The following is a 70,147-nucleotide window of genomic DNA, read 5'->3' as shown; positions in this document are numbered from 1 at the left end:
AAGGAAAACGCCATCCGGATCATGGATCTGGGAGAGGAGCCCGAGAAGCCAATGCCAACTTCAGTGCAGGCTGCTCCCTAGACTCCAGCCTCCGTCCCTCAGACTCTTACTGACCACAAAAGACGGGACAGCGGCTTGCGTCTTAAGGGTGGCCCGGGGATGGAAATCTCCACCACAAGAGAAAGGTCTCTGGCTTCTCCCTCCTGCTCCCTGCTGTGCTGTTCTCCCTGTTTGCAGTAATCCCTAAGCACCTGCCTCCTCTCTCTCACCTTCTAGTGATAGTCTCCTGTCTGCTCAGGTGCCTAGATTCAGTAGCCGGGAACCTTCAGAGTGATCCCAAAAGATTGCAGAGTAATCAGAATAGATCGCAAGCTCTGTGCTGCACGTCTGGGTGCCGTGAGGCCGTCATGAACGCACTTAACCTTCACAGCAGCTCATATCCTCCTCTTTTGCAGATGGGGAAACTGTGGTTCGGGCGGGGGTGGGGGGGTGGTGGTCAGTTAACTTGCTCAAAGTCATTGTGATCACATGGTGAACAAGTGGCAGAGCCGGGACTCAAACCTGGGCAGGTCGGTGCTGAGATTTTAACCAGTCCCCCACGCTGCCCTCCTCATTAGATCATGGGTATCGTGGGTAAGGGAATAAGCCACATGATGAACTCCACGGCATGGACCCCGAGTGTCTCGAACCTTCAGTGTCTTAGCATCCACTCCGTCTGGCTGGGCCACTCAGCTGCGTAGTGGCAGTGACCTCACTACCTCACACAGCAGCTCATCGTAGTTTTGGATAGTGAAGATTAGAAGAAATGTCTTTAAAAAGTTTTTTTTGATGTTTATTTATTTTTGAGAGAGAGAGGGAGAGCGCAAGTGGGGGAGGGGCAGAGAGAGAGAGAGAGGGAGACACAGAATCCGAAGCAGCTCCAGGCTCTGAGCCATCAGCACAGAGCCCGATGCGGGGCGGGGCTTGAACTCATGAACTTCGAGATCATAACCTGAGCCCAAGTCAGACGCTTAACCGACTGAGCCATCCAGGTGCTCCCAGAAGAAATGTTTTAATAAAGTCCAAGTCCTAGTCCCTGTGACCTCCGAGGAGGGGTCTCCCCTTGACTATGTGGACTTGTCTGATTTCTCATTCAGAGGACAGACCTTCAACTGTATGAAGGCAGTTCTCACGCACGTCCTCCAAGGAAGTTTGTTTTCACCCTATGTTTCCCACTTTTCCTTCATAACTTCTGGGTCTTTTCCTATGACCTGTGTCAAGGCAAGTTATCGTCCTCTTTGACAGTCTGATGGTCCCTTGACTTGTTTCCAGAGACCCCGTCCTATGTTTGTATCCAAGGATCTATACAGTGGAGGATTAGAATTTTCGAGAATTTTCGGAATTTTGTAACATTGGAATTTATTGAGTTCATTTTTTATTTGAATTTAAAATATTGTTGCATCGTTGCTGCTTCCAGAGATACCTTTGATTCACGATTCTGCGTCCCATAGGCTGGCACTCCTTCCGAGCCTAGTGTCACCCATGGAACTGGTGAACTTTTCTTCTGAAGTGTTAATCTTGTGGATCCATATTGATTAGGGTAAGGCTAAAATACGGAATCTCGCAGCCCCTGGTCAATACCTTTTGGGTGTAGTTATTCAATAAGTTATGTTTTGGGAGAACTGTATACAGCTGTAGCCAACTTTTAAAGCCCTCTTTTAGTCCTTTGTCCACCAGACACCCGGAAGGACTTTCCCAGTGGCACAAATCAAGACATGTCCGCATTTCCTTGCTCACCTGCCTCACAATGCTCTCGAAAGAGAAAACGAGATCAGCCTGGCCAGTTTTTACCGAACCACTGAGGTTTGTTGGTATTGGCTGCTTTATTTTCTAAATGCTCACCGACTCCTTCATTAAACCACTTTAGGATTCTGCCGTGAGTTCACATCCAAGTGGGTGAGTGTGTTCTTTCCAGAATCTACCTTATTTTTCTCTTTAGAAATTAAGACATTTTTACGTGTCCCCATCCTCTACACTTTTCTTAATGTCTTGAAGGTTACCGCCTGGCTTTTGGTCACATCGGTAAACTGGGTCAGGGTCATGAGATGTAATTTGTTTAAGTCAGAATGCTTGAGCTCTTATAAAGGAACCCTTTGTGACTCGAACTTCATTTCCCAGCCAGCTCTCTTTGTCCGTTCAGTTTCAGTGTCAACACCTCCCTTCTTGATATGAAAGATCAAAACAGGGGCATCTGGGTGGCTCCCGTCAGTTGAGCGTCTGACTCTTGATTTTGGCTCAGGCCATGATCTCAGGGTTGTGAGATCAAGCCCTGCTTCTGGCTCCTCGCTGGGTGTGGAAACTGCTTAAGTGTTCTCTCTTTCCTTCTCCTTCTGCCCTTCCTCTGCTCCCCCCCCCCCCCCCCCGCCACCGCCACCAAAAAAAAAGATCAAAGCAAAACTGAGTGTTAGAAATACCTACTTTCTTTCTGTCATTGCCTCAACTGATGGGTATATCTTTTTTCTTACTCTTGGTCCCCAAACTGAAATTGCCTAAAACAAACAAATTAAAAAAACAAAAACAAAAACAAAAGCAGGGCCTATTTTATATTCCGTCATTTCCCCAAAGCCGTGTGAGTGTGGGGCACTCTTCCGTATTTACCTACATTTATTTCCTCTTCCATTGTGTAGACGCACTTGGAAACACAATCTGAACTCATCAGGAGCTCCTTTTGGTGCGTGATTGTTTTGTTCCATTACTAAACCGTTTTTGTGAGCGTAGGGTCAGAATGCAATTTTAGCCTCTACGTAATTTATTCTTGTCTCAACTTTTTGAGGTTCAAGTGCCCATGGCATTCTTTTCCAGGAACGTTATGGAATCTGAGTCGATTCCCACATCCTCCCAAGATCCATGATGAAATGATAAGATACAAATTTGGGCCCATTCGTGGAACCCTTCTTTCTTTAACATGGTCAGCATGTTTTTGGAATGACCGTCCTCAAATCAAATTGATTCAACATATATGTCGAAATATATGTTATATATTTATAACATGCAAGCTGCTGGGCTGGGCACTAAGATATAGCGACCCAGAAGATAAGCAGCTGTACCCTTGGATCACAGAAGTTGATTTAACATTGAAGTGAACGGGCACCTGGTTAAGCCTCCAACGCTTGGTTTCAGCTCAGGTCATGATCTCACGGTTTTGTGAGTTCGAGCCCCACGTCAGGCTCTGCACTGACAGCTCTGTCTCCCTCTCTGTCTCCCTCTCTCTCTGCCCCCTCCCTACTCGCCCTGTCTCTGTCTCTCACAAAATAAAGAAATAAACTTAAAAAAAAATTGAAAAGTGAAAAGTGAATCTGAAGAGCTGAACAGCAATCCACGATTCAAGACAATAAGAGATGAGGCAGTATTTCCTCCCTCATTTCCTTACCTGATATACTGCTTCTAATGTGATGTTTTCTCAGGCCATCTTGAGTTTTGAATTGTGTTGTTGACTGACCATCTATCGGATTGCTCCCCGTCTCTACAACCAACTGTCCCCATTTCGGGGGTCACCACTCCAGCCCCATTAGCCAAAGACAGAAGTGGAAGAAATAGTAGCCTGCACATTTCGTGCTTCTCCTAGGTCCATCCGATTTGAGCAGGACTCCCCTCCCTCCACACCCACGATGCGTCACAGTGGTGGTGGGGCAGGAGGGTCACCATATCCTGTGTAGCTGATATCCACATGCAGGGGACACCGTGTATGGCTCAGGTAGAATGACCGGCCAGCCAGTCTGTGCTGGGACATGCTTAGTCTTTATCTTTATTTCTGGTTTGTCTGTGGTCTTGCTGAGAAAACCCACGGTCTCCCTGAAGGGAGGCCACCAGGTTCTGGAAAAGAAGAGGGCAGACAGGTAATCCAACAAGGACTCAGGGTCAGCATAGCAGTGATCAGGCATTTGAGGTTAAAAATCTTTTCCCCTAAATTAATTAATGTTGTGACTCTGTTTCCTTGGGGAAAAAAGTGTTTATAAAAAAATAATTTTCAAAAGACCCTACTAAAGCTGCTACAGTCAGACTGTAGTGAACCCCTTAACCTATCTCAGGTGCTTTGAGTTATAGCAACTCCGTGTTCTCGGCCTCTTTAAATTATAATGCGCTTGCCAGAAGTTTCCATAAAAACCCTTGTCATCCTTTCTCCCATTCCAGCCATACCTTCAAGGCCCTCCTCTCTGTGTTTTGCCCCATCTTTCATTCAGTCAGTTTCAAGCTTGATTTTGAAGTTAAATTTTATTTTCCCACAGCATGCTCCAGTATTTAGGCAGTGATATTTAAAAAAAAAATTTTTTTTAATGTTTATTATTTTTGAGAGAGAGACAGAGAGCAAGCAGGGAGGGCAGAGAGAGAGGGAGACACAGAATCTGAAGCAGGCTCCAGGCTCTGAGCTGTCAGCACAGAGCCCGACATGGGGCTTGAACTCACGGACCGTGAGATCATGACCTGAGCCATTACTGAGAGCCGGACACCTAACTGACTGAGCCACCCAGACTCCCCTCAAGTACTATCTTTGAATACCATTTCTTATTTAATCTTTGCAGCCCTGTGAGATAGATAATATTTCCCCTATTTTATGGAATGAAGAGGAAAACACGGGTGGCTCAGAGAGGCCATGTAACTTGGTCAAGGACACACAGTAATAACTTTGGAAAGAATTGAGGATTTGTGTTTACTTTTACCCTTTTAAAAAATTTATTTATTGGGGCGCCTGGGTGGCGCAGTCGGTTAAGCGTCTGACTTCAGCCAGGTCACGATCTCGCGGTCTGTGAGTTCGAGCCCCGCGTCGGGCTCTGGGCTGATGGCTCAGAGCCTGGAGCCTGTTTCCGATTCTGTGTCTCCCTCTCTCTCTGCCCCTCCCCCGTTCATGCTCTGTCTCTCTCTGTCCCAAAAATAAATAAACGTTGAAAAAAATTAAAAAAAAAAAAATTTATTTATTTATTATTATTTTTTAATGTTTATTCATTTCTGAGACAGTGAGAGACAGAGCATGCGCAGGGCAGGGGCAGAGAGAGAGGGGGACACAAAATCCAAAGCAGGCTCCAGGCTCTGAGCTGTCAGCACAGAGCCCCACGCGGGGCTCGAACTCACAGACCGCGAGATCAAGAGTCACGTGTTCCACTGACTGAGCCAGGCAGGAGACCCTGTGTTTACTTTTAAAACAAAGTTATGTTCACAGATTTTGAATTCTTTTTTTTTAAATTTTTTTATTTTACATTTATTTATTTTTGAGAGACAGACAGAACACAAGTGGGGGAGGGGCAGAGAGAGAAGGAGACACAGAATCCGAAGCAGGCTCCAGGCCCCAAGCTGTCAGCACAGAGCCCGACGCGGGGCTGGAACTCACGAACAGTGGTGAGATCATGACCTGAGCCGAAGTCCGACGCTTAACCGACTGAGCCACCCAGGCGCCCCACAGATTTTGAATTCTTAAAGTATGGTTTCCCCACCAGCAGCATCGGTACCATCCGGGAACTTACTGGAAATGCAAATTCTCAGGCTCCCAGCCTGGATTTAGAAATCAGAAACTCTGGGGGCCGGGCCTAGCAATCGGCTTTAATAAGACCTGTAGGGGATTCTGAAGCATATGTATGTTTGAGGACCACTGGTTTACCTCCATCTCTTCTCCCTCACCTGCCCCGCTCTCCAAATACCAATAGCGAGTGCCTACTCATTTTAGTACAAGCAGGAAGACATTTTTGGCCACCCCAGGCGAACCCTGTCTCCTTGGGAATTCAGCTATTTCGGCTAAGTTTAGAACTTTCTGTGCTGTCTGGGTTCTCCCCCTTCGGGATAATAAAACATGTCTAGTCAATGTCCTTGTTTTCCACCTGCTTTTTTTCGAAGTCAAAGGGCAAACGGGCAACCTGGAAATTCACTGACTTCTCAGGAACAAAGACTTTTCTCTTTTAACTTTGTAACATCACATGATGGGGGGGGGGGGTTGGTGATAAAAGGTGGCAGCTTTCCCACTTTCTCTGATCATAACAATACTTGTATAGGTCTTCATACATCATAAAGTGCCCTTCAAGTAATACATTCATTTGACCCCGACACTCACCTGTGAGCTAGGTAGAGGTATGATCATTTAATAGAAGGGGAGCAGGTCATGTGAATTGCCCAGGGGCATGTAGCCGGCCGTAGCACAGCCTGGGGTGTGGGGTTTCATCCCACACCCTTCTACTCGGTACTGGTACTGAGTCCTTTCCTGGCTTCCCCCTGGCTGAGCTCCACAGGTGGCTGTGGGGGGCAGGAACCAGCAGAGACTCAGGTTCAATGTTAGGGCAGCAGAACTGGCCCCTCCTGGGGTTCTTCAAACCGTGAGAGAGGGTGGGAAAAGGAAGTAGAGTTTGGGGGTGCCGTGGGGAAAAGGGTCGAATCCGAATCTTTTTAAAAAAATGTTTATTGGGGCGCCTGGGTGGCGCAGTCGGTTAAGCGTCTGACTTCAGCCAGGTCACGATCTCACGGTCCGTGAGTTCGAGCCCCGCGTCAGGCTCTGGGCTGATGGCTCATGATGGCTCAGAGCCTGGAGCCTGTTTCCGATTCTGTGTCTCCCTCTCTCTCTCTCTGACCCTCCCCCGTTCATGCTCTGTCTCTCTCTGTCCCAAAAATAAATAAACGTTGAAAAAAAAAATTAAAAAAAAATGTTTATTTGTTTATTTTTGAAAGAGAGACAGCTCGCAAGCAGGGGAGGGAGGGGCAGAGAGAGAAGGAAAGAGAGAGGCTCCGTGCTGTCAGCACAGACCCCAACACGGGGCTCGATCCCATGAACCTGAGATCACGACCCGAGCCCAAACCAAGAGTCAGATGTTCAACCGACTGAGCCACCCAGGCGCCCCTGGTTTACTCAGAATCTTGAACGAAACAGAGTAACACAGGGCAGAAAGGACAGCCGGGGGACTGGCATGAATCCTGCAGGCTGCTGGTAGCCTGGGTATTTGAGAAACCTCCAGGTTTACTTCTCAGCTCCAAAGCCTTTCTTTGAGAAATGTTTTCCTCTCCTGGGTCTTACCTCCCATGACACCTACTTGCCTGCCTCTTTGGCTACCACTGGCGCCAATTCCCCACCATCGGCTTCTCCCATCCGGCCACCTTGTCCTGCCCTCCACCACGGCCACTTTCTCAACTCTAACAACCAGATCCCAAATGGCTTAACCTCCCTGCGTGAGCCAGGTAAGATGCTATGTGTGCGAGAGTGCGTGTGTGCGTGCGTGCGTGCGCGCGCGCGTGTGTGTGTGTGTGTGTGTGTGTGTGTGTGTGTGTGTAGTGATGGTGAGTGGAAGGGAGAGGCCGCAGAAGCAACTTCCATGCCTGCCTACTTGAAGGAATGTCATCCTCACAGTACAACACCCTGCAGGATAGCGATCGTGTGTCTCCTACAGATAAGAAAACGGGGGCTCAGAGAAGCTTGTTCAAGGCCACGACAGCTAGTGAAAAGCAACAATGGGTTTCCAGCCAGTCTCTCTGACTCCCAGGTCTCTGCCCCTCCACTGGGCCACAGCTGACCCTCAGCAGGGAATAAAGACGGAATTGGGTGGATAAAACCACTTCCTTGAGTAGGTAGACCAGCCGAACAGATTAAAATCCTAATTTATTTGAAAAAAAAAATCCCAATTTATTTGGACCTTCAAAAACAAGCTACCTTGGGGCCCCTGGGCGGCTCAGTCGGTTAAGCTTCCAACTTCAGCGCAGGTCACGGTCTCACATTTCGTGAGTTCGAGTCCCCACATTGGGCACTGTGCTGTTAGCACAGAGCCCGGTTCGGATCCTCTGTCTCCCTCTCTCTCTCTGCCCCTCCCCTGCTCATTCTCTCTCTCAAAATTAAATAAATAAAACTTAGAAAAAAACCAAAGCAAGCCACTTTCAGTTTGTAGCAGTTCCGGGGGTAGTGAGTCTCCCGCTCGTATACCCGAGCGCTCTATGTCTGGGGTACTCGTTCTTCCTGGCCTCCCTGATAACTTAGAGGCTAATCCTGCTTTCACCTTTTCTCCCGATATCGATTCAGATAGAAGAGGCTGGGCTGTTTGATCGGATCTCCTTCCCAGCCCGATTCCTGTCCCTAACCCCGACTCGAATGCCAGACTGCCACTGCCACCAACCCAGGCAATGACACCCATTGGCTTCCTCTACCTGAGCAGATGTAGGCACCAGAAATGCTCAGTTACTGCAAGCATTTTGGCTTAATCTAGGGAAATAACAGTTATAACAACAAGAGCTGTGCTAACTGGTCTCCCGCATCTGGATCCAATCGAATTACTTGCCTTCATCTCTGCCGTCCTCATCAGTAAGGTGGGGAAACGGAGGCTCAGCGAGGCCAGGCAGCTTACCCAAGATTACACAGCTCCTACGTACCAGAATCAGTGTTTGAAATCTAGAACTGTCTGCAGCAGAATTGTCTCCGTGCGCCTTGGAAGCTCTTTTCTGGGCTGCCCAACGTTCGCAAGGACACTTTGGCTGCAGTGGTGAGCTGGGTGGTAATCGACAGGGAATAGTCTATTACAGTAATTTTTTCCAACTTAGCATTATATCTTTATGTTTCTGGAAAATTTTCAAACCCATGAAAACTAAAAGACCTGAACAATGAATGCTCGCTCGTATACTCTTCACCCACACTCACCGATTATTAGCATTTTGTTACATTTGTTCTTTCTCTGCGTGTAGATCTACACATACACAGTGTGTGTGTGTGTGTGTGTGTGTGTGTGTGTGTGTGTTGTGTGGGTATTTTTTTGGTGGAAACTTTTGTGACACTTTGCAGATACTCAGCCTGAATACGTCAGCACTTAATAGTGATTCCCAAACGTTTTTCTAATGGATTCTAGGATCCCCGGAGCAGCTGCTAATCAAACTTTGTGGCTTGTAAAGCTGATGGAAGACAGTGTCTGTCATATTTAACTTCAGGTTTCAAGGTTTTGTCTTCATCCGAAGAGCCCCAGTGCTGTCCGTAATTGCCTTGCTAACAAGTGAACTTTGGAACTTATACATTTATGCTAACGTAACTTCGCTTTTGTCTACGTTACACAGAGAGCTTTTCGGAAGATATGATTTGCAGACGGGATTTTGTTGCTCAGAAAGTTCGAAAAGTCCGATGAGCCCCTGGTGTCTTTCTGGGTCATAACTGACTGCAGAAGCCTTCTGTTTTGGGTACCTTAGGACGACGTGCACTCAGAGGGGTTGGGTCCAACGACCTACATCATCACTCCTGAATGGATCATAAGCAACAGCAAGGGGTAAAGGTCTCATGAAATACGGTTGCCATTTTCATGTCCTTATTCTTTTAAAAACTATGCACACACGCACTCATTTAAAAAAATGTTAGTGTTTATTTATTTTTGAGAGAGAGTGTGTGCAAACGGGGGAGGGGTAGAGGGAGGGGGACAGAGGATCCTAAGTGGGCTCTGTTGCCCACAGCAACAAGCCCAATGTGGGGCTCAAACTCACGACCATGACCTGAGCTGAAGTCAGATGCTCAACCAATTGAGCCACCCAGGTGCCCCACAGTCGTTATTTTTTTTACATGCATCTCAACGATGAAGTTTTGGGGGTGATGGTGGGGTGGTCTGGAGCCAATGGCCGAGAAAGTATTCTTGAAGACGTCTTTGGTGCAAAAAGGTGACTTTACTAAAGCACGGGGACAGGACCCGTGGGCAGGAAGAGCTGCATGGGGTCGTGACAGGCAACTCGTTATATACCCTCAGGTTGGGAGGGGTCAGGGATAGAGTAAGTCTCTAAGGAATTTTGGAAGCAAGGTTTCCAGCAGCTTGAGGGGCTAGCTCTTGCTAGGGAAATGGCATTTATTACTGTTTAATAAAACCTCAGTCATGAGACCCTTCAGATGTATATCGGGGGGCCATAAGCTTGGAGTATGATTGCCAGCATGTATCTTGGGGGAGCTGAGATAAAGGAAGTAGACTTACAGGATCCTCGAGGTTGGGGTAAGTTAAGCTAAGATTCCCTTTTGCCCCTAGCAAAGCGTCATCATCCAGGAAGCTGAGCTCCTAGAGGCAGGTCACTCTGTTTCAAGGACTTCTCAATGGACTGTAGGCAGCAAGGAAATTTAATTTTTCATTTGCCTTAGTTGCCCACGTTGCCGTGGCAAGCACTTGAGCCCCTTTGTTCTTGGGTGGTCAGGTTTGTCCGAGGAATATCACACACATTCCACCTGGAGGGGGTGGGGGTGGGGGTGCCAGCCTGTATTTTGCCCTCAGCTTGCCCCACGCCCCCTCATCATCAATGTATGCACATACACACGTATAAACATAGTAGCTGGCATTGTTTGCTTGGCTGCCCAGAACAGTGGTCCCAATGACGACCATGATGATGACAGCAGTAGGACAATAGTTAGCATTTACTGAGGGTGACCTATGTAACAGGCGATCATCTAAGTGCTTTGCCTATAGTATCTCGTTTAATCCTCAAAAAACCATTCTGGGTGGTAAGAACTATCATCCTCTTTGTTTTACAGATGAGGAAACTGAGGCGTAGGGGATTAAGCAATGTGCATGCGTATCCAGAGCTAGTAAGCAGCTCTGACCCAGACCCAGGAGTCTGACCCCAGACCCCTCACTCTTCACCACTCAGCTGTTCTGTTGGCTGGGATGCAAGGGGGGAGGTACTCAAATTGGAGGGCTGAAAGCTAGCAGCGGAAGGAGGGGAGAAGGGACAAAAGTGGGGAAGGAATGAGTTTTGTTTTGCAGAACCGACAGTTTCTGCCAAGGAGCTGCTCAGCCAGCTGTTTCTCGCCTGATAGTCCCTTGCTAGGTATTTTACCTGATAGCCCTTACGTGAGCCCGTTTGGAGCTAAGGATCTGCACAAAAGTCCCCCTCTGTCCCCCCCAAGTTGTTCTGAAGTTACCTTTAGCTCGTTCTACTACCAAGATCTCCTGCGGGTGGAATTTTCTGCCATTTTTTGAACATGATGTATGCGCTGGCATGTGGACACGCTAGGCATGAGCAATTGAACCGAAACGCCTAAGTGATGGAATGTGTATAAATCCTTAATGCATATGCAAGCTCCTTGCCCCGCCCCCTAACACACAATAAAAGCTTCCCTTCCTAACCCCAGGGAGACACAGTCCTCTGAGAGCTATCTCCCTGTCTCCTTACTTGTAACAACTCATCAAAAGTTCTCGGCTTTCAAACACCTCTTGGGTTGTGTTCAATTTCATGCAACCCAAGCGGGGACCCCCTTGAGTTCAGTCATAGTGCTGCCTCCCAGACACGTGTGTGTGCATGTGATTGAGGTTAACTGAAACTTTTCTGCTAAGGAGTGCTTCTCTGCCCAGGTTTCTGGTTAGCATTCTGAAGCAGTCAAACAAGTTTCTTTTAAACATTTGTGTTTTCAGTTAGATGCTGAGTTTAGGAAATGAAGGCAGGGATGCCTGGGTGGCTCAGTCGGTTGAGCATCTGACTCGATTTTGGCTCAGGTCATGATCCCAGGGTCATGGATTCGAGCCTCATGTCAGGCTCTGTGCTGAGTGTGGGGCACGCTTGAGATTCTCTCTCTCTCTCTCTCTCTGTGCCCCTCTCCCCACCCCCTCTCTAAAATTAAAAGAGAAGAAAAGAAAATGAATATAAACATATTCAGGATCATTGCGATAGCCAGCTTATAACCAAACAGCTGTAAACGTTAAGTTTACATCCAATTTCACATCCACGAATATTTGTAAGTCGTTACTAATAATATCCATTGGAGCTCAACACCAGGCTCCACAGTATATATTTTCTCCTTTAAGAAGGACCCATATGTTGCTTAAATTTGACCAACACAGATTCTTGTGGTTCTAGAAATGAGATGACCAGCTCTTTCAGAATATACAGCAACTGCCTCCACCTAAGCAGTGCCCGGTTTAGGAGATTTACGGTAAAGCCATGTTTCCTAGGAGGTCAGTACAAAAAGCCAGGCTTCTACGGCAGTTTCAAGGAGACGTAAGCTTTCCATCCGACGCAGCGTTTTACCTTTTTCTCTGGGAAATGTTTATACTAGAAAAGGCTCAACTGGGATATTCATCAGCTGCTTCCTGCTCCTGTGGTGTTTGGTGGGGCTGATAACGGACAGGGGTAAAATGCGCTGGGCATCTCAGGATCATGGAAAACCTGGGACTGAGGCTCAGGAATGCCCCCCATTTTCGCTGTGAGAAGGGAAACAGCGCTGTCCCCGTGTGCCAGAAGTGTGAAACATGTGTCCTCACCTGGAATATCTTCTCTACCAAACAGTGGTTCCAGAGGATTGGCGAGATACCCCAAAGGAGGTTTCTGGTCAGCATCCTGGAGCAGTTGGATAGCTTGTATTTGTTACACTATTTCCAGAACATCCTTCAGGCCACGCAGGGGAAGGATTTCACCTACAGCCGGTCCCGGATCAACCTCAGCAAGAAGGAGGGGAAAATCGGCAGGTCTTCCTTGAACCAGATGTTGGATAAAACAGTCGAACAGAAGATGAGGGAGATTTTGTACTGGTTCGGGAACAGCACCCACTGGACGAAGGCAAATTACACGCTCTTGCTGTTCCAGATGTGTGACCCCAAGTTACTGCTCACTGCTGCCGATGTCATCAGAGTCCTGTTCCTGAGAGAGCAGAGCAATGTCGCAGGTAAACAAGGCCACAGGGGGAGGGCAGAGGGCCCCCAAAGGTAAGGAAGCCAGACGTCAGGAGCCTGTAAAGGAACCAGACGTGTGGACAGGCTTAGGTAGACAAGCTTAAGGTTTTCCAGAACGCAGGACAGAGCTCCTTGTCCTGACAGGCGGTCCTGTTTGCCAAAGGAGAAATTGCAGGATGTGACTTCCTTCTAGAAAAGCATGAAATGCAAATGCTTTTTATGGAAGTACAGAACTTTTTTTTTTTATGTTTTATTTATTTTTGAGAGAGAGAGAGAGAGAGAGAGAGAGAGAGCACGTGCACAGGAGGGACAGAGAGAGGGAGACACAGAGTCCGAAGCAGACTCCAGGCTCCGAGCTGTCAGCACAGAGCCCGACGCGGGGCTCGAACTCACGGACCGTGAGAGCGTGACCTGAGCTGAAGTCAGATGCCTAACCGACTGACCACCCAGGTGCCCCAGGAAGTACCGAACTTTTAACTGTCCGGCATTTGGAAGGGATTTAGGCCCAGTTATGGCTGGCCCGTGCCTCTAATACTCATTGCTGGTGTGGCTCCTGCATTAGTGGGTTTGGGATTAGATGGGGGTTGGGAGGGATGTAAGGGGGAAGCTTCTGAATTGTTCTGCCCTTCAGTCTGCACTGCACAGAAACCAGGCCAAGAGGTCACAATGTAGGGCTCGTTCCCATTCATTCTGCCATATTGCTTGCGCCTGCATAAAATCCAACCTGAAGTGGTGTCTATTCAAGCCTGCAGGTAGCAAGAGGGTCAAACAAGGGTAGGGCAGGCGTTCTCAAACCTTACCTTGCATCTGAATCCCTGGGAAGGCTTTTGAAAACACAGAGGACCGGGACCCTCTCCCAGAGGTCCCGACTCCGCAGGTCTGTGGCAGCCGTGAGATCCTGCATGTCTAAGTTCCTAGCTGCTGCTGCTGGTGGTGGTCTGGGGTCCTCACCTTGAGAGCCATTGGTCTAGGGTGTTGGTGAGAAGGTCTTGGAAATGTTTGGCCAGCTGGATCAGGAAAGCAAAAGAAGCCAGAAAAGAGGCAAGGGATTAGACAGGGGTCCATCACCGGTTCCGTGGGGGGTTGGGGGTTGGAGAAGACCCGGGAGGAGGGATCAGATGATCAGAGGGAGGAGTGTCAGAGGGAGGAGCCTCAGCGGCTCGGCGGCTCAGTGTCTGAGCCCACGAAGGTGGGGAATTCCTAAATGTCCATGAGGCCTGTTCTGTGGTCATATTTGTAGACGATTCGCATCCAAAAGAGTTTCAAAGCTAGATGACCCAGGGGACAGTTAGATTCCCATACATGGCACTGGGTTTCTTCGGCGTGTTAGGGAACTAACACTCAGGGAATCTGAGTGACACAGCCTAGGTGACAAGTAAAGGGACTTGAAAACCAGGCCTCCCTGACTGAACGTGTCCCATCTCGAGGTGCTCCTGCCAGGAGCCAGCAGACTCCAGAAGGCCTGGCTTGTACACACACACACACACACACACGCACACGCACACACACGTACACACACGTATGCACGCGCATGCACACGCGGGGCTCGAACCCGCGAAACCGTGAGATCACGACCTCAGCCGAAACCCAGAGTCAGACGCTTAACCGACTGAGCCACCTAGGTGACCCAGAAATTAAATTTTCTTAAAAAAATTTTTTTAATGTTTATTTATTTTTGAGAGAGAGAGAGAGAGAGTGGGCAGGGGCAGAGAGAGAGGGAGACACAGAATCCAAAGCAGGCTCCAGGCTCTGAGCTGTCAGTACAGAGCCTGACGCGGGGCTCGAACTCATGAACTGCAAGATCATGACGTGAGCCAAAGTTGGACGCTCAACCAGTTGAGCCACCCAGGCGCTCCCAGAAGTTAAATTTTCTAATTTGGCTCAAGGGCAGTTCTTGCTGAAGAAAATTAAGTAAGTGCTGCAGGAAAAAGTTGTCTGACTTCAAGCTTCTGCCCACAGCTCTCTCTCCTTTATGTGGGGCTCTGATACATTGTGCATTGTGCATTGTGGGTCGGCAAAATCCAACAAGGAGCTTCCTGCAATATTTGCATAGCAACTCGGGGGCTCCCCCGGATAAAACTGGACATAACCGGCTTGGTCCATTTTGTGTGGATTGAAAAGAGGGCAGTAGAAAGAAAACTGTTTTCCTCCACCTCCTTTCCTCCACACATCCCACTAAGGAGCACCCTTGTCTCGGCCTTTTGGTTTTCAGGGCTCAGTCAGTCCGCCAGTGATGTGTTTGTCTTCCCCGAGAAAGACCACCACCAGTCTGAGACCTCGCAGGTCTGCCGGGCAGCCGGAACCAAGAACACATCCTTCCCTTTGTCCAGATCTCCAGGGAAAGAAGGGTTGCTTGAAAATATGGGGGGCGGACCATCTGACACTGGTAAGTCAGCCCGTAGCAGGAAAGCCAATAGGTATGAGACTGGGAAGTCCCCCGTTTATTTATTTTTGAGAAAGAGAGGGAGAGAGAGAGAGGGCAGGGGCAGAGAGAGAGGGAGACACAGAATCATAAGCAGGCTCCAGGCTCTGAGCTGTCAGCACGGAGCCCGACGTGGGGCTCGAACCCACAAACCGCGAGATCGTGACCCGAGTTGAAGTCCGACTGAGCCACCCAGACACCCCTCTTAGGGTAATTTAAAGGAAGTGCCAGACACAATGCCATTTCACCTGAATCGGGCAGAGTTTGATACACTATAGGCCTCTCCTTGAACTGGGAAGGCGTGCAAAGCCCTTGTGTGTTTGGTTTGGGAAGTCTTGTTTCCGTTTTGGCAGAAGAAATGACAAAAATCCAGTAGTCTAAGGGTAGACCATGATGAGCTCTATTTCTGGGGAGAGGGCTTGGGGAGGGCATCTCTTGGCCTGAATTAGAGACAACCCCACCCTGCACCGTTCTCTGGCTTTCCTCCAAAGGACAATGGAAGAGTTCTCTCCAGTGTATTTCTGAGATGAACCGGCTGTTTTCCAGAAAAGCAGGCAGGTCCAAGGCAGAGAGCGCCCCCTCCGATCTGTTGGTTGACTTGGATGTGGTCCGAGACCTGTCTTCTGGGGCCAGAAAATATCGAGACTTCATCCGTCACCTGCCCATCCACCTCTCCAAGTATATTCTAAGTATGCTGGGGCGAATTGGGGGATTTCTCAAGACACTCTTCATCATGGCTCTGATGGGAGGTTCCCGGGACCATCATCTTTTTTTTTTTTTTTTCCAGGTATGCTGGATAAAAACAGCCTGAACAGGTGTGCCTTTGTGAGCCAGCACTGGGCTGCGCTGGCCCAACAGGTCAAGAAGGATCTTTCCATGCATACTTTCATTCAGAACCAGATCGCCTTCTTGCAGGTACTTCCTGGCCGCGAGGGGTTGATCTGGAAACCAGCCTCATTTCCACGTTGAGGTTGGCCTGACAGCGCACCTTTCCGATCTCTTCGGTGGACCCTTAGCTGGCCTCCTGCTCCCCATTAGGCTTTAGCCGTAACTTCCTGTTTGTCCAGACCCGTTAATCACCACCCGCATTGTCTGTGCATCTAGCAGGGACGACATGTGTAGTAAACCTCTCAGGAAGAGAGAGGCAGAGTCTTTCTGAAACGTCACAGAGCAGGGCATTTTGTACCCCCCCCCCCCCCCCCCCCCGAGATCTATCTTGTGGCATGTGCAATAAGAAAGCCATGAGTATGTTTCTGGAACAGTCTCATATGACGCACAGATGTTTCAGAGACCAATAAGTATGTGTTTAGGTTAAAATGCAACTCTTCCGGGTAGTATCCGTCTTCGGAATTTTTTATCGCTGTTTCCTGCCCGAAGCCTTACCGCAAATCATGGACTCTTGGTAGCTTGAGTTTTTCCCAGCAGGGATCCATAGCAGAAGACGAGAAGAGTCAGGCATTGGGAGGCAGGCCATACCTCTGGGAAGCTGAGACCCGCTCACCATTTCTTGCTGGTCTGGCTCTGGCTGTTTGGTATTCAGGATCCACTTTAAGCCAATCTGCACATGCTACCCGCCTCACCGGCCAGGCCTCCGCCAGAGTTTACCCATCTTTCAGATCTTGCCAAGCACCCCTCTTGGAGAGGAAGGACCAAGAATAGTAGCCATTTTCCATTATCCTTTTTCCCTCAGGGGTCCTACACAGGGGGAATCGAACCTAATTACGCCAACAAGCTTCTTATCCCAGTTCCTAAGATGACAGATGATGGGAAACGCATGCGTGCGAAAAATCAGAAATGGAAACTGAGAATGAAGGTGGGTTGTGGTGGCATCTGGGGTCCAGACTCGGCCCTCCTGTGAGGGGTACAGGAAATGGGACCATACAGGATCTATAGCACGTGGATATAGGATATGGGAGGTGACATTCCCTAAGGGAGACCGGAGTCGTGTGCTGTGTGTCCTTAAGCAAGCGACTTCCTCTCCTTCAGCCTTAAATTCCTCAGCTGTTAAATGTGTGGATGGATTTGCTTGTCCTCTCAGGGTTCTTCGTTTACTTCCAACCCCACGGCCAGACCATAGCTTCTCATAAGGAAACCGTGTAGTATGAATTTCAAAAGAAGTTAGAAATCTGAATTATCATGGGACAGCTCTTGTTTTTCTTAAAGGCATGGGCCAAAGAAGACAGACACTTTTTGTGGACTTAATTTGACCTGCATTTTTTTTTTTTTAAATCTTTGAGTTGGCCCATTCACTCATTTTATACATTTTTTTTTTTAAACATTTATTTATGTTTTGAGAGACATAGAGAGACAGAGCACAAGTTGGGGAGGGGCAGAGAGAGAAGGAGACACACAATCCGAAGCAGGCTCCGGGCTCCAAGCTGTCAGCACAGAGCCCGACATGGGGCTCAAACTCACGAACCGTGAGATCATGACCTGAGCCAAGTTGGACGCTTAACTGACTGAGCCACCCAGGCGCCCCTGTTTTAGGAATGTTATAATTTAAGAAAAGAGAGAGAAACAGGTAAAGTACTGTGGTCAACAGAAGAAAGCATGCGAAGTAGCAAGACAAGGCAGCGAAGTGTCTCCAAGGGAAAGGTAGAGGGGAGTGCCTCCGAGGGATGGTGATTGCCATGGGTACTGAGCTTGAACGGGGCGCCAAGAATGGTGTGCCCAGGGCTTTGTACACGTCATTCACTTGATCTTCACGGTAGATCGAGTGGATATCATTGCTCCCAACTTACTGATGTGGAAACGAAGGCTGTGATGTTAGAAAAGTCACCTGAGTTCTCATAGCTGGTTGGTGGTAGAGCTAGGATTTGAACTGGGTCTTTTTCCTCCAATGACTCCACCATGCAGCTCTGAAAACTTAGTTGATGAACGAGAGCCAAGGAATTCCAGCCCAAGTCACGAGAAGTCAAGGACGTCTTGATTAGTTCAAGGCAGGATATCAGAGCTGCTTGGACACTGGAGGGGAGGCAGGTTGACAGATTCTGGGGAGAGACTTCTAGGTGGACGTCGTTATTTGGTTAAAGATCAAGAGGGAGATTGAGCTGGGAAAAGCGGGCATCCCAAGGAGGAGTCTACAGGTATGGAGAAGAAGGCTAAGTAGGAAGAGAGATGTTCCCAGGGGGGACTCCCAGATGGGAACATGATGTTGTGGTCTTTTTTGCTTTCATGATAAACTCACCCTGTTTTTTGGGTTTCCTGCTGGCATGGTTGTCATTTCCTTCTAGAAATGGCTGGAAAGAGGAGTGAGAGTCCAGTTGAGTCATCTGTGCCAGAACTTAGCATGTCTGGCATGCCACAGTGGTCCAGAAAGTGTATGTTGGAGGGAGGGAGGCACAGAGAAGAAGGAAGGAAGGAAGGAAGGAAGGAAGGAAGGAAGGAAGGAGGGAGGGAAGGAAGGAAGGAAGGAAGGAAGGAAGGAAGGAAGGAAAGAAGGAAGGAGGGAAGGAAGGAAGGAAGGAAGGAAAGAAGGAAGGAAGGAAGGAGGGAGGGAGGGAAGGAAGGAAGGAAGGAGGGAAGGAAGGAGGGAGGGAGGGAGGGAAGGAAGGAGGGAGGGAGGGAGGGAAGGAAGGAAGGAAGGAGGGAAGGAAGGAGGGAAGGAAGGAAGGAACTATTAGAAAGGGAAGGGAAATACCCTTGTTGAGACTTGATACAATTGATTTCCTCTCTCTGAGGCTCAGATATATCTCATCTGTAAAATGACGAGAATACTTTGTGGGGCAAATGATGTACTTTACGAAGCAGCTGTAAGGAGAAATGAAGGTTGCATATACGTGCAGACTTTGAGGCACAAATGCACGGAGAGTGTAGCTGTGATTTTGCCTACGGCTTGAGTTCCCATGAGTACGCTTTGTAGAGTCAGGTATACGTAATATAAACACGAAGCCTGGACTTCTGCAAAACAGTCGAAGGGCACCTGTGACTCGATTTTGTGAACGTACCCTCCGTGAGCTCATTTTTGGAAAAGTTGCGCCATCGGCGATATCGAGAGTTCACGGAAGGAACCAGAACACACAGAAGATACAAAGTGATGCAGGATGAGTCAGGACCCTTGACTCACCATTTTCTAACTCGCGGATGACTCTAGTGTCTGTTCATTGACCTCTCCCTACCAGCACGTAGTGGCAGCCACAGCCCAAAGAGGCAGAGTCCTTGGGCCCTTATGTCCTGGCCAGGGAAGACCTCAGGGGGTGCATATTTGGGGCCCCGGGTAAAGTTGCCACTGTGCTTTGACTCCAAGTGTTCCCTCGTTAGAATGACTACAACCTGTGGACCGCATACCAGAACCAGGAAACTCAGCAGGTCCAGATGGAGGAGAGAAATGTCTTCTGTGGGACTTATAATATCCGCATTCTCTCTGACACGTAGGTACTGGGGTCGGAATCCGGGTCTTCAGGGACCCTTGAATTAGCCACCTTAGGATTCCCATGACCCGGTTCACTTGGAAAAGGCAATCCTTCCTGACCTCAAGCTCCAGCTCCCAACTAAAATAAGATCCCCTTCGGAAACCAGGTGCTGGATTTTTGGACCATTCTCGGCAGTGGGTGGAGGGCACTTTCCCATTATAATTTTGGGTACACCAGTCAACCATCCTTTGCACAAGTCATGTGCATGAAATTACCGTGTTTTTTTTTTTAAATTTTTTTGTTGTTTTATTCTAGTTTTTAGAAGGAAGGTGTGCTTATTGGGAAAAAGAAACCCACCAAATGCCAGCAAATGTATCGAGAAAAGCCAACACCTCCTACAATCTTGTCATCTAGAGATAACCACCATTAATATTCATGTCCAGTCTAGAATTTTGTTTTTGCGTGTACTATACCTACAAGTTTTAAATAAAAATGGGGTTATGCTATACGTATTTCTGTAATCCACTCCAGCAAAGTACCATGGGTATCTTTCCATGTTAAACATGAAAATGGCGCTTATGATAACCGCACGGTGTGATGTCACCTGTCTATGCCGTAAGAAGACATTTTAATGATCGGCTCTCTGCCATACTTTAGGCCTAAGACTTTGCTCTTTTTTCGTAAGGTTTCATAAAGGCCATCTCTCTCTATTTTCTTTCTGGCTGTGAATCTGACTAACAAATTACATTTTGACCGGTCAGTAGGGCGAAGACCAAGAAAGGCAAAGACCGGTCAGTAGGGCGAAGACCAAGAAAGGGGAAAGGCAAAGTTGAGTTTTTATGGATCGCGTGGTGATAAGTGTGCCCCTTAGAAGAGATGAGGGCTGATTGAGCTCTAGGTATAACAAGTAGAATGAGGACAAAAATATCACGAATTCTCATCTTCAGGCATGACCACCTCCCTTTTGCTGAAATAATCCCACTTCACTCCGTGGGCCTGGAGTAATTATAGTGAGTGTCCCCTTTCACGATAAAATGTCTCAATTCAGACAAGACATGGTTGGGTCACCTCACTCATATTTTATCCATTGGCTGGTAATCTTATGATTGGAAAATTAATTTTTTTTTATATTAAAATTTTTAAAAAAAATTTTGCCTGAAAGGACTTTTTGGTATGATATAAGGTAGGGGTCCCTTGTGCTACATCCCTTGTTGGAAGGCCCCGAACTTTCCATTATACCGTTGTGGTAGGTGACAGCCGTCGTACTAAGTGAGTTGCTGGAAGGGACACTAACTTTTCTTTCATGGATCATCCTTTCCACCCCCACCCCACCCCTCCGGCAACTCAGGTGGGACCGAAACAGAATCATTCACTATTCTGGGGGACACTTGGTAGCAGTGTCATCCAATCGGAAGATCCAGCTTCTCGATGTCATACAAGTAAAGGAGGTACCCATCGCGTTCCGAGGCCACGCCGGGAGTGTCCGCGCCCTCTTCTTGTGTGAGAAGAAGAACTTTCTACTGAGCGGAAGTTATGACCTGAGTATTAGGTGAGTGGTCCAAGGGCGTTGTGGTGCCCACCCCACCCAACGCCTAAAGTCAGCTTGTGGAGGAAGCAGGCGTGCCTTTTCCTTTTTGTGTTTAGCGAAAAGGTACCCTAAATGATACCGACTTCTCGAATAACCCGAAACATTTTTTCTTTTTTTGGCAAGGTAAAAACCAATTAATTTGTATATCGTTTAAACTTTAACAAGATGAGATAGATTTATAACAATAATCAGATCTATTTTCTTTTTGAAAAAATGGTCATTTATTTATTTTGAGAGGGAGAGGAGTGGGGGGAGAGAGAGAGAATTCGAAGCAGGCTCTGCAGTTTCAGTGTGGAGCCTGATGTGGGGCTAGATTCCCCCAAACCATGAGATCACGACCTGAGCCGAAATCAAGAGTCGGATGCCTGACTGACTGAGCCACTCAGGTGCCCCAGAAATCCTTAACTTTAAGGTAGTCGACTTTGCAGATTTGACTCGTTTGATAAGAAATCCCTCCCTGTGATCTTTGTGTCTTCAATCCACTTGAACCTCATTTTTGTTATCATATGAGGTAGAGATCCAATTCCATTTTTTTCCCTTTCCTCTTTGCATTTATATCTAATTACTTAAGTACCATTTATGGGAAAAAACTCCCATTGGTCTGTCCTGCTGCTTTGTCATAAGATAAGTGTCCACAGATTTCAATTTCTTGGCTCTTTATTCTGCTTCTTTTGCCTGTGTGGCTATTGTTGGTCAAAACCACACTATCTTAATTACTTTGGTCTTTAAAGTCTTTTTTTTTTTTTTAATTTTTAACGTTTTATTTATTTGTGAAAGACAGAGAGAGACAGAATGAGTGTGGGGGAGGAGCAGAGAGAGAGGGAGACACAGAATCCGAAGCAGGCTCCAGGCTCTGAGCTGTCAGCACAGAGCCTGATGTGGGGCTCGAACCCACGAACCAAAAGATCATGACCTGAGCCGAAGTCGGACGCTCAACTGACTGAGCCACCTGGGTGCCCCTGTTCATGTCGTATTGTTATTATTGGTCTGTACAAGGCTCCATTCCTGTTTTATTCATCTATTTATTAATTCTATTTTCTCTATTCTTCACTCCCGTTTCCTTCCCCATGGGCTACCTTCTCATCTTTGTCAGTGTGGATCTTTTATTTATGTGAGTCCTTTGAAAATGTGTATTGGGGCGCCTGGGTGGCTCAGTCAGTTAAGCGTCCAACTTCGGCTCAGGTCATGATCTCACGGTTCGTGGGTTCGAGCCCCTCGTCGGGCTCTGTGCTGACAGCTCAGAGCCTGGAGGCTGCTTCTGATTCTGTGTCTCCTTTTCTCTCTGCCCCTTCCCCGCTCATGCTCTGTCTCTCTCTGTCTCTCAAAATGAATAAACATTAAAAAAAAAAAGAAAATGTATATGGATATATTTTATACACACGTTTATAATTTTCATCCATGGTTTCTTTGATTTATCTATCTATCTATCTATCTCTCTATCTATCTGTCATCCATGGTATTATTTTAAGCTTATCTTGGCTTTTCACTTTTGTACCCCATCCTATGTTCCAAAGATTTATCCATTACTGTCTAGTTAGTTATGTAGTACTCCAATATACATTTCACCTACTTGCTTCCCCAGTGATGGAAACTAGCTGGCCTCCAAGTAAAGCTGCATGGAACACCTTTGTCCCCTCGTGGACATTGTGAGATTTCTTAGGTATATATATGCCCAGCAATGGACTTGCTGAGATATAGGGTAGGTGCTACCTAATTTGACCAAGTACTAGACTGAATTCAGAGTGACTTTATGGGTCTACATTCTCCCTAGGAGGGATCCTGTAACTGTATTTCCCTACCAACATTGGGCATCAGCCAGCTTTCAAATTTTTGCCAGATGGGTATGTGTAAAATCATTTCCATTTGCCTGACTTTGGCTACTAATAAGTTTGCCTCTTCTTTTATAAATTGCCTGATTATATCTTTTGTCCATTTTTCTATTGGGGCTCCTCTAATTTGCTTCTTGATTTGCAGTTCTGTGTGCTTTCTTCTAACTTTTAAAAAAATATTTATTTATTTTTGAGAGAGAGAGAGAGATAGAGAGAGAGACAGAGCATGAGCGGGGGAGGGGCAGAGAGAGAGGGAGACACAGGATCCGAAGCAGGCTCCAGGCTCCGAGCTGTCAGCACAGAGCCCGATGCGGGGCTCGAACTCACAAACTGTGAGATCATGACCTGAGCCGAAGTCGGACGCTCAACCGACTGAGCCACCCAGGCGCCCCTGTGTTTTCTTCTACATATTAGTCCCTTGTCAGTTTAAAAATTGCAAATACCATCTTCCATTTCTTCATCAACCCATTAACTTTGCTTATAGTGTTCTTTGTTGAGTAAAAATTCTAATATTGCTGTAATACGACGTATCAGTTTATCCATTGTTTTGACTTGTGTCGGTGAGTCTTTCTAGTCCTAGGTCACAAAGACGTTTTAAAATATTTTGTCCTATTAACTTTATTTTTTAAATTTATTTTCCAAAGTTTATTTATTTTAAGTAATCTCTACACTTAAGGTAGGGCTTGACCTCATGACCCTGAGATCAAGAGTCATATGTTCTTCCGACAGCCAGCGAGGCGCCCCTGTCCCATTAACTTTATCGTTTGACTTTTTGCATTCAGTTCTTTGAACTATTTGCAGCCCAACTTTGTATGTGATGTTGGGTAGCGTTTCCATTATATTTATTTATTTTGAAAGAAAGTGAGCAGTTTCCCCCACAGTGGTTATTTAGTCAGGAACCTGCCATTTTCTCCACTGACCTGTGGGGCCATCTTTATCATATGGTGATTTCCACATATAGATGAGAATGTCTCTGTGAGCTCTCTCTTGTAGACTCTTGGTTTGTTTTTCTGTTCTTGCATCAAAAACATCTTCTAAAAAAGACAATTCCTATAGAGTAGTTTTAGGTTTACAGCAAAGTTTGAGAGCAAAGTACTGAGATTTCCCATTACCTTGTGCTCCCCACATGCACAGCCTCCCCAGCCAGAGCGGGACATTTGTTACAACTGGCGAACCTCCATTGACACATCATAAGTCACCCCAAATCTGTAGTTTACTTTAAGGTTCACTCTTGGTGGTGTACATTTTATGAATTTGGGCAAATGCATAAAGACATGTATCCATCATCATGGTATCGAATTATTTCCATTGCCCTGAAAATTCTTGGTGCTCTGCCTAGTCATTCTTCTCCTTTCCCCCCACACCTGTGACAGATGGGTAAGGCCACAGGAACTTTGGGAGTATTATATATATATTTTTTGTTGTTTTTATTTATTTTTGAGACAGGGAGAGACAGAGCATGAATAGGGGAGGGTCAGAGAGAGGGAGACACAGAATCTGAAACAGGCTCCAGGCTCTGAGCTGTCAGCACAGAGCCCGACGCGGGACTTGAACTCACGGACCGCGAGATCATGACCCGAGCCGAAGTCGGCCGCTTAACCGACTGAGCCACCCAGGCGCCCCCCTTTGGGAGTATTAGAAGAAAAAGCTTAGCACATTCGAAGGAAAACAAAAGAAACACTTATTAATCGTTTATTATGTAGCAAGTCTCATAAGAACTCTATGAGGCAACTACCATTATTAGCCTCAATTTGCAGATGAGGAAGCTGAGATACAGGGTGGTTCAAAAGAACCGTGTGACTCATACCTCTGTTCCCGTAGATCTCTAAGATATGCTTTAGAAGTACCCATAAGATGTTTTGGATCCAAATGGCTGAAGTAGATTGTTCTGTTGTTCCTGTTTGAAGACCACCTCTGCTGTTGAATGGGTGCCATGGGTTTTAAGCCTGGTGGTCGTTCCAGAAACCTCTTCCAACGTAATACCAACCAACATTTATTACGTATTTCCTGCACGTTGATCGCTGTTCCAATGTTACACGAATCAATGCAGGATTTCTCAACTTGCGTCTGGAAAGTACCTTCTGTGGAGGCTGTCCCGTGCACTGGAGGACATTTAGCCGTACCCTTGGACCATAGCACCGGATACATTAGCAGCTCTCTCCCTACTTGTGACAGCCAAAATTGTCTCCAGACATTGTCAAATATCCTCTATGGGTGGAAATCACGCCTGGGTGACCATCATCCAATTTGTATATTTAATTCTTTACCAAAAACCCTAAGAGGGAACTATCATTATTATCATTTCCATTTCACCAATGAGGAAATGACACTTACACGGAAATTAGGTAACTTTCCCAAAGTTACACCTAACGGGTGCTGCCGCTGGAAATCAAATCCAGGCCTCTGACTCTGAGCTTAACCCTGAAACTTTGCCGCCTTCCAGCAAACTGTTGATCTAAGGGAACTTGTGTGCCATATGATCCCTTGGGCCCTGAGAAAAATCTCAAAATCATTTCCTGTTTTTTGTTTTTGGCCTGATTCCTGCAGATACTGGGATCTGAAAAGTGGGGCTTGTATACGAATCTTCAATGGCCACCGGGGGACAGTCACTTGCATGGATTTATATATGAACAAACTTGTATCCGGAGCAAGAGATTGCCAGGTGAAAGGTGAGACAGAAATGCCTTAAACTTTCTAAGAAGCTTCCCCAAATCCATGGGTTGTCAAAATACTTGCTTAGCTCATTTCTGTAGGAAGACATTCTTTTACTCATCCATCCATCCATCCATCCATCCATCCATCCATTTACTTCACAACTATTTGCGGAATACCTACAATGTGCTAGACGCTGTGCTAAGTGCTAAAAAAAAATGAATATGACCCTGTTCAATATGGCTTTTTATTTCCTCAAGAGGCTCATAATCTCATAATGGAGACAGATACATAAATATACAATGGAGGATATCATAAATATGTGAATAGTAACTGCCACCATTTATTTATTGAGTACCAAGTTCGTGACTGACATCGGTGCTTTACATATATTATCGTATTCAACCCTCACAAGAAGCCTGTGGCATGGATGCAGATGAGGAATCCAAAACTCGGAGAAAAAAAACAGCTTGCCCCAGATCAGAGCCGCTGAGTGGTGGAGTGGGGATTTGAACCCAGGGCTGTCTGACTCTAGATCACGCGCTCCTAACCAACACGCGGAGTTCTAAGGGACCACAGAAATAAGAGTGAGGGAAAGCACCACAGACAGGGTGCTGTTTGAGTGTGGTCTTGATGATGCGTCGTTCTACAAGCGGTGGAAGAATGAATGCCATTCTAAGCAGATGGGACAGCATAGGCAAATTTGCAGAAGGTTGAAGAAAATGGTGCATTTGGGGAATTTCCCCTTGCTGGGTACGGCTGCAGCGTGTGGTGTTGGACAGAAGGCTGGTTACTTTGTTTGGGGCCAGATTATCAAGGGCCTTCTGCATCCGGGTAGGAAGTTGACCTTCATCCTATAGAATGCAGGAGGCTATAAATGCACTCTGAGCTGTGGACTGACATGATCAGATGTGTTTCTGAGAAAGATGACTCTAGTCATAGTATGGAAGAAGGTTGGAGGGAAGGGACTGTGTGGAGATGGGGACAAGTGAAGACAGTACCCAGTCTGGAGAACTGCCGTGGTATCTTCAGAATAGCCAAGAACAGGCAAGTGTGAAGAAAGTCAGGTGGCTATGAGTTTACATGAGGTGACAGGAGGGCAGATAATGAGGCCGGACTTTTAAACTCAGGTCACTGGGTATTTGGAAGTGCCATTAACGGCAATAAGGACCACAGGGGAAGAATAGGGTGGGGTGAGGAACGAAGGGGGAGATGCTGGCTTCAGTTTTGGACCTCTTGAGTGTGGTAGGCAGAATAACGGCCAACCGAACACGGTCACCTCCTAATCCCCGGAAACTGTGACCGTGTCACCTTGCACGGCAAAAGGGACTTTGCCGATGTGATTAAGCTGAGGACCCGAAAAGGGAGAGACGGCCCTGGGTTATCAGACGGGTAATCACATGGGTCCTTAAAAACAGAAACTGTCTTGTCCGTGATCAAAAGGAGATGTGACAATGAGGAGTGCTCAGAAACATGCGACGTTGCTGGCTCTGAAGATGGGGAAAGGGGGTCATGAGCCGAGGGACATGGGTGGCCCTGGGAGGGTGGAACAGGCAAGGATACGGATCCCTCCAGCCCCAGAATCTCCATAAGGGAACACAGCTCTGCGGACACCTTGATTTTAGCCTTGTGAGGTCACATCAGGCTTCCGTCAGATAGTACATTTGTGTTGCGTTCAGCCACTAACCTTGTGGGAATTTGTTACAGCAGCAATAGAAAGCTAACACACTGGGTACGGGAGTCCCAAGGACACCCAGGTGAGGACTGCAGGAGGCAGATGCAGGTGTGAGTTGCCACGTGAGTTGACTGCACCATAGGTCTGGGGCTCCAGCTGCATTGGTTTGGTGGTTATCAATTGGAATGAATGGTGGAGACGCCAGGCCTGGAGATTTCCCCGGCAAAGCACGAGGAAAGAACGAAAAGCGAAGGGAGGCGAGGGACCCAGGAAGTCACAGCCATGTTAGGTGGGGGCAAAAGGGGCAGGAAAGCGAAAGCGGAGTGATGTTCCGTATGCCGGCACTCAGACCTGCTTAAGAAACTTTACTCCCCACCTCTTTGCCCTCCTTGACCTGACCGGAAGTTCTCGTGGCCACGACTGCGTTGGGGAGTAGAGCAGACGGCATGAAAGGAGGAGAGTTTGGAGATGGAAGGGCAGACAAGGCCTCCAGATTTGAGGGAGTCCCGGGGGGCCCCCGGCAGGGCTACAACTAGGACAAGGGGAGCTAGGCTCTCACCTGGGGTGTAAAACTTAAGGGGGCACCCAAACTCCTGGTAATCAAAGATACCACATTTTCACACAATATCTAAAAGGCCAAAATTAATTCACAAAATACATGATGGAAAAAAATATCCAAAGATCTCTCTCTTCCCCCTAATCCTAGTCCCAGCTTCCTGGCCTACCTGTTCCCCCTGGGTTTCCCCCCGATGAATCTTTTCTCAACGATTCCCAATGAATCTTTTAATTCATCCTTCAACCTTCTCCCCCCCCCTCCTTTTTTTTTAAGATTTTATTTTTAAGCAATCTCTACCCCTGACGTGGGGCTCGAACTCACAACCCCGAGGTCAAGAGTCACACCCTGTATTGACTGAGCCAGCCGGGAGCCCATCAACTTTGTGCTTTCTAATTGGATAAGAGGCCAACATATATGGAAAAAACAAGTGAAGAAAAGCGTACTTACAGAAGTTAGGGTTGATCTGGCGTATGTGGTTACGAGCATGGGTTCTGGGGCCAGGCTCTAAGGGTCCGAATCCCAGCTCTATCTGCTTGCCATCTGCGTGATCTTGAGCAGGTTACTGAACCCCTCTATGCCTCAGTTTCCTCATCTGTGTAGTGGGGAATAAAGACAGTAGCTGTCTCGCGAAGACGAGTTAATATACACCAAGCATTTCCAATGGGGCCTGGCTCGTCGTTAGTGCTCTATGGAGGTATCGGCTGCGGTCATTACTTGGTCTTAGGTTGTACACTCTGTTGCCTGAGAGGTACTTTGGGGCTGATGGGGCCACCTTTAACGGTCTCATTCCTGAATCTGTGGTGCCTGCTTCCAGTTTCTTCCTTTAAGGTCTATTCTCCCACCTGCTCATCTATTTTCATACCTTCCCAACACTCGCAGGATGGTGGGTGGTAGAACATGAAGCCTGCCCCCAGCTGTGGCCGTCTCTCAAGTAGTAAAATCCAGAAGTCAGATTCAGAAATCGGTTTTTTAAAAGGAATAAACAAACATTAAAATGGTTTCAATGTTGATTTATTTTTGAGGGGTGGGGGAGGGGCAGAGAGAGAGAAAGAGAGAGAGAGAGAGAGATGACAGAATCCGAAGCAGGCTCCAGGCTCTGAGATGTCAGCGCAGAGCCCGACGCGGGGCTCGAACTCACGAGCTGTGAGATTGTGACCTCAGCCGAAGTCAGGTGCGTAACCGACGGAGCCCCCCAGGCACCCCCAGAAATATGGTTAAATGTAAATAAGGATAGACAACTTGCTTTTCCTTTGGACATAGAAGGGGTGAGTCAGGAGAATAGTATCTGGAAGGAATAATGCCATGAAACACGTGCCGTGATTTTCCTGAAATCCACTCAATAGCAAGTATTTTTCAGGCTCAAGAAGGAGGCTTATTAGTGAAATAAGTCATACAGAGAAAGACAGATACCGTATGTTTTCACGCTTATGTGGATCCTGAGAAACTTAACAGAAGACCATGGGGGAGGGGAAGGGGAACAAAAAGTTAACAGAGGGGGAAGGAGGCAAACCATGAGAGACTCTTAAAAACTGAGAATAAACGGAGGGTTGATCGGGGGTGGGGGGGGGGCGATGGGCACTGAGGAGGGCACCTGTCGGGATGGGCACGGGGGTGGTATGGAAACCAATGTGGCAATAAATTTCATATTAAAACCAACAAATAAATAGATAAAAAAAGGAGGCTTGTTAGAGATGAGCTGTCTAGCACTTGGACCCCAAGGCTGAGTTGTAGGGTTAGAGCCAAGGTCTCTGCGTTGCTGGCTCTCTCAGGGACCCACGGTCAGGGAGTTCTGTGCTGCAGGCTCCTGGAGCTGTTGGTGAGCCTGTAGGGGCGCTGGGCCAGGCGGAGGCCTTCTAGGGTCTCCCTTGATGGGCGTGGCTTCTGTGCTGGGCTGTAGAACTCCACCATAACCTGCCTTCGCGCCCCTCCCCACCCCTTTCAGAATGGGATGTCGAGACAGGGAAGTGCCTGAAGACGCTTAAACACAAAGACCCCATCTGGGCCGCCAGGATCAATGACAACCACATCGTGAGCAGCTGTGAGCGGGGGATAGTCAAAGTGTGGCACGCTGTCACGGCCCAGCTGGTAAAGGTGAGAGAGCAGTGGGCTGGCGGGGGCGGGGAGGGGGGAGGGGGGTACCGATGGTCATGGATGGGAGGAGACTCGCGGTCTCCCCCATAGAGCTCTTCAGACCATCCTAAAGCTACCATGTTAGAGTCACCCAAAGGGTGGTCCTGAAGAATTTTAAGGGAAACTCCCCTCCCACTGCCCCCCCCCCCACCCCAAAAGAGGGCCATTTTGAGACTGTGGAGGGTCAGGGATCATGTGACTTACGTTGTCATGCAAGTGGTGGTAGCAGGCTACGTTCTGACTCAGTATGATATATGGGCTCAGGGTCTTTTAACAGTGGCTTTTCCTTTTCCAGAACATTCTACCCTGACTCTTGCATGGGGTAAGGAAATGAACAAAGTCACAGTAGTTTTTCTCCTTACTCTCTGGTGAGAAGAGAACAGTGGCTGTTCTTGAAAGTGACTGAATGCTCACACACGCCCAAAGTGTTGCTAGAGTTGAAACCTCCTGGCTCTAGTGGGCGGTGGTGAGATACATTTGTGCCGGGAACACAGGAGCACAGCGAGAAGCTGCTGGGCCGGCTGGTGCATTTTCTTCCCATCAGTACTGTTGTCACCATGGTCTAACCGGCAGTAGCAGGCACGGGGAGGCCCCAAGTGTCCTGCGGTCCTGGCAGGGACCTGGGGTTGGAACACACCTGACCCTTCACCTTGTGGCAGAAGACGATGGTGAATTCTGGCCCTCTCTCGGACTCCAGGAAGATGAGGCCTGCCCCAGCCACAGAGCCGTCAGGAGCAAGGCTCTCCTTAATCATTCCTTCACTGGGGAGAGAGCTCTGGAGAGAGGGAGGCATGGACACCACTGGCTTTTTCAGAACAAAAGTAAAGAATGGCGGAGTGTGTTGGGATTCATCCAAAGAAGCCTCCAGCTTTGGCCCTTGGAGGACTCACAGTCTGAGTGGCAGATGGGCTGAAAACAGAGGCATCTTCTCTTGCAGACTCTCATTGGCCACGAGGGAGCCGTGAAGTGTCTGTGCTTTGACCCGTGGCATCTCGTCTCAGGAGGTGCAGATGGCCTGGTCATGGCCTGGAGCATGGTGGGAAAGTACGAGCGGTGCCTCATGGCCTTCAAGCATCCGAAGTAGGTGCCAGGAAAGCCCTGGTTGATGGATGTGGGACTCTCTCCTTTTCCCTCACAGCCTAGATTTTGTAATAACGGTACTACATGTGGGTTTCGAGAAGTTATTGAAATGTTAGGCTCATGACACATGTGACACATTTATATCCGTTATCAGACGACATTAGGCGCGTTCAGGGTGGAATGGCCACACGCTTACATATGTTTATGAATATTGGCAGAGCCATCCCAAATAATGCCAATGCCAGTAAACTGAAAATTCTTGGAGTTGGTCTTTACCCCAGTCCTCTACTTAAAATCATCCAAGTGCCAAAGATTTAAAAATAACCGGGGCGCCTGGGTGGCGCAGTCGGTTAGGCGTCCGACTTCAGCCAGGTCACGATCTCGCGGTCCGTGAGTTCGAGCCCCGCGTCAGGCTCTGGGCTCATGGCTCAGAGCCTGGAGCCTGTTTCCGATTCTGTGTCTCCCTCTTTCTCTGCCCCTCCCCCGTTCATGCTCTGTCTCTCTCTGTCCCAAAAATAAATAAAAACGTTGGAAAAAAAAAAATTAAAAAAAAAAATAAAAAAAAAAAAATAACCAAGGGGTTATGGGGCGCCTGGGTGGTGCAGTCGGTTAAGCGTCCGACTTCAGCCAGGTCACGATCTCGCGGTCCGTGAGTTCGAGCCCCGCGTCAGGCTCTGGGCTGATGGCTCGGAGTCTGGAGCCTGTTTCCGATTCTGTGTCTCCCTCTCTCTCTGCCCCTCCCCCGTTCATGCTCTGTCTCTCTCTGTCCCAAAAATAAATCAACGTTGAAAAAAAAATTTTTTTAAAATAACCAAGGGGTTAAAGAAGGAGCTTTCTTACAAGTCTGCCGACTACATTTTATTCCAGGACGGCAAACGTCTCATTTTACAATTCCAATCCCAGTTTAGTGGTGGTGGCTGCTTGGAGCCAGTGGAGAAGTAGTCTGAGGTCACATTTGAGCTTGTTTGGAAAGGATCTTGTGGTCAGTTAACGGTTCTGCCACGGCCACGGGTTTTTATAGGCTGTGCGACGTCACTCTTGTACTGCATGAACGATGCTTCTTCCCCTGCGTGCGTTATAAAAAACTCTAGGGAAACGAGATGCTACCCTAGTTGACTAAAGGAGTGAATGGATCTTCTAGGGGACCTATCACCGAGAGTTATTTAGTAAAATATGACCCTAGATTTCCTCGTGTCTTCGTAGGGACCTCTTGAGCCGGCGCGCTGGCCTTGTGGGAGGTAGAAGGGGATTTGAGTTACATGTGTGTGTTTACTCTTTGTGGTGTGTGACCGCGTTATTGGTGAGTGGGTGCTGGGAAGGGCTTCTGTTCCGTGATTTATCTGGGGTTATCAGTAAGCCTCTTAGCATGTTGTCTGGATTATCAAAACTCACGAAAGGAAAGAGTCAAGCTTTAGGATGTCGCCTGAAAATTGTAATTATATGTTTTTATTTTATTTATTTATTAAATGTTTATTTATTTTGAGAGAGAGCGCGCGAGCACAAGAAGGGGAGGAGCAGAGAGAGAGGGAGACACAGAATCCGAACCAGGCTCCAGGCTCTGAGCTGTCCGCACAGAGTCCAATGCGGGGCTCCGACCCATGAACCGTGAGATCATGACCTGAGCCCAAGTCAGAAGCTTAACCGACTAAGCCACCCAAGTGCCTCTTATTTTCACTTTTAGATGGGGCGACCAGTCGATCGACTGATCTATCCATCACAGGAGCCACATTGACCTCTTTGCTGTCCTTTGAAGGTGCTAAGCATGCTGTAGCTTTCAAGGTCTTTGTTGTTTCTGTTTTGCTAGTGGTTGGGGCCTTGAAATGTCTTAATCTGACCCGCGGATCTGACCAGGGCTAAGGCCAAATGGTATGGGGTGAATGTCATTCTGTTAACACATTATATCAATAATCATACTCCCGAACCTGAGCTGACACTCACCTTTTCATCAGATATTTATTGAGGACCTTCTACGAGCTGGGCCTTGTGTTAGGTGCTGGGCATGCAAAGATGAGTAAGAGACAGGTTGTGAGAATTTAACAGTGTACCTGAGGTTTGTGTATGTGTGTGCGAGGGGAGGGAGATGATGGAGATAAAGGGTGGTTTTGTGGAGAAGGTAGCACATGAGCAAGGATGGGTACAGATGGCAGGGATCCAAGGACTTGCTTGACACATAAGATCTAACAAATTGGTGCCATCAGATTCAACTTAAAGAAAATTTTTAAGTTTATTTATTTTGAGCGAGAGCGCACGAGCTTGAGCAGGGGAGGGGTAAAGAGAGGGGGAGAGAAATAATCCCAAGCAGGCTCCGAGGTGTTGGCACGGAGCCGGGTGCGGGGCTTGGACCCTCGAACCACGAGATCAGGACCTGAACCAAAGTCAGATGCTTAACTGATTGAGCCCCCCCCCCCGGCGCTCCCGAATTCAACTTTTTAGTATCATTAACAGGAATGGGGTAATTACATTTTGTAGCTGAATACTCCACACGTCTGGAGACCCGCTTGGCTGCAGCCGTTGTGGGAAGGTTTTGTGGGAAGCATCTACGTCACCTGGCCCTCTCTCTTCTGCTGGTCACCACCAAAGGGAGCTCACACATTTCGTCCCTGGGTAAAACTTTCCTTCGGGACGTTTCACTGGAAGAATGCAAGCCGCTCATTTAAGATCCCAAAGGAACTGCTTAAACACTGGGTTTTTGCTTCCTATAAAGATGATCATTTCCCCATGTGTGGATTTCTTTCTTCACTGATGCTAGGGACGCCTGGCTGGCTCCATTGGTGGAGCGTGACTCCCGATCTCGGGGTTGTCGGTTCGAGCCCCGTGTTGGGTGTAGAGATCACTGAAAAATATCTAGTGATACTATCTGAAAAGGCATCAAAACAGTAAGTTCTCAGCATGACTTTTTCAGAAGTCATTAGCTAGGAACCAAATTGTAAGAGAAAAGCGTGATCACCTCTGGATCAGAACCCCCCACCCCGCCCCCGCCCCCGGCCAAAAAACCCCAAACAAATAAAAAACAAAACAAAACAAAAATGCCAAAGCACAAGACCCGCGACAGAAGCCTCTGTGTTTCGCCACCTTGTGGCACTGCGACAGGACTGCAGGAAAAATAACCGCGGGATGGGAGGAGAGAGGACAGCCACGTCTTGAAGGTGAACGGCTGGCAAACCGGTACGGCAGTCGTGACCGCTGCCTCCCCACCATACACAAAATACCCCACGCTACCAACACACCCAAGCCTTCCAGCAACACACGGGTACAGGCTGCCGCTCTGTTCTCTTCCAGGGAGGTGCTTCATGTGGCTCTTCTCTTCCTCCGGGTCATCAGCGCCTGTGCCGACGGCAAGATCCGCATTTACAATTTCCTAAATGGGAACTGTCTGAAGGTGATGAAAGTCAATGGCAGAGGTGACCCCGTGCTGTCCTTCTTTACTGAGGGCAACAGGTGGGTGGTAGGTGTGGAGGTCAGAGCCGTGAACAATTCTGTTTGGATGATTTTCTGCTCCCCTGGGACACCAGCCTTGGCTTTGCTGGCAGGAGGAGAGAGGGGGCAGTGCTCTCCTCCAATTTTGGTGGTAGAAGGGTAATATTTTGGTGGTAGAAGGGTAATATTTTGGCTATACAGGGGTAATATTTTGGGTAATATTTTGGCGGTAGAAAGGTAATGGTCTTGCGGGGGACTAATCGGACTTTGCACAAAGCTTAGCAGTCGGGGTTCACATCGCTCTCGATTTGTTCTGGATGTCTGGGCAAGTCAGGCCGTGAGTACAGTAAGGCACTGCCGTGAATGTGTAGACCCTGCTTGGCTCCCTGGCCCTGCCTTCTCTGACCATCTGTCTCTGATGCCCACTTCTTCTTCTTTTTTTTTTTTAATGTTTATTTATTTCTGAGAGAGAGAGAGAGACAGAGCGTAAGCAGGGAAGGCGCAGAGAGAGAGGGAGACACAGAATCCGAAGCAGGCTCCAGGCTCCGCGCTGTCAGCACAGAGCCCGACGCGGGGCTCGAACTCACGAGCCGTGAGATCACGACCTGAGCCGAAGTCGGGAGCTTAACCGGCTGAGCCACCCAGGTGCCCCTTCTGATGCCCACTTCTAACGAAAGGAAACTTATGGGAGGGTGGGGGATGGCTATAGCGGCGGGTCCAGTGTCCATTGGGGAAGAACTGAGCTGGTGGGTTTACAAAAACCAGAACAATGACTAATTATATATAGTATTACACTTGCTATATGCTAGGTTCGGGGTGATATTATGTGAAAATACCCAAATAGAATTGTCTTTTACACAGATCACTTGAGACATCAGTTAATCTCCCTGAACCATATTGCCTTCCCTTTTTTTTTTTTTTTTTTTTTTTTTTGGTAAAGAACAAAAACCTGATGTTTTATTAATTTATTATTATTTTTTATTTTTTTTACATTTATTTATTTACTTGGAGAGCGAGAGAGTGGGGAAGGGGCAGAGACAGAATCCTGAGTAGGCTCTGTGCTGTCAGCCCGACACGGGGCTTGATCCCATGAACCACGGGATCGTGACCAGAGCTGAAGTCGGACGCTTAACCGACTGAGCTACCGGGGTGCCCCACAGCTGTTCTGTTTAAATTTAGGGTATGCTCAGAGACTTGGGGGTGATGGAGGGACAGAGGGAGCAAAGTCCTCTGTTACAGTTTTCCTCATCCCCATCACAGCAATAGAAACATGGTATTTGGATACTGTGCTTGAGAAAAAGAGTGAACTTCAAGACGGTGGGGTGCAGAGTAGCTAAGTTTTCTGCGTGGGGCACCCTAGGAACTTGGTACTCACTCCGTGAATGGAAATTCACTTAAAAATATTTTAACTTGAGGGCCGCCTGGGTGGTTCAGTCGGTTAAACGCCAGAATTCGTCTCAGGTCATGATCTAGCGATTTGTGAGCTCGAGCCCCACATCGGGCTCTCTGCTGGCAGCACAGAGCCTGCCTTGGGTCCTCTGTCCCTCCCTCTCTCTCTGCCCCTCTCCCACTGGTTCCCTCTCTCTCTCTCTCTCTCTCTTTCAAAATAAATAAACTTAAAAAAAAAATTTTACCTTGGAAAGTGAAGTAATCAGAACATATGGCCGCGCTTACGCTCAATTTTAAAGGAAACGACCCTCACCGCCCCGCCGGCTACCTTTCATCACTCCAGATCTCCAGTAGCCGACACCATCCTGCTTGTATAGTCTCTCCCCCCGGGGCGCTGTTCCCTTGGCCTCGGCATTGGACACGACCGTGATTGAAATGCCTTATTTGGAGGCCCGGGCAGTGGTGGCCTTCACGCTCCTTTTGTGGGCGATCTCGTTGCTTTTCTTCCAGGATGGTGATCAACACCGAGAGCAATATTCTCATGTTCCAGTTTGAGAATGTAAAGTGGCAGTACTCCCTGGACAAGGCCAAACAAAAGGAGGAGAAACAAGAGGACAGGGGAGAAAACAGCCTTGTGGAAGTTCTCTCCAGGTCTAGCACTCAGGTTTCTAGCCTGAAGGACTCGTTATCCAGTCAACAAACTGTGACCCAGGAGTCCCTGTTAAGTAAACCATGCAGGTCCCGAGTTTTCCGGAGGGCAACCAGGTTACTTACAGGTAAGAGAACTGAATCCCAGGCCACCTCAGTGTACCCGATGGAGTGGATGAGAGGGCGGCAGGATGAGTTTCGTTGTAGGGAAAGAACGAGCATACAAGTTGGGGAGGGGCAGAGAGGGAGGGAGACACAGAATCCGAAGCAGGCTCCAGGCTCCAAGCTGTCAGCACAGAGCCCGACGTGGGGCTCGAACCCACGAACCGTGAGATCATGACCTGAGCCCAAGTTGGATGCTTAACTGACTGAGCCACCCAGGTGCCGCAATGATTTAAGTTCATTTATTTATTTTGAGAGAGAGAGAGAGAGAGAGAGAGAGAGAGCGAGAATGGAGGAGAAGCAGAGAGAGAGAGAGAGAGAGGGAAAGACAGGATCCCAAGCAGGCTCCACACTGTCAGCACAGAGCCCCATGCAGGGCTCAAACTAAGGAACCGTGAGATCATGACCTGAGCTGAAATGAGGAGTCGGATGCTTAATCCACTGAGCCACCCAGGCGCCCACCAATGATTTCTTGATAATGTAAAACTTAACCTTTAAGGAAGGTGGGAGCCCATTCTTTTTGATTCACCAACTGGTTAGCCAACTCAAGAGAATCTCCTGATTTTCAGGGCCTAGGTTTACAAACATATTAGAATCTTTGTACAGTAGATAACTAATATCTACTATATACTTGCCATGAATACAAAAAACAAGCAACATCTGCGCCCATCCAAACATACATTACATAATTATTTCCTTAAAACAGAGGCAAGATATTATTGTACCACAGAAAAATGAGCTATGCAGAATGTATTATCTCGAGAGCCCTGAGTGATAACATGCGTACCCAGAAAATATTAGTTATAAAGCAGATACGTGTGTGTGTGTGTGTGTGTGCGTGAGTGCTGTTGGGAATGCTATTTATAAGACGCACAGAGAATAAATTAGGAGTGAGCTACAGTAGCCAGACTCCTTCCTTTTACCTGTCCCCGATTTTGGCATGGGTAACTGGACCCCCAGATCTAAAGAGAACATCAAGAGATCACGTCCAGGCATACACTACAAATGATCGGCTCTCTCTTGAGGAGACCAGGAGGTTTAGGTGATGCTTAAAGCTTGGCAGTCAGTAGGAAAAGTGGGTGAGAGGAAGGGCAGGAGAGGATGTCGATCTTAGGCTCCGGATGACTTACCTAGTGTGACACAACAACAAACAAGGTGATAGTCTGGGTGAAAATCATTCGATGACCAGCTATGCACCCCCCCCCCCACCTTATGTAGACCTAATCGAATTATATAATTACTATGACTTCCTCCTCAGTCTTTAGTAGGAGTGTTAACAGAGGCACCTCAAAGTCAAGGAAAGTCAAAATCACCCCAGAGATACGGCAAGAAGAGGGCGAGTCCTGTTTGTAAGGAAACAAGGGGCATAGATGGTGGGCAAGAGAGTTTGGAAGCAAAAATCCTTGCAGGGGATACGACAAACGGTGATACTTTATTCTGGATCAGGGGCAGGATCCTCTCTCTCTCTCTTGCTCGCTCACTTTTCCCCATCTAGTTTTTCAGCAAGCCCATGACCTTGCTTATCTTTGAGAATTCAGAAGGGATAAAATGTCTGGCTTTTCTTAAGGGTGATTGGTTTTCCTTACGCACAGCGTGAGAACTTCTGTAAGAGCTGCCTTTCCAGTTTTGGTCTCAGAGCCTGCCTCCTCCCTGCCACTGAGACTTCTCACTTCTGGGACTATTGTGTCATCAGGAATAGAATGTCCCTTTGTTGTTTTGGAGAGACTGTGGTAAAGATTTAAAATGCCTTTCAAATATTTTTGGTTAATAGGATAGCACTTGAGTCAAACTCCCTGCAGAGACTAGCTTCAAGGTGAAGTTTCAGGAGGGCTCTACTAACAAGGGCTCTACTATATCCTTGAACATACGTATGTTTATGTACCTGTACAGGGATACCTGCAAGGGTAAAGTCTTAGCAGTGGCGTTGCCAAGACAAAGGATAACGTCCCTTAACAGTTAGAAAGGTATCAGGGCACCTGGGTGGCTCAGTAGGTTAAGCGTCGCACTTCGGCTCAGGTCATGATCTCACAGTTCGTGAGTTCAAGCCCCATATCGGGCTCTCTGCTGTCAGCACAGAGCCTGCTTCCGATCCTCTGTCTCCCTCTCTCTGCCCCTCTGCTCTCACACACTCTCTGTCTTAAAAATAAATAAACATAAAAAAATTGGAAAGATATTGATATCGCACCCCTATGTTTATTGCAGCATTATTTACGATAGCCAAATTATGGAAGCAACCCAAGTGTCCATCAGTAGAGGAATGGATAAAGAAGATGTGGGTTGTGTGTGTGTGTGTGTGTGTGTGTGTGTGTGTGTGTGTATTTACTTGCATATATACATACACTATATACAAATATATACATATATATACCCCACATATGTACATTATATATATTTGTGCATACACACACACACACACACACTGAAATATTACTCAGCCATAAAAAGAATGAAATCTTGCCATTTGCAACAACACGGATAGATCTAGAGGGTATAACGGTAAGCGAAGTAAGTTAGTCAGGGAAAGACAAGTACCGTATGATTTCACTCATATGTGGAATATAAGAAATGAAAGGAACAAAGAAAAAAAGATACCAAACAACAGACCCTTAACTATGGAGAACAAACAGATGGTTGCCAGAGGGGAGGTGAGTGGGGGGATGGGTGAAATAGGTAAAGGGAATTAAGAGTATGCTTATCTTGGGACGCCTGGGTGGCGCAGTCGGTTAAGCGTCCAACTTCAGCCAGGTCACGATCTCGCGGTCCGTGAGTTCGACCCCGCGTCGGGCTCGGGGCTGATGGCTCAGAGCCTGGAGCCTGTTTCCGATTCTGTGTCTCCCTCTCTCTCTGCCCCTCCCCCGTTCATGCTCTGTCTCTCTCTGTCCCAAAAATAAATAAACGTTGAAAAAAAAAAAAAAAGAGTACGCTTATCTTGATGAGCACTGAGTAATGTACAGAATTGTTGAATCACTGTATTGTACAGTTGAAACTAACATAACACTCCATGTTAACTATACTGGAATTAAAATTAAAAAAAAAAATAATACCAAAAGAGGGGAACACTAACATAGCTGATTGGATTTGGAAAAAAATTAGAAAGATATTGCCATAGTTATCCTTAAAAATGATATACCAATTTACAGTCCCACCAACAGTGCATGAGAGCTCCCACCACACCCAGGCATGTCCAAACTGGGTGTTAGCCATCATTTTGCACTTGCTTATATGGTAAGTAAAAATAGTTTCTGCATTTCTTTGAGGTGGATCACTAACAAGCTAAATGTCCACCAGCGGGCAGCGATGAAGTAGATATGGAAAAATTCACACTATGGAATACTCGCTAACAGCTAAAAATTGTATCATGAGGACCTACATATATTGACTTGGAAAGAGATCCATGATATATTATTATATGAAAAAAGACACCCTAGTGAACAATGAGTTATCACAATTCCTTTTTTAAAAAATTTGGGGGGGTGCCTGGGTGGCTCAGTTGGTTGAGCGTCCGACTTTGGCTCAGGTCATGATCTCACGGTCTGTGGGTTCAAGCCCCACATTGGGCTCTGTGCTGACGGCTGGGAGCCTGGAGCCCGCTTTGGATTCTGTGTCTCCCCCCGTCCCCACCCCGTTCCTCCCCTGCTCGCACTCTGTCTCTCTCTCAAAAATAAAGATTAAAAAAAAATGTGAGTTTGTTGACACACAATGTTACATTAGTTTCAGGTAAATGACATACTGATTTGACAAGTTAACACATTATGCTATGTCCCCATTACATTGCTATTACAATATCATTGACTGTATTCCTTATGCTGTGCCTTTTATTTCCCATGGCTTACTCATTTAGTAACTGGAAGCCTGTATCTCCCACTCCCCTTCACCCATTTTGCTCATTCTTCCCCCACCCCCTTCCCTCTGGCAACCATCTCTGTATTTGTAGGTCTGATTCTACTTTTATTCATTTATTGTTGTTGTTGTTTAAGATTCCACTTTTGAGTGAAATCTGGTGGTATTCGTCTTTCTTGGTTTGACTTGTTGCACTTAGCATCATACCCTCCAGGTATTCTCTGTGTTGTCTCAAATGGCACGATCTCATTCTTTCTATGGCTGCTTAAACATCTTCATAATCCATTCATCTATTGTTGGACATCTACATTGCTTCCATATCGGGGCTGTTGTAAATAATACTATAATAAACATAAGGATGCATATATTGAATTAGTGTTTTTGTTTTCTTTGGGTAAATATCCGATAGTGGAAATACTCCATACTGTTTTCCGCCACGGCTGCACTGGTTTGCATTCCTACGAACAGTGCACGAGAGTTCCTTTCTCTCCACATTCTTGCCAATGCTTATATCTTGCATTTTTTATTTTAGTCATTCTGACAGGTGCAAAATGGTATCTCATTGTGGTTTTGATTTGCATTTCTCTGCAAATTATTAGAGATGTTGAGCATCTTTTCATGCATCTGTTGACCACCCGCGTGTCTTCTTTGGCAAAATGTCTATTCAGGTCCTCTGCCCATTTTTTAAATTGGGTTGTTTTCTTGGTGATGAGTTGTGTAAGTTCTTTACATATTTTGGATATTAACCCCTGGTCGGATAGATCATTTGCAAATATCTTCCACCCTTCAGTAGGTTACCTTTTTGTTTTCTTGGTGGTTTCCTTTGCTGTGTGCAAAAGCCTTTTATTTTGATGTAGTCCTGATGTTCCCACCCCCCGCTTTTTTTTTTTTTTTTTTTTTTTTTTTTTTTTTTGCTTTTGTTCCCCTTGCCTCAGGAGACCTAGGAGACGTATCTAGAAAAATTTTGCTACGACTGATGTCAGACAGATTACTGCCTGTGTTCTAGGATTTTTATGGCTTCGGGTCTCACATTTAGGTCTTTAATCCACGTTGAGTTTATTTTTGTGTGTAGTGTTAAAGGGTGGTCCAGTTTCATTCTTTTGCTTGCAGCTGTCCAGTTTTCCCAGCACCATTCATTGAAGAGACTGTTTTTCCCCATTGTATATTCTTGCTTTCTGTGTCATAGATTGACCATATAATTACAGGTTTATTTCTGGGCTCTGTGTTCTGTTCCATTGGTCTATGTCTCTCTTTCTTTTTTTTGAATGCCAGCACCATACTGTTTTGATTACTACAGCCTTCTAGTGTATATTAAAATCTGAATTCTGATACCTCCAGCTTTGTTTCTCTTTCTTAAGATGGCTTTGGCTATTTGAGGTCTTTTGTGGCTTCATACGTATTTCGGTGTTTTTTCTTCTAGTTTTGTGAAAAATGCTGTTGGTATATTGCTCAGGGATTACACTGAATCTGTAGATGGCTTTGGGAAATATGGATATTTTAACAATATTAATTTTTCCAGTCTGTAAGCACGGAATACCTGTTTTCTGTCATCAATGTCTTATAGTCAATCGAATATCAATTCAGTGTCAATTCAATGTCAATGTCAATTTCTTTCATCAATGTCTTATAGTTCAGAGTATAAGTCTCACCTCTTTGATTAAGTTTATTTCTAGGTATTTTATTATTCTTGGTGCAGTTGAAAATGGGAGTGTTTTTAAAATTTTTCTTTCTGCTGCTTCATTATTAGTGTATATAAATGCTACGAATTTCTGCTACTAATTTTGCATCCTGCAACTTTACGGAATGCACTCACTACTTCCAGTCGTGTTTTGGTAGTCTTAAGGATTTTCTATGTCTGGTATCATATCATCCGGAAATAGTGACAGTTTAACTTCTTTACCAACGTGGACACTTCTTATTTCTTTTTCTTATCTGATTGCTATGGCTAGGACTTCCAGTATGACGTTGAATAAACGTGGTGAGAGTGGACATCCTTGTCTTATTCCTGATCTTAGGGTAAAAGCTTTCAGTTTTCAGCATGGAGTATAATGTTGGTTGTGGATTTTCATGTCTGGCCTTTATTATGTTGAGGTATGTTCTCTCTACCCCCACTTTCTTGACACAATTCCTTTTTTTAATGTTTTTATTTTTTGTTTATGAGAGAGAGAGAGCGAGAGACAGAGCATGAGTGGGGGAGGGACAGAAAGAGTGAGACACAGAATCTGAAGCAGGCTCCAGGCTCTGAGCTGTCAACGCAGAGCCTGACGTGGGGCTCAAACCCACAAATTGTGGGATTGTGACCTGAGACGAAGTCAGATGCTTAACTAACTGAGCCACCCATGTGCCCCAAAACAATTCCTTTTTCTAAAGGAGAAAAACTGTGTGTTTTCATGTATGCACATACACACACACACAGAGTGGTTGATTCTGGGATTAAAAAGGACAGCGGGGAAGATTTTAACATCTTAATTTTATTTAGTTTTATATGCTTTAGTAAAAATATTTAATATTTTACTATTTACTATTTTAACATCAATTTAACAATATTTAATCATCAATTCAATATTATAATTATTAAATACTATTTAATGTAATAATTTAACATTTAATAATTTAATAAAATATTATTTATTTAACAAAGTGGACAGGGAGATATTTGAAGCTTCATCCCATCTTAGTATGCCCATACACAAACATCTTGGGATAAAACCTATTTTGTCAAGGAAAATTATATGTTCAGCACACTGTTGCATTTTATTTGCTAGCTATGCGTTGGTATAGTTTGGGGTACAGATTGTTTTTAATGTTTATTTTTGACAGAGAGAGAGAGAGAGAGAGGGAGAGAGAGAGAGAGAGACGGTGCAAGTGGGGGAGGGGCAGAGAGAGAGGGAGACACAGAATCTGAAACAGGCTCCAGGCTCCGAGCTGTCAGCACAGAGCCTGACACGGGGCTTGAACCCACGAGCTGCGAGATCGTGACCTGAGCCAAAGTTGGACGCTTAACTGACTGAGCCACCCAGGCACCCCACGTACAGACTTTTAATTGTTAGGTCAGACTAGACAATGACTTTCATGACTCAGTTATTCCTTTCGTAAAATGGGGATAATGCTTTCAGTGTATCTGTGAGGTATTGGAGGGAGTGAAAAGCCCAAGTGAAAGAGAGATAATAGATTTGCTCACATGTGAAGACATCCTTGTTACTTCTAGGTATTAGGCGCCTTGGAAGTCTTGACTGTCATGCAGCATGTCAGAATGAATCTCTTATCCCTGTCAAGTGACTTTTAGAACTGCTGCTATTGTTAAAAAACATTTTAGGAACTCTTGTTCAGGAAATACCTTTTTTGGTCACATTGTGATATATTTAGGCTGTATATTTTGATGCAGTTTTGAGTTTGGAAAATGTCCAAAGATCATTTGGAATCAAATGTGATAAATAATTAATAAGATAGAGGTCAAACTTTGTGATGCAGTTTTTGTTTAAAAATAGAGATCAGGGGGCGCCTGGGTGGCGCAGTCGGTTAAGCATCCAACTCTTGGTTTCAGCTCAGGTCATGATCTCACGGTTCATGGGACTGAACCCCATGTCTGGCTCTGTGCTGACAGTGCTGAGCCTGCTTGGGATTCTCTCTCTCCCTCTCTCTTTGCCCCTCCCTCGCTTGTGCTCTCTCTCTCAAGATAAATAAACATTAAAAAAAAATAGAGATTTGTTACTATAAATTTATAAGGCCTATTTTGTGTGAATCATAAATGAGGTAGAAAGCACCTTCCCACAGGGAAGTCACAAAATGTGTGGAACATTGGGATGACATATGTTCCCTCCAAAATATGCATATCTAGAGCTTAATACACACTTGTACACAAATACCAGTATATTTCATAAAAACCTGCCGTGTTGAATATGTCATAATTTCTTTTTTTTTTTTTTATTAAAAAAACATTTTTTTTTCAACGTTTATTTGTTTTTGGGACAGAGAGAGACAGAGCATGAACGGGGGAGGGGCAGAGAGAGAGGGAGACACAGAATCGGAAACAGGCTCCAGGCTCTGAGCCGTCAGCCCAGAGCCCGACGCGGGGCTCGAACTCACGGACCGCGAGATCGTGACCTGGCTGAAGTCGGACGCTTAACCGACTGCGCCACCCAGGCGCCCCGAATATGTCATAATTTCTAGCGTTATAGAGGATTTTTGCCCACATGACGGCATACCCATTGGACAACAAAGACCTCAGATGGGTTTAACTTTCATGTATAACGAATTACTATTTTTCATGTAACACTCTGACTTGCTTTTGTTTTCTTTTTTTGAAAAACCAGATGATGAGAAAATTCAAAAAGAAAGACGCCCCGTAGACATGATCAAATGCTCGAAGAAAAAGTCCTGGCAAATCCCTATGTCACCTGACCAGTTCCTACTGACCGTTAATGCCCTGCAGCAGGCCCATAATTCGGGGGCATTTGCCTATCCCTGTAGGCCACAAACCCAAGTCATCGATGCCCAGGGACCTTCAATTCCACACCCAAGGAAGGTCTTGAGTTTCAAAGGAAAATCAATCCAACACGCAGTTGATAGGTTGAGGCGCAGCGAGCCTCCCATAGATGTGAAACGAACCAACATTCCCCTGGAGATCCAGAAACTGCAGCCCAACCTGAAGAACTCTTTGCACAGTCCCCGAGTCCAGTCCACCATACCCCAGCCCGTGATAATCCACCCCCGACTCACCGGCAGCTGCAAGGGTGAAGACCAAGTGACCAGCTCCATCGATGGGACCGTGCGCGCCTTCAGCCCATTAACCAGCACGCAGGTCATTAAACCGAACCGCATGCTGGCTCCACCAGCGGGCATGGCAACCAAATCTGTCAAGAGAGAACGACCTCACTTCTGTACGACCCTTGATCCCTTTAGAGCGAACACTCAGTTCCTGTTGTTGACTGTAAGGGAGGAGAAAGAGTACAGGGAGGCCAAGAGGAAGGAGTATGAGGCCAGGAAGCCCAGGAAAGTGCTCGATCCAGAAAAAGCCAGCAAATCTGCATGGATCAGGAAGATCCAAGGCCTGCCTATAGATAATTTCCTGAAGCAAGGGAAAATAGCGGCTCCTGAACTTGGACAAAACATGTTTATCTGAACCAGCCTTGGGGCATGAACATCTTACAATAAACAGAAAACCAAGTGGATGTTGGGGTTTGGCTACTTGTTTTCTTTGTTTGTTTGTTTGTTTTGGACTGGCCCTTGGCAATGTGGGGAGTCCGAATTATCTTCCTAGAAGCCAAAGAATTGATATAATCAAAGTAAGAAAAGAGGGGGAGCTGGGAGCTGGGAGCGATTGGCATCTGTGTTCCCACTGAAAACCACTGAAACTTATGAAAGCCCAACTTCACTGGTGGGAGATGGGAAAGTGATCATTGGAAATTAAATACCACTCACCATTACCAGTTTAGGGCTACCATTCTGATCGCACACGAATGATGGGATTGTGTTAGAAAAATGCATTGGAATTCTCGGGTATTTTTGCACGGAAGCCTGATGAAGTTCAATGAGCTCAGTTGAGCATCTAAAAGGAGATACCCTCAATGGGGTTGACCTATTGCATTGGAGAACGTTATGCGTTCTTTTCCTTCTCAGGGCTCTTATGGAAGAGAATTAGGCATAGACATCTTTTCTTCGAAGAGGGACACTAATATCAAGTGTGTGGATGTTTCTACTTAGACCTTCCAAGATGGTGTCAGGGACCAGGCAGGTAAAAGAGGGCGGTACACTACTGGAGCGATTGGAGAGCTCAAGCCTCCTACTCCGTGGCTCAGCATGACCATAGGATGGTGTGAGATAGTAGAAAATATATATTGGTCTCTGCCCCCAGTTCCTGGCACAGAGCTCCTGAAACCCTTATAAATTCCTAAGTGATACGAACACCAGGAACATCTCTTCTTTTTAATGAGGCGACTCAGAGTGGGCTCCTGGATGGGTGTCTCGATGGGGGCTGGTCAGTCACCAGAAAGCTTGGGAATTTTAGCCCCACCCCACATCTCTCCAGAGAGGAGAGAGGGGCTGGAAGTGGAGTTAATGATCCATTAAGCCCACGGTGATGAAACCTCCGTAAAAATCTCAACAGTATGGGGTTCAGAGTGCTTCCAGATTGGTGCACACATCCATGCACTGGGAGGGTGATGCACCCCAACTCCATGGACCCTCCCAGGCCTTGCCTATATGTGTCTCTTTGTCCGGTTGTTCATCTGTATCTTTTAGTAAGCTGGCACATGTAAGTGTTTCCTCGAGTTCTGTGAACTCCTCTAGCAAATTACTTGAACTCAAGAGGGAGGGTCATCGGAACCTCAAATCTATAGCCAGTTGGTCAGGAGCGCAGTGATAAACTGGGTTTCCAACTGGCGTGTGAAGAATGAGTGTATGTGAGAGACAGAAAGAGAGAGGGAGAGCTGGCACGCACGAGAGTCTTCTGGGACTGAGCCCATAACCTGTGGGATCTGGCTCTATCTCTTGAAAATGTCAGAATTGAATTGAATTGTAGGACACCCAGCTGCTGTCGCTGAGAACTGCTCAGTGTGGGGCAGGAACTCCCACACATCTGGTGACCAGAAGTGAAGTGTTTTATGTGAGGAGTAAAAGAGACAGCAGAGAAATACAGTAGGGAAGAAGTGGGCTTTTCCCTGCACAGCAGAGAGACTGAACTGAGACTTTCCTATACAGGTGGTAATGAATTCAAGTAGAACGCAAACCAAAAACAACACAAAACTCCACAACCCACACACTGGATGGGGCGCCAAACGCATGGCATGGGCAGGCTAGAGGCACAGGCCACCTCTTCAGGGCCTTCGCTTTTCACCTCCAAGTGCAGGACCGTAATTCTTTGCCAAGGTTTCTCTCCTTTAAGAATTTATTTTTTTTTTCATTATTAGGATATTGTTTATTTACTTATTAAAAAAGTTTTTTTTTTTGGGGGGGGGGAGCCTGGGTGGCTCAGTCCATTAAGCATCTAACTTCGGCTAGGGTCATGATCTTGCGGCTGGTGAGTTCTAGTCCCCCGTCGGGATCTGAGCTGATAGCGTGCAGCCTGGAGCCTGCTTCGGATTCTGTGTCTCCCCCTCTCTCTGCCTCTAACCCACTCGCATTCGGTCTCTGATTAAAAACATTATTTTTTAATCTTCATTTATCTTTGAGAAAGAGAGACAGAGTGTGAGTGGGGGAGGAAGAGAGAGAGAGGGAGACACAGAATCCGAAGAAGGCTCCAGGTTCTGAGCTGTGAGCACAGAGCCTGACTCCGGGCTGGCATCACGAGCTAGTTCATAACCTGAACGGAAGTCGGACACTTAACCCAGGCGCCCCTAGGATATTAAGTTTAAAGTAGCACCTGCAAATAGCCATGTAAAATTTGTGATTTCAACGTAAAGGATCCCCTGGATGAAGGAAATGTGCTAATACACATTATTCTATGAGTGTTCCAGTAGCACGCTGATGTAGGTCAGGCAGATATCGGATATTCTTATAATCACACTGTTACAGTCACAGTTTCAAAGATGATGTAAAAGTCTCTGAATTTCAGATCCTTCATGGAGCAAAATGACATCACCGGAGATTAAACTTAAAACAGTATTAAGAATTACACTTACTATGTACTAAGCACACTTAACCCTGTTCGGATACCATCATCATCCTCACTTTACAAAACTGAGGAAAGACGTATATAAAGTTATTGGATAGCTAGTACCCGGAGAAGCCGGGACTCAAACACACGCTCTCACCCGCTTTATTCCTTACTGTTTGCAGGCGTCGATTTTCCTCCCACAATAAAACTCGAGTCCCCCGCCCTGTTCCTTCTAAATAGCTTCCCAGACATTTGCCGCGCCCCCGGCGCCCCGCCCACACGCTCGCCTCTCCCTCCATGCCCCGCCCCCGACGCACCGCCCCCGCACTCGCCCCGCCCCCGGATCTCTCGCCCCGCCCCGCGTCCCGCCCCGAGACCGCCCCGCCCCCGGGCGCCGCGCCCACACGCTCGTCCCGCCCCGGAAGCCACGCCTCCTCAGTTCCTCCTCCCGCAAAGCACCTGGAAGCGGAAGCGGGGACGGGCTGAGCTTGTGCTTTGCTCCTCCCCTCCTGTGGGGACCAGGTCGCGTCAGTGGCCGCGCTGACGTGGCTCCCGGAAGTGGGCCTGGCGCAGGGCGGTCATGTTGCAGCAGGTGAGGGGCCGCGGGCGCGTCTTGAGGGTGGGTGTGGCTGGGCGCCGGGCTTGCTGGGTCCCAGGGGGCGCGAGTCTGGCGTCCCGGGGCCGTTGTGCCCGCGCCCCCGCTGGCTGGCCGAGCCCGGGGGTTGGGGAGCCGGAGGGAGCGTGGCTGGGGCCCCGAGGCCTCGGTGGGGGGTGGAGGTGCCCCGGCTGAGCCTCGGAGGGACGGCTGCGGGGTGTGCAGAAGCGCATTGCCAGCAGAGGTGGGGCGCCGGATCGCACGGGTGCCGGTGCCGTGCTGAGGAAACGCCCTCGGTGTGAAGTGGCGGGTGGTCTGGCTTTCCCCAACCATTCGTGGACTTTCGGGGGTGCAGTGCGATCCTGCAGGAGTGGGAGACACCGCCAGGTCCTTGCAGTCAAGTGCTTGTTGCCGAAGTAACACTAATGGTGATTGTTGATCACTTCGATGGTCACGGCTGTGCCCTTAGAGTTAATTACAGTTTGCAGGTCTAGACCAGAGATGAGGAATAAGAATAATCTCTTCCTAGGTTAAACAAAACAAAACAAAACAAAACAAAACAAAACAAAACTTTTTACTGTTTATCGTGCACTTTCACTTGAATATCCATAGCTTTTTTTTTTTTTTTTCCATTGAGGGATTACTATGGCCCAGGCACCGTTCTAGGCCCTAGGATAGGGCTGTGAACGGCACACATTTCTTACCCTGAAATGTGTGAGTTGTAGGGTGCTGGGGGGTGGGGGCTTGTCGATGGGTTGGGGTGGGGAGACCTAACTAGTTACATATGAAGATGTTTCCACTTAATGACAGCAAAGACAAAGTGACGTATATAGCAAGTATCTGGGAATAGGGCAGCCTTAGAATTTATGGTCAGCAAAGACCACTCTAAGGAGGTTGCTTGAGTAGACAAGATCCATCCAATGATGGTTCGATTCTGCTTTCTGAACCTGCACCCAGGCTGAAGGAAGCTGGAGAAAAACACACAGCCATACGGACCGTTCCCAAGTCCAGTTTGTGACCATGAACCTCAAGCGGGCCCTTAAGGCTGCCAGGCACTGGTCCCCACGTTCCCACAGGCTCCTCCCTCTCCCACCCTCCTGGGCCACTACTGAGGTTTCTCTTTCCTCAGACCTTCAGCCTTCCTTCCCTCCCTCCGCGTCCACTGAGAAACTGGAAGCCATCAGAAGAGAATTTCACACCACCTGCCATATGCTTCTTTGCCCGGGATCTCCCATATACTCTGCCTTTCTTTTCCTGTTCGTTCTCCATCCTTAGGCCATCCTGCCTACTCGTGCACTGGTTTCCGTGCCTCTGGCCTGCTGGAAGGTGGTGCTCCAGCAACTCTCTCTTTGCTTTTCTCCATCATCACTGTTTTCTTTCCGTTTTTAAAAGCTTGTTTTTTAAAAAAAAAAAAAATTATTTATTTATTTTGAGAGCGAGCGCAGGTGCAAGCTGGGGAGAGGGCAGAGAGGGAGAGAGAATCCCAAGCAGGCTCTGTGCGGTCGGCGCAGAGCCCTGAAGGGGGGCTTGATCCTGTGAACCTTGAGATCGTGACCTGGGCCGAAATCAAGAGTCGGAGGCCCAACCGGCTGAGCCACCCAGGCGCCACCAAAGCTTAAGTTGACATATAAACATGCTTTAATTTCTCCTGCCTTAAAAAGTAAAAACTTCACTCTAAACGCCCTTTGAGGTATCACCCCATTCTTAGTTCCTTAAGATTTATTTATACTTGTCTCTTACTTTCTCTGTTGTCTCTTGTGTCCATTCTAGTCTGGTTTTCTCCCTCTTCCGTCTGCCATCCTGAAACTGCTCATAGTGAGGTCACTGATGACCGGTTAGAAATATAGTGGTCTTGGGGCCACTAAGTGGGTTAAGAATCCGACTTCGGCTCTGGTCATGACCTCATGGCTCGTGAGTTGGAGCCGCACATCGGGCTCTGTGCTGACAGCTCAGAGCCCGGAGCCTGCTTTGGGTTCTGTGTCGCCCTCTCTCTCTGCTCCTACCCCATTTGCACTCTCTCAAAAAAGAAACATTAAAAAAAAAAAAAAAAGAAAGAAATACAGTAGTCTCTGTGGTTTTCATCCTCCTTGTGAGCAGCATTTGATACGGTTGATCTGACCCTCCTCCTGGAAGCACTTTCTTCCCCTGACTTCCCGGACACCACCCCCCTGGTTCAGCTCCGAGGCCTTAGCACATCCTCTCCAGCCCCCACTGCTTACTCCTTCTCATCTTTCTGACCCCTAAGTATTGGGAGTGCCCAAGCGTCTGTCTTTGGTGCTTTCATTTTTAGCTGCTCAGGACAAAAACTTTGGAACCTTCCTTAACCCCTTTTCTCTTACGCCCACGTTCAGCCCGTCAGCAAATCCTGTCATTTCCACTCTAAAACGTATTTGGCATCTGAATGTTTTTCGCCACCTCCACTGCCTCCTCCGTAGACCAAGCCATTGCTTCTTGGCACAAAGCTTCACAGCTTTGTGCCTTTGTCTTTCCCCTCCTTCTCCCAACTTCTCTATACAGTGGCCAGAATTTTCATTTAACACCTAAATCGGAACATTTTAGAAGACGCTAGTGGTTCCCCTTCTCAATTTTTTTAAAAAAGTCTAATATCAGCATCTTCAGGTTAAAGGTCCAAAACCAAACTTTTTCTTTTTTAAATTTTTTAATGTTTATTTATTTATTTATTTATTTATTTGGGGAGAGACAGAATGTAAGCAGGCAAGAGGCAGAAAGAGAGGCAGAGAGAATCGGAAGCAGGCTCCAGGCTCCGAGTTGTCAGCACAGAACCCGATGTGGGGCTCGAACTCACTGACCGGGAGATCATGACCTGAGCCGAGGTTCGAAGCTGAACCGACTGAACCACCCAGGTGCCCCAAACTTAGTGTCTTAATAGAAATTTATCTTATAGTTCCAGGTCAGAAGTCAAAAACGAGTCAAGGGCTAAGGAGGCGCCAGGATACTCTTCCCCTCTCAAACTCCTTAATTCAAAAATCTGTTTGCAAAAATCTGTTTGCTAAAAATTTACGTATTTACAGATTCCAAGCATTAGCACCAGGAAGTCTGGCAGGACTGAGAGGAGGCATTATCAGTCCACCACAGTTCAAGAAGGGGGTGCGGCCCGAGATAAGGTCTCAGAGGTGGGCGGGGCCAGGTGGTGATGGTTCTGATGGGTAGTCCATTTTTATGAAGTCAAAGTAGGGAGATGATATGTATGAGAGGTCACCCCATCTGCTGGATATAGGTTGGATTGTTGGGATCAAGGAGAAGTGTCGGCTTTTCAGACCCTAGCATCATACTGTGGATCTCAGTCTTGGCTGTACATTATTGTCATCTGAGGGGCTTTAAAAAAATCCAGATGCCCAGACCACACCCCAGACCACCTTGGGGTGGGGATCACGTATCAGGGTTTCTTTTTCTTTTTTTCTTTTCTTTTCTTTTCTTTTCTTTTCTTTTCCTTTCTCTTTTCTTCTCTTCTTTTCTCTTCTCTTCTCTTCTCTTCTCTTCTCTTCTCTTTTCTCTTCTCTTCTCTTCTTTTCCCTTCCCCCTTCCTTCCTTCCTTCCTTCCTTCCTTCTTTCTGTCTTATTTTCTTTGTGTCTTTCTGTCTTGTACCCAAGGCAGTTTCAACCTGTGAGCCAAGGTTGAGAACCACTGGTCTCAGATCTGAGTCTATTTTCCTCTTAAAACCTTAGCTTCCATTCTGCTTCTCTCACTGTTCTCTTACTCCGTGGACCCCTACATAGACCTTGTGCGTTTCCACTCTCTGCCTTTGAAAATATACCTAGTCAAGGGACTGGAGTGAGCAGGAGGCCTTGCTCTGTCGGCACCCAGCACATAAGCTCTCCTCCGGAGCCCTTTGGTAGGAAAGATTCGCTTCCTCCTCTGTGCTCCCATTTGCACTCCCGTTTCTCCTGGCTCCGATCACAGTCTGCGGTTGCCTCCTTTGTTCATCCGCTCCCGCCTTCAAGAAATATTGTGCCGCCTGGCCGGGTGCTATGCGGTACACCGGGACTTATTACAACTCAGTGACAGTCCTTGCCCCCAGGAGCTTAGTGTCTAGATGGAGGTGGTCCTTGGAGAGCTGTAGTAAGATTGTCGGGCAGGCGGGGATTGGAAATGGGAAGCCTGGGGATTTCAGGGCAAGTTTCTCAGCTCTTTCGGTATTGTAGCTGAAATTTCCCAGGTGGATTTGGTGTTGCTTGAGGGCTTGCTGTGTAGGGGATGGAGAAGGGAAGGGCTTTCTGGGTAGAGAAAAGATGTGAAAGGCAGGCAGATGGGAGCCCCTGGTGTTTTCTGAGAACACGTAGCGGTAGAACGGTATCGTAGTGGTAGAACGGTATCGCTGCGCTGCCCAGTGGGAGGGAGCGTCGGAAGGGAAGGAGGGGATCGGGTGGAGGAGGTGAGTTTTACCTTCTACCCGGAGGAGCACCGCTGAGAACGATTTGCGAGGGGAAGGACCCGATGTGACTGTCCTGTGAGGAAGATTGCCCTGTGGGTGATGAGGGGCTGGAGTCCGGCAGGGAGGAGGTGAAGGCAGGTGGGTGGTGGGTGGCTGGCACCAGGCAAGGGGTGAGAGCAGGTTCGTCGTGGTTGCGGCTGAGGCTGGGCTGAGGCCGCATCAGTCGAGGTGTGAGCCACCCTGAGGGTCCGAGGCCAGGCCGAGAGAGGGAGAAAGGCTGTGCGTGGAGGGCGGAAGACAGAAGGGGAGGTCCCGGCTCAGGGTTTTTGAAACCTCTTTCCAGCAACAAATGACCCCTGAAGAAGTTCATATGCTGACCGGAGAGGTCCCAGAGGAAGACCTAAGATACAAGAGAGTGTAAATAAAGGGGAAATTGATGGAGGAGGCAGGAAAGGAAGAGATTCCGAGCCCCATGGCTGGTTTCACGTTGGATAAACAGAGACTAGTGAGAAGGGGTCGGGGAAACAGGGGTGCAGGCAGATGATTTCGTGAAGGAGCCAAAAGCATGGAGTTTGTCCCCGGGGGTCCCTGCTGGTGACGGAGCCCCTGAGCGCAGCCGCAGCCGTGGGAAGTTTACAGGAGCGTCGTTGGCCCCCCATGGTTTGTCCCAGGGCTCAGCAGCGGGGTAGCGATGGCTCGTTGCCAGCCAGTGGGGGTGCCCTTTCGCTAGGTTGTGAATTCCCGATGTCTGGGACCGTGTCTTTCTTTTGCTTTCCATTTTGGCGTGGTGCCTTCTATGTAGGAGACATGCAAGTACTGAGTTTCCTCTTGCTTCACGGATATTTAATTTTCCTGCTAGGACAGTAATGATGACACCGAGGATGTCTCCCTGTTTGATGCGGAAGAGGAGACCACTAACAGACCAAAAAAATCCAAAATCAGGTAAGAGGGTGAGTCGTCGGAGTTGGGTTCTGTGTGTCGACGGGTGCCGGCCGATGGCATTCAAGGCAGAGCGGTTGTCACGAACTTGTGCGCAGCGGCCACCTGGCAGTTTGAGCTTTGGTCTGGGGCACAGACGACAGTTCAGATTTGCTGTGGGAGTTAATTGGTCCGTGGAGTTTACTCAGTGCCGCGTCTTCACGTCTGCGAAGCCGATTTTGTGAACCCTCGTGTGTTTACTTCTACCACTTGTTTATCAAGAGTGCATCGTTTCTTTAGACCCTGTGCGTGTTGCATTCGGATTGATTGTGCAGATTTCAGAATCGGATCTTTTGTCGATAACACGAACACGTCAAGCCAAACAGACTTCGATTCCAAATTCAGGTCCCTGTCAAGAGATTGACTTACTGCAGTTGACTCCCACCTGACCTTTGAGAAGATGATGCTGAGTGAGAGACGGCAGTCACAAAAGACCACTTGTATGCTTTCATTTATACGAAATGCCCAGAATAGGCAAATCTGTAGAGACAATCGTACGTTAGCAGTTGTCTGTGGCTGGAGAGAGGGGTGGGGTTGGGGCGGATGAGGAGGGACTGCCCGTGGGTCCCGAGTTTTTGGGGTAATGAGAAAGTTCCAAAGGTGATCGCGCAGTTCTGTGAATATACCAAAAAACTGTTGGGGCCTACATTTTAAATAGACGAATTGTGGGGTATGTGGATTATACCTCAATAAAGCTGTTAAAACCAAAAGTCTGCCTGAGAGCTACTTTGCCTTAAAGCCAGAAGTGATTTCTGAAGGCCTAGGAGTTCTGTTTTATTTTTATTTATTTTAATTTCTAACTAATTTCTGTGCCCAGCATGGGGCTCGAACTTGGGACCCCGAAGTCAAGAGTCGCGTGGTCTACTGACTCTGCCAGCCAGGCACCCTGGAATTAGTTTTTTATGTGACAGTAATTTCTTTTTTAATTAAAAAAAAAATTTTTTTTTAATGTTTGTTTATTTCTGAGAGAGACAGAGAAAGAGAGAGAGAGAGAGAGAGCGTGCGCACGAGCGCGGGAGGGGCAGAGAGAAAGGGAGACACAGAATCTGAAGCAGGCTCCAGGCTCCGAGCTGTCAGCACAGAGCCTGACGCAGCGCTCAAACTCATGAACCATGAGATCATGACCTGAGCCGAAGTTGGATGCCCAACAGACTGAGCCACCCAGGCGCCCCATCTTCTTAAATTTTTTTTAACGTTTATTTATTTTTGAGAGACAGAGAAAGACAGAGCACAATCAGGGGAGGGGCAGAGAGAGAGAGGGAGACACAGAATCCGAAGCAGGCTCCAGGCTCCGAGCTGTCAGCATGGAGCCCGGCGCAGGGCTCGAACCCACGAACCGTGAGATCATGACCCGAGCCGAAGTCGGACGCTCAACCGCCTGAGCCACCCAGGCGCCCCGCCCCATATGACAAAATAGTTTTTAATCCTGAGAGTATAGTTTCCTGAATTCTCCACGCTTGGCAGAGTGGTTCATATATTTTGTGAAAGTTCAAGTCCTATTTGCATACGGTATTTTCTGTGGCAGCAGGGCCCGGTCAGATAATGGGACTTAATGTAAAAATAGAGGAGGCCATTTGCTTTTTCCTCAGAATCGTCTCTTGTTTTGACCAAACCCTGGCTGGTGGATGCTGTGGCGGAAGGCATCGTTCATCTGTGTCCGCAGCCCCTGTGCTGAAGCGTAATTGCCTTTCTTTCACTGTGTTTTGATTTTCAGACACCCGGTGGCGTCATTTTTCCATTTGTTCTTTCGAGTCAGTGCCATCGTCGTCTATCTGCTCTGTGAGTTGTTCAGCAGCAGCTTTATTGCCTGTATGGTGACAATTATCTTGTTGTTGTCATGTGACTTTTGGGCAGTCAAGGTAGGTCTGATTGTTTTCCTCATTTTAACGTTGTATTTGATGTGATGAGACTGAACGATGTATGAACCGTGGGGGGAGAATGACCCTTAGCATCTTGGATTTGTCTTCATTTATATCTTTCTGTCACCGCAGGCGTCCCGTGTGTTAAGATCTATCATCAGATCACATGTAGGTTATTACACTACTACTGATTTATCTGTGCCTTATGTCAGCCTCCATCAGCTTTAAAATTAAACAAAGAAGCAAAATGTGATCGCAGCCATAGGTCCTGTATACTGTTTCTAATTCATATCACTTGTTTTGCTTCAGGGTGTGCTGTGTACACCTTATCTAGATAAGAACCCAGGAGAGAGCATGCACACATTCTTTTTTTTTTTTATTTAAAAAAAAAAATTTTTTTTTTCAACGTTTATTTATTTTTGGGACAGAGAGAGACAGAGCATGAACGGGGGAGGGGCAGAGAGAGAGGGAGACACAGAATCGGAAATAGGCTCCAGGCTCTGAGCCATCAGCCCAGAGCCCGACGCGGGGCTCGAACTCATGGACCGCGAGATCGTGACCTGGCTGAAGTTGGACGCTTAACCGACTGTGCCACCCAGGCGCCCCATAGCATGCACACATTCTTGAGCGTGCCCGCCATTCACAAAGGCCCCTATGCGCGTCCCATGGCGGTGTTTCTCCACCAGGACCAGTTTTGTTCCCCAGAGGACGACTGTCCATGTCCAAAGACAGTTTTGGTTGTCACAGCTGGGGTTGGGGGAGGTGTTTTGCTGACATCCAGTGGGTAGAGGCCGTGGATGCTGCTAACGTCCTAAGGTGCACAGGATAGCCCCCTACAACGAAAAATTTTCTGACCCCAGATGTCAGTAGTACAGAGGTTGAGAAACCCTGCTAGAAGGGATAAGAGGGAGTAAGAAATGGTTTTAAACTCAAAGGCAACTGTAAGTAGAGGGATGGGTGGATAGACAGATAGACACCTAGATAGATGGACGCGTGATAAGGTAACTGTAGTAAAATATTAAATACAGACTCTAGTGGTAGGCATTTGGGTGCTCACTATAAAATTTGACTTTGTTGTGTGTTTGGAAATTTTCATAGTCAAATGGTGGGGGAAAAAAATCAAAGGTTTAAAAAAAAAACAAAAAACTAATTTTGGAATTTCCGAGACGTGTGTATTGATTCAGAGGCCAGTAAGATGTTACAAGTCTATTCCCAGCCACCAACCCAACCATTTTTTTAGACCTTTCAGTTCTCCCACCAGAAATGGCTGGCTCGGTGGTCGCCAGTTTCCATAGGCCACAAAATGCTGAGAATGGGGATTATAAAGGTCTCTCTTTTTCTTTTTAAAGTTTCTTTATTAATTTTGAGAGAGACAGAAGGAGTGCGCTCCAGTTGGGGAGGGGCAGAGAGAGAGGGAGAGAGAGGATCTCTGAGCTGAAATCGAGTCAGAGGCTGAACCAACTGAGCTACCCAGGCATCCCCATAAAGGTCTCTTTTATTTAGGCTTTTTAATTTTTTTTAATTTTTTTTATTACTGTCTTTGGCTTGTATTTCTTTGAATTTCTTCTGTTGCTTTACGCTCTGCACTGTTTACTGTATCCTGGTTACAATTTTGTTTTGAGGCATGTTTCTGTTTGTTGTTCATGTAATGTCTGTTTAGCCTGATAGAACAACAGCCTTCGGTCAGTTCTTCCTGGTCGTTTCCAAATTCTTATAATTAAATCCTTCTGGGTTTAGGGTTTTAAAAACCCAGTGCCAGAAAGTGTATTTTCTGATAAAGATTTTGCTTTTCTTCTTCTTTTTTTTTTTTTTTAAGCGAGGACTTAAAAAATGTCACTCTTTTATCTGTGGCAGAATTACTTTCACAGATGCCCAAACCACTGAGATATAAAGCAAATTAATTTTAATGGTAAATGTAATTTGATTAAACTTTTTAAAAAAAAATTTTTTTTTTTTTTTTTCAACGTTTATTCATTTTTGGGACAGAGAGACAGAGCATGAACGGGGGAGGGGCAGAGAGAGAGGGAGACACAGAATCGGAAACAGGCTCCAGGCTCCGAGCCATCAGCCCAGAGCCTGACGCGGGGCTCGAACTCCCGGACCGCGAGATCGTGAACTGGCTGAAGTCGGACGCCCAACCGACTGCGCCACCCAGGCGCCCCCAAAAAAAATTTTTTTTTTAACGTTTATTTGTTTTTGAGACAGAGACAGAGCATGAACGGGGGAGGGTCAGAGAGAGAGGGAGACACAGAATCTGAAACAGGCTCCAGGCTCTGAGCCATCAGCACAGAGCCCGACGCGGGGCTCGAACTCGCGGACCGCGAGATCGTGACCTGAGCCGAAGTCGGACGCTTAACCCACTGAGCCACCCAGGCGCCCCTAAACTCTTTTTTTTTTAATGTTTATTTATTTTTGAGAGAGAGACAGAGAGTGTGAGTGGGGAGGTGTGGAGGGAGAGGGAGACACAGAGTCCCAAACAGGCTCCAGGCTCTGAGCCGTCAGCACAGAGCCCGACGCGGGGCTCGAACTCACAGACTGCGAGATCATGACCTGAGCCGAAGTCGGACTCTCAACTGACTGAGCCCCCCAGGAGCCCCTCTTTTTGAAGATGACAGTTTGAAGATTGGGTCAAACATCAAGAGCCCAGCCGAAAGATCTAACTAAAATGGCAACAGTAGAAGAAGTAAAAGGCAAAGATAATATCCGACCAATTTAAACAAGAAGAAACCTGGCAGTATAATCTTATCAGACAAAATAGTAAGACAGCACTCAAAGGAATAAGAAAGGGCCTCTTATGAATGACAGTGAGGACCAGTCACGGAATGGCGTCCCTTCAAACCGGGTGCAGGGAAGAACTATTAGAAGCATTAGGAGAAGATGCGCAAAACGTCGTGACAGGAGTCAAAGTGCTTGCCGTCTCTGGCGGATCACAGAGACACAAAATAAATAAGGTCTGAAAGATCGAAATGAAATGGCAGTTCAGCTTACTAGCGATACCGTGGAACTTTGTACATACAGAGGACCTCTTCCTGTTCAGTCCCTGTGGAACATTTACAGAAGCTGGTTAAGCGTCACAGTGAAGAAAACCCAGATAAATGCCCCAGAGCAGCTCTGTTTTCTAGCCCGGGACAATAAAGCTAAGAATTCATTAAAGAGAATGGTTTTCCAAATCAGAATTACAAGTAAAAGCCAACCTGCTGAGATACCTTGGCTTTAAACAGGAAATAAAGACTGTAAATACAGATTATTTATACCCTAATGACAATGATCATCTACACTGAAGCTTTCAGAACGTGTCTAATGCTGAACTCGGAGGAAAAACATAGGCGGAAGGCTTTTATTGTTAGAGGTCCAGAAGCTTCCAAAACAATAAGCCAGAGAGAAATTAGGAAAATAATCTAATGATCAAAGCAGAAAAGAACAGGATAATGGGAAAAGAGTTTGAAAATATTCCAAGAGGCGTTGTTTGAAAATCGCCAATGAAAGAGGCCCCCGACTGTCCTCTGTCTTCAGGGGCAGCTCTCCTCTTTCCTTAGTCTTTCAGTGTTAGCATTTTTACAATGTGAATTTTGGTCTGAAGGCTCTTCTTTTCTTTTTTAAATATTTAAAAAAATTTTTTTAAATTTATTTTGAGAGAGAAAGTGAGTGAGCACGAGCGGGGGAGGGGCAGAGAGAGAGAGAGAGAGAGAGGGAGAGAGAGAATCTCAAGCAGGTTCTGCACCGTCAGTGCAGAGCCCGACGTGGGGCTCAGTGTCGCGAACCGTGAGATCACAACCTGAGCCAAGATCAAGAGCCAGACGCTTAACTGCGACACCCAAGGCAGCCCTCAAATCACTGGGTTTTTTTTTTTTTTTTTTTTTTTAATGTTTACTTATTTTTGAGAGAGAGAGTGTGCAAGCGGGAAGGGGCAGAGATAGAGGAGGGCAGAGGATCTGAAGTGGTCTCCGTGCTGACAGCAGAGAGCCTGACTCAGGGCTCCAACTCAAGAACCATGAGATCATGACCTGAGCTGAAACCCGAGAGGTGGTCACTCAACCAACTGAGCCTCCCAGGCGCCTCGCAAATCACTGCTTTTTAACTTGAGCGAACCAGATGCATATGAGTTGCCTTATTCCTACTCCATTTCCAGTCAGTCACCCCAAATCCCATAAGTTGATTGATTTTACTTTTTTCCCAAGGGCTCTGTGCTACTGATCTTTCTGGAATGTTGTTCTCATTCCCGAATCACCTTAACACCCGGATTCCTAACCTTTTTGTGCCATGGACCCCTTTCACAGTCTCATGAAGTTGTGAGCTCATTTATTTATTTATATTTATTTATTTATTCATTTAAGTAATCTCTACACCCAGTGTGGGGCTCGAACTCACAACCCTGAAATCAAGAGTCACACGCTCCGTGGAGTGAGCCAACCAGGCGCCCCTGTGAATGCTTTTCAGTACGTGAGGGAAAATACATAAGATTTCAAAGGAAGTCACGTACATTGAAATATAATGGAAACGTTAAAAAGGCAAATTTCTGATTTTACAATACATGCTTCTTTTGGAATGTCTAGTTACTTTCAAAGCAGTGGCGAGCATAAAAGCTATACTGTGGTGTCTGCAGGTTTTTATTGGTCCAAGTCACGGGTACTGCTGCTTCTACCGTGGTTTGTTGTCTGCACTCATAATTTAAAGATAAACTAAACTTCAGAAGTTAGTGAAAATAAAGATAAAACTTTTTCCTCCCCCAAGTTTCACAGAACCCCTGAATCTGTTAGTGGGCACCCCTAATTAAACATCTTCTGCATTGGGGTGCCTGGGCGGCTCAGTCGGTGAGCATCTGACTCTTGGTCTCTGCTCACGTCATGATCTGGTTGTGTGGGTTCAAGTCCCTGGTTGGGCTGTGCGCTGAAAGTGCGGAGCCTGCTTGGGAGTCTCTCTCTCCCTCCCTCCCTCCCTCCCTCCCTCTCTCTCTCTCTCTCTCTCTCTCTCTCTCCCCCTCTCTCCCTCTCTCTCTCTCTGCCCCTTCCCCTCCCCACCCCCCCCACTTGCTGCCTCTGTCCGTCTCTCACAGTCAATAAATAAACCTTAAAAAATATTCTCCTGCATTAGGGATTCCTACTTATCCTTTAAATTTTATTCCCAATGTTGATTCCTCAAGGGAGGCCATTCCTGACTCCCAGACTAGATCAGATTTCTGTTTGACTGTTACGGCAACCTACACTCCTCCCCCACCGCCTCTCCCTTGCCTTTCCCTTCCCACGGGTGGTGGTGGTGGCACATTCGTGTGCTGGTTGACTGCCTTTCTTCCCCATGACACTTGCAGCTGGGATAGTACCTCATAGTAGGTGCTCAGTAAACATCAGTGGCGTAAATAAACCTTGAGAAAGCTATCAAAGTCATTGGTCCTAATTTGTTACATTAGTAAGAGGAAAAGAGCTTGGTACGTTTGAGGTGCTGAATGAGGATTAGTGCCTATAACCTCTGTCTTAAGTTAGTCAATGTGGGCTGCTATAAGAATACTATAGACTGGGTGGCTTATAAACAGTAGGAACTTCTTTTTTCCGATTCTAGGGGCTGGAAGTCCAAGATCAGGTTGTCAGGATGGTCAGCTTCTGGTGAGGGTCTTCTTCTGGGTTCTGGACTGCCACTTTCTCATTTTATCTTCACATGGCAGAGCAGAGAGAGGAAGTAAACTCTCCTGACTCTTAAAAGGGTACTGATCCCATTCGCGAACGCACCATCCTATGACCTCATCGCATCCTGATTGCCCACAAAGGCCCGACCTCCTAATACCATCACGTGGGGGTGGGGTAAGAGTTTCAACGTATGGGTTTGGCGGGGGCGGGGCACAAACCTACAGTCCAGAACCACCATTTTTAGAGACACACAGTTATATGGAGCTGCAGTCAGGATATGTAGGGAAAAGGTAGTCTCAGTAACTAAAGAGCACGGGGCTTAGGAACACATTAGGGAATTAGACAAAGGGCACAAGTTCATGACAAAAAAGAGAAGGGTAGTTTTTTTTTTTTTTAATGCTTATTTTTGAGAGCCAAAGCATGAGTGGGGGAGGGCAGAGAGAGAGGGAGACACAGAATCCAAAGCGGGTTCCAGGCTCTGAGCTGTCAGCACAGAATCTGACGGGCTCAAACCCACAAACTGCGAGATTATGACCTGAGCCAAAGTCGGACCCTTAAATGAGCCACCCAGGCACCCCGAGAATGTCTTTATTCTTTTTTTTTTTTTTTTTTTTTTTTTTTAAATTTTTTTTTTCAACGTTTATTTATTTTTTGGGACAGAGAGAGACAGAGCATGAACGGGGGAGGGGCAGAGAGAGAGGGAGACACAGAATCGGAAACAGGCTCCAGGCTCTGAGCCATCAGCCCAGAGCCCGACGCGGGGCTCGAACTCACGGACCGCGAGATCGTGACCTGGCTGAAGTCGGACGCTTAACCGACTGCGCCACCCAGGCGCCCCTCTTTTTTTTTTTTTTTTAATGTTTATTTATTTTTGACAGAGACAGAGCATGAGTGGGGGAGGGGCAGAGAGAGAGGAGACACAGAATCCAAAGCGGGTTCCAGGCTCTGAGCTGTCAGCACAGAGCATGATGCGGGGCTCAAAGTCACCAACCACGTGGCCATGACCTGAGCCGAAGTCGGACACTTAACCGACTGGGCCACCTAGGCGCCCCGAGAAGGGTCATGTTTATGGACACGCCCACCCTGTCACCTCCACCCCTGCGGGTCCTGCCATTGCATTTCCTGTATTGTTTTTGTTCAGGCCTGGTATGTGGTGGTCTTTGTCAACTGGATATTGTGGAGGTAAAGCCCACGATTTTTTTGGTTGGTGATGTGTTAACGCCAGAATGTGGTCTCGTAGGCCTTTAAATGACACTTTTTAAAAACGCGTGTGTATATATTTTTTCTTTCTCAGAATGTCACAGGTAGACTCATGGTTGGTCTGCGTTGGTGGAATCACATAGACGAAGATGGAAAAAGCCATTGGGTGTTTGAGTCCAGGAAGGTAAACTGCCCTTTTTATTTTTCAAAGTGTCATTCAGTAAGTTACATGTAGATTACACTTGCATATTGAAGGCCAAAGTGTTCAGGACTGGAAGTGCTACCCCACATTGCTCGGCACGTCAGCACTAAACCAGACGGCCTCCCGAAACTTAGCTGCGTTTTTCTGTCTAGTTGAGATTGGAAGAAAGGCATGTACGGGAAAGAAGCCTCTGAGACAGGAGGTTGGGTCAGAGTTTGTGCTGTGTGCTAAGCCGCCCATCAGGGGCTGCTGATAAAGCATCTCTGAGGACCCACCGCGTTGTGTTGCCTCGCCTGGTACCTCTGGGGATTTCTTCCTGTTAGGAGAGAACTGCTTCCAATATCTTGTTCTGTCCTTATTCCCATGGTCCACTGCCCCGTGTGCGCAGGAACAAGAAAAAGAAGGATTACAAGTGGATAGAAAATCTGAATTGATCAGAGCCGTCTCTCCTTTAAGCCTCTGCCTTCAGGAGCCCCAGGGGACGCTGATCTGTTTTGGGTTAGCCTGCTCATCTGGGGTGAACATTCAGGTTCCCCTGGAAATCGGCTTGAGAGGCAGAGGACAGAATTCTTGGAGACGCTACTAATTACATTGTTGGCCTGATGCTCGGAAGGACCTCGACAAGGACCACTTGCAAGGAAGCAGTGTTGTGCTTAGTGAGCCCGTACTCCTTATATCAAAAATCCACCGTGGAGGCAAGTCAAACAAGAAAGTTAAACTTTCTGGGGATTGCTGAAACACTGTGGTCATCGTCCAGAATCCCTTGATTCCATTTCTTTCTCTGGACCCCTGACCAGGATGACTAGCCTTGATTTCCTTGATCCTTACCTCCTAAGGTGTGATTCCAAACTTCCTTATGAATAAACAGTGTTAGGTGCAGTGAGAATTGAACAGAAGTCCATCACAAGCAACGTTTTCTGTGTTGGGTCATGACAGACTGTCCACTCGGCCCTGAAGGTACCAAATTCTTGAGTTAAAGCATATTTAAGCCAGTTCTTAAGATTAAATCGTGGTGGGTCCACTAACTGTCCTTTGGGGGGTTCTAACTTGGGACTTGGGTCATTTGTATTAATTCATTTGACTTTTAGGTTATGGTGTTTGTCATTAAAAATGTTAAGCTTTTCGGGGCGCCTGGGTGGCTCAGTCAGTTAAGCGGCCGACTTCGGCTCAGGTCATGATCTCGCAGTCTGTGGGTTCGAGCCCCGCGTCGGGCTCTGTGCTGACAGCTCACAGCCTGGAGCCTGTTTCAGATTCTGTGTCTCCCTCTTGCTGACCCTCCCCTGTTCATGCTCTGTCTCTCTCTGTCTCAAAAATAAATAAAAACGTTAAAAAAAAAAATTAAAAAAAAAAATGTTAAGCTTTTTGCTGGTAAATACCACAATATTGGTTATTAAACTCACGTTCTTTTTTTAGGATTCTGCTCAAGAGAGTAAAACTGTTTCCGAGGCCGAATCGAGAATCTTTTGGTTAGGACTTATTGCCTGTCCGGTGCTGTGGGTGATATTTGCCTTCAGTGCGCTGTTCTCCTTCAGAGTGAAGTGGCTGGTGAGTGTCAGCGTAGACGTACCGAGTGCTTCATCAGGATGTCTGACGGACGATCACAGTATGCGGCCATCGGTGTTAACATTGGGGACCTCACTCTCTTGAATAGACTGCTTCATCGCCAATTTCCCAAGTCCGGTGTCCCAACTCTGCCTTTCTCTGAGAACCGGAGAGCAGGATCCTCTCACAGTTCCCATTTCACCAATTCCCCAAGTGCCTAGCAGGATCTTGACTTCACCCACCTGGTACAGAGGTTACCATACATTTATCACGTTATTATCTTGTTGGATGGGGATGTTCAGCAAACTCCAGACAAACACGTTTAGCGTAGTTTGGAACTAACAGAGTGAGCCTCTCTGAAAATATCAGTTGGTCATTTGTTCCGGTTGTCCATTGGTTGTATTGTAAATCTTCCCAGAATGTAACGTCTTAAAACAAGAGGCATCTTGGGATCTCACAGTTTCTGGTTCAGGAAGTTGGAGAGAGCTTGTCTGGGAGGCTGTGGGCTGGGCTCCGTGTGGTTGCAGTCAGTGGCTGGGGCGGCTGGAGGCCGGTAAGGCATCTCCTTTCTGTGAGGTCCGGTGGCTTCTCCACGTTGTGCTCCCGAAGGGCCAGTTGGGGTTTCCTCCCGGCATGGTGGCTTCGTGGCAGTGAGACTGCTTCCTTGGAGGGTCACAGCTCCAACTGGGAGCGTTCTGCTCAGAAGCTGAATTGCCTTTTACAACTGTGTTAGTTTGCTGCAGCTGTCCCGATGGAGTGCTGCATTCTGGGAGGCTTAAACAACAGAACTTTATTTTCTCACAGTCCTGGAGGCTAGAAGACCCAGACCAAGATGTTGGCAGGGTTGATTTCTTCTTTCCGAGGCCTCCCTCCCTGGCTTGTGGATGGCCCTCTTTTCCTGCTTTCTTCCACGTGGTCTTTCCTCTGCGTGTCTGTGTCCTAATCTCCTCTTTTTACAAGGACGCCGGTCATACCGGATGAGGGTACCCCCCCCTCCCCACCCCCCAGTGACTTCATTTTACCTTAATCAGCTCTTTAAAAACCATGTCTCCAAATGCAGTGACATTCCGAGGTACTGGGCTAGGACTTCGACATTAGAATTTGGGGGAGACACAGTTCAGGCAATGGCAGCAATCAAGGCCCAGACATCATCACTTTTGCCACTTCTCCACTGCAGTGGAATGGGAACTAAGCTTGATAGCTTGATGAGAGGGATCAAGAGGTTCTAGAAAAGCATATGGGATGTTGTTGTGTCATCTTTGGAAAATATAACCTATCACTTGATCTAACCTGTGAGTCTTGTTTTCATAGTTGAGTTTATCTTAGTATTTTTTTAATGATTTTTTTTAAGTATGTTTATTTTGAGAGAGAGAGAGAGAGAGTCCCAAGCAGGCTCTGCACTGTCAGCACAGGCCCGATGCGGGGCTTGAACCCACAAACCGTGAGATCATGACCTGAGCCGAAATCAAGAGTCAGATGCTTAACCGACTGAGCCACCCAGGGGCCCCTCACTTAACATTTATCGATACCAGGTATAGTTTTGGCCTTAATTATGTTTTTTCCTCACATTTTTAATATTTTCTTGTGTCTGTTTTGCTACATAGGCTCTTTTTTTCTTTGCGTATGCACATACATACTTGTCTTTTTTGGGATTTGGAAGGTTTATGGTGTGTTTTTGGCGTTTCTAGTAGTTCTCTGTTACTTTAGACCTTTGTTTCACCTGCTCTTTCATGGGTTAGGAAACCTGTGCCGGTTCCCTGCTATGAAGGACGGTGCAGTTAACAGCCCTGCTTCCTCCCCCTCCTCCCTGCTTCCGCCTTTGGATTTCTGCGGCTTATAGACTTAACTTTAGTTGTTTTAAGTATCGTCCTTAAGCCTGTGTCTTGACCTGAGAGTCTGTTGGAAAGGAAATGAGATAAACCCTCCTCTGTGCCTCCTGTGGTTTCTTCCCTTCCTGTATTGCCTGAGTTTTTTGTTTGCTGGGGTATTCATTTTGTTGTCAAGGTTCCTGACAATCACCCTTGGAAACCTTTCTTACTGGTTGTTCAGTCTTTGATCTGTTTTTAAATACGTTGATTCAGTTCTTTTAAGTGCAGTTTTTCCTTTTACCCCCTGGTTGGCTAAACTTCATGGTTGGGTATTTTTTCCCCCCCCCAAAAAAACTTGCAGGTGTTACTTTCCTTTTGCTGTGTCATGTTTGAGGATGTGAGCCCGTTGACTTCATTCTTGATCGATGACTTGGCTGGGTTAATATCCTTAGGTCCCAGGTTCTTTCTCTTAGCCTTTAGAAGACGTTCCCCTTCCCCTTCCCCTTCCCCTTCCCCTTCCCCTTCCCCTTCCCCTTTCCCCTTCCCCCTCCCCCTCCCCTTCCCCTTCCCCTTCCCCCTCCCCCCCTCCCCTCCCCTCCCCTCCCCTCCCCTCCCCTCCCCTTCCCTTCCCAGGGGTGGGAGGAGAGAGAGAGAAGCAGGACTCACCTGAAGCAGGGCTTGTGCTCATCCAAAGGGGGACTCGTGCCCACCCGATGTAGGACTCAGACTCATGAGCTGTAAGATCATAACCTGAGCGGAAGTCAGATGCTTAACAGCTGACCACCCAGGCACCCCTACATTATCATTTTCTTATATTGAATATTGCAGAGAAATCTGAGGTCAGGTTTACTTAACCTCCATGTAAGTGAGTGAATCATTTTTCTCCCTGGATGAAGAATTTTTTTTTTTTTATTCTCAAAGTTTTACAGTATATCCAGAGGGTCTTTGTGTTTATCTTTCTGCATTGAGTTTTTCTGGAAATTGTATGCTCCTCTGATATGTAGGCACAGGTTTTGCTTTGAATCAGGACGGTTGTCTTCTGTCAAGTCTTTAAATTTATTTACGTTCCATTTTTTTGGCTTCTCTGATTCTGGGGGACCAGTTACCTCTATGTAGGGTCATTTTTATCTGTTCTCCTCTACTGTCTTTCCATTTTTCTTTTCTTTTTTTTAATATTTATTTATTTTTGAGAGAGAGAGAGAGAGGACAGAGGATCTGACGTGGGCTCCACACTGTCAGCAGCGAGCCCGATGCGGGGCTCGAACTCACCAACCGCAACATCATGACTTGCACCAAGATAAAGAGTCAGCTGCTTAACTCACGGAGCCACCCAGGTGCCCCCAGAATCGTTTTTTCACCTGTGTTTTTTACGTAGTCTATTCCTTTCTTGCTTTCTTCTTCTTTTTCCTCTTTTTCCTCTTATTTTTCTTTCTTTCTTTCTTTTTTTTTTTTTTTTAACAGTTTTACATGGATGCCTCTCCCTTCCCCACCCTACCACCGTTTTTGCTCACGCTTACAGAGGCAGCTCTGTCCAGACCTCGTCTTGACCTTGGCTTAGCATAGCTGAGTTCTCCTTGACCGCCCCCCCCCCCCCCCCCCCCCCCCGCCGTGGTGTCAGATTTCTGGGCTCCGCTTTGAGCTACAGCGTAAACAGTCTTTGGTGGGGCCTGAGAGTAGGTGTGAGGACGACGCGCCCTGGCCTCTGGCTGCCTTGTTGGCTTGCTCCGGCTTGGGCTTCGCCTTCTCTTAGGTCCTACGGCTCCCTTTCCCTGGGTGGGCGTGTGCTCCCTGCTGGTGCTACCCTCTTGCTTTAGGTGGTTTGTGGGGCCCTGGGGCCTTCGCATCCCTTTGGGAAAGTCAGCCCGGTCTGTGTCTAACACCGTTTCCACTTCCCTAAAACAGGTGAGAGAGGTTCTGTGGAAGGTGGTTTGGGATCCTAGGTTACGACCACCCGGGTTCTCTGGGAACCTCTTCCTACACCCTGCCCCCCCCCCCCCCCCCCCCCCCCCCCCCCCCCCCCCCCCCCCGGGAACACGGACTTGATGGTTGCTGGTCCTTCTGTGCATTCTCTTCTCCTCCTCGTCACCGGAGAGGCAGCTCGTGGTGGGCCGCTGGGATTTCTTGCCTGTGTTGTATGCTGGTTCCATGGGAGTCGTGACTGTTTTTGCCTTTTATCGCCGGGGCTATCTGTCTGTGTCCTCTGGACTTCTGCCTCCAGGCTGTTGGGGTGGCGATCATCAGGGAAATTTCCCTTGGAGCTTCTTTGGGGATTTTGAGAATTGGGTGGGACAAAACCAAGCTGGCTCTCTCTCTGACCACAAGCCCTTTTTCTCCAACGTTTATTAGTACCAGCTTATTTGCCTTTTATTTATTTATTTATTTATTTATTTTATTTTTTTTTTTAATTTTTTTTTTTCAACGTTTATTTATTTTTGGGACAGAGAGAGACAGAGCATGAACGGGGGAGGGGCAGAGAGAGAGGGAGACACAGAATCGGAAACAGCCTCCAGGCTCTGAGCCATCGGCCCAGAGCCCGACGCGGGGCTCGAACTCACGGACCGTGAGATCGTGACCTGGCTGAAGTCGGACGCTTAACCGACTGCGCCACCCAGGCGCCCCATTTGCCTTTTATTTTAAATCCTACGTTTTTAAACAAATGTATTTTTTTAAAGTTTATTTTGAGAGAGAGAGAGTGAGCGAGCACGAGCATGAGCGGGGGAGGGGCAAAGAGAGAGGGGGAGAGAGATTCCCAAGCAAGCTCCGTATTGTCAGTGCAATTCAGTCCCGTGAACCGTGAGATCATGACCCCAGGTGAAGTCGAGAGTCCGACTCTCAACTGACCGAGCCACCCAGGTGCCCCAAACCCATGTATTTCATAAACCTGTTATATATTAGGGGTAGAGAGATCTTGAAGTCTGGCTTCATGATGCCATCTTAAGCCAGACATCCGCTTGTTTTAACTTACTTAAAAAAGAATTTTTTTTTTTTTTTTTAATGTTTATTTATTTTCGAGAGGGAGAAAGAGAGTGCGAGCAGGGGAGGGGCAGAGAGAGAGGGAGACACAGAGTCCGAAGCAGGCTCTGGGCTCTGAGCTGTCAGCATAGAGCCGGATGCGGGGCTCGAACTCATGAACCTGACCTGATCATGACCTGAGCCGAAGTCGACTGAGCTACCCAGGCCCCCATTTCAGAAACATGAGTCGAAAGAGATGTATTTAAATGAAAATATCGTTCTATGTTTACTCAGGTAACCAGCAACCTTGTCTAATTCTAATGTGTTTATTTCCCTGAGACACAAGTTTAAAACAGCAAGTATAACTCCACTACTGTTAGGAATATGAACCTATTCCTTAATTAAACATTCAAATCCTTTAACCTCCTGAAAATCAGCTGTACAGCCTGTTAAGGGTTAAAGGGAGTGAGTCTGGATTGGAGAGAGATACTCTGTTTAGCTGTGTTGTTTTTTACAGATGTAGCGTTTCCCGGGTAATCCTTTTAATAGCAGATGGGTTGATGAGTTGTTTATTCCAGAGCAGGGGTTGGCAAGCCATGGACTGTAAGCCAAATCCAGCCCAACACCTGTTTTTATAAATTTTTATGGGAACATAGCCTTGCCTATTTGTTTACATGTCGCCGGTGGCTGCTTTGGGGCCAAAATGGCACAGTTGAGTGCCACAGAGATCACATGGCCTGCAAAGCCTAAAATATTTTGTTATCTGGCCTTTGTAGAAAAACTTGGCCAACCCCTGTTCTAGAGTGGTTAACCATGGGTCCTCCCCACATTGTCCTAATTAACTTTTCTTCCATTATATTTAAAGAATAGGCTTGAGTTTCTTACTCTCTCTTTTAGTGATCTTAGTGGAGTCACCTATAGGTTCCTGGATGTAGCCCCAGGAAGAAACAACTCAGCCAAAGCACATCTCCTCCTAGTGCGCACCCCCCCCCCCCCCCCCCCCCCCCGCCACGTCCCGCTTGTCACAGGAGGCAAACATCTGTGGATTGTC

General features: G+C 47.1%; 3 protein-coding genes across 7 annotated transcripts in view; all 3 read left to right on the top strand.

Annotated features, from left to right (window-relative positions):
- Positions 1 to 3,855, top strand: part of TRIM16 (tripartite motif containing 16) — a 29,342-nt gene extending 25,487 nt beyond the window's left edge. The window contains exon 6 of one of the 2 annotated variants that reach the window (XM_045487442.1): positions 1 to 3,855. This exon is cut by the window's left edge and continues 503 nt beyond it. In XM_045487442.1, coding sequence (XP_045343398.1) covers positions 1 to 81 — 81 coding nt within the window. In that variant the 3' untranslated portion in view covers positions 82 to 3,855. The other variant, XM_045487443.1, reaches the window with a different exon arrangement.
- Positions 3,856 to 11,612: 7,757 nt separating this feature from the next.
- On the top strand, positions 11,613 to 45,525 carry FBXW10B (F-box and WD repeat domain containing 10B). Of its 3 annotated transcripts, XM_045487439.1 has the most exons (13): positions 11,614 to 12,607; positions 14,827 to 15,000; positions 15,528 to 15,725; positions 15,824 to 15,951; positions 16,727 to 16,849; positions 19,297 to 19,406; positions 20,737 to 20,937; positions 25,353 to 25,474; positions 29,631 to 29,779; positions 30,756 to 30,898; positions 34,178 to 34,336; positions 36,215 to 36,480; positions 44,668 to 45,525. In XM_045487439.1, the coding sequence occupies exons 1-13, from the start codon at positions 12,103 to 12,105 to the stop codon at positions 45,474 to 45,476; spliced, it is 3,087 nt and encodes a 1,028-aa protein (XP_045343395.1). In that variant the 5' UTR covers positions 11,614 to 12,102; the 3' UTR covers positions 45,477 to 45,525. The 3 variants fall into 3 exon arrangements, with proteins under 3 accessions (XP_045343397.1, XP_045343395.1, XP_045343396.1); XM_045487441.1 differs by lacking the exon at positions 36,215 to 36,480 and having other exon boundaries at positions 11,613 to 12,607; positions 34,178 to 34,299; XM_045487440.1 differs by lacking the exon at positions 30,756 to 30,898 and having other exon boundaries at positions 11,616 to 12,607; positions 34,178 to 34,299.
- A 2,865-nt stretch (positions 45,526 to 48,390) lies between these two features.
- Positions 48,391 to 70,147, top strand: part of LOC123603047 (Golgi apparatus membrane protein TVP23 homolog B) — a 24,489-nt gene continuing 2,732 nt past the window's right edge. The window contains exons 1-6 of one of the 2 annotated variants that reach the window (XM_045487437.1): positions 48,411 to 48,540; positions 53,797 to 53,879; positions 55,630 to 55,774; positions 59,953 to 60,063; positions 62,687 to 62,776; positions 64,208 to 64,339. In XM_045487437.1, the coding sequence (XP_045343393.1) occupies positions 48,529 to 48,540; positions 53,797 to 53,879; positions 55,630 to 55,774; positions 59,953 to 60,063; positions 62,687 to 62,776; positions 64,208 to 64,339 (573 nt within the window). In that variant the 5' untranslated portion in view covers positions 48,411 to 48,528. Of the gene's footprint in view, positions 48,541 to 53,796; positions 53,880 to 55,629; positions 55,775 to 59,952; positions 60,064 to 62,686; positions 62,777 to 64,207; positions 64,340 to 70,147 lie in introns of both variants that reach the window. The other variant, XM_045487438.1, reaches the window with a different exon arrangement.

The sequence above is a fragment of the Leopardus geoffroyi genome, chromosome E1 (genome assembly GCF_018350155.1).
Source record: "Leopardus geoffroyi isolate Oge1 chromosome E1, O.geoffroyi_Oge1_pat1.0, whole genome shotgun sequence".
Taxonomy (NCBI): Eukaryota; Metazoa; Chordata; class Mammalia; order Carnivora; family Felidae; genus Leopardus; species Leopardus geoffroyi.
The sequence above is the reverse complement of the archived record's forward strand: the minus strand, read 5'-3'. Positions and strand labels throughout refer to the sequence as shown.

Coding starts and splice junctions, on each gene's coding strand:
- FBXW10B (XM_045487439.1), top strand. CDS start 12,103: ATGGAAAACCTGGGACTGAGGCTCAGGAATGCCCCCCATTTTCGCTGT. Junction 15,001..15,527: donor GGGCGGACCATCTGACACTG/GTAAGTCAGCCC, acceptor TTTCCTCCAAAG/GACAATGGAAGAGTTCTCTC. Junction 29,780..30,755: donor TCACGGCCCAGCTGGTAAAG/GTGAGAGAGCAG, acceptor CTTCTCTTGCAG/ACTCTCATTGGCCACGAGGG.